Below are 72,089 nucleotides of genomic sequence, written 5' to 3' on the forward strand. Positions count from 1 at the left end.
CGTCCCTTCGTGCAGAAAAAGAGAAGATGGGGAGAAATCCCTTCGGGCTGCGTCAAAATATAATTCACACATAAACACCCCCAGTCCCCTCTCTTTCTTGCATGATAGTATCATCTATACCACGGTTTCCCAACTCTAAGGTCGCCAAGACATCATTTATGCTAATCATTTTGTTGCTTCCAAATTCGTATTGCTATAATAAAATTCAATTATGTTAACTTTGTCTTTTATAACCTTATATTACCTTTCTTACATATGTATTCATTATACTTGTCCCCTATTTTTTATGGTCAACAACTAGTCATATATATTAACATGTATACAAATATATCATTGGGGTCGCCTGAAAAAAAAAGTTAGGAAACACTGATCTATACAACCACTCTCCACTCATCCCCACCTCCCTTCCTTGCTCAACAGACATTCCTCTCTTCTTCAACGCCCCGTTCACTCTTTGCTATCTTGTATTTCTTAAGCAGACCAGTCATATCTAAAGTGAGGATATAAAAGGCAGAATAGTACACAACAATTTCAAATGCAAAATATATTTGAATAAGACTGAGCACATCCACTGGCACAAAGAAAATGTTGCCTTGCTTGTGTAGCCACATAGAAAATATTTTATCCTGTGAAACTGCAAACTAACAACACATATACATGTACTAACAAGAAAGGGAGAGAGAGAGAGAGAGAGAGAGAGTAAAGGCAGACAATCTTGCAACTGGTTCTCTGGGATAATTTCTTAAACCCTATCTACATCACACAAAATAATGACAAATATATTTACCAACTTAATAGAAAAGAAACTCAAGGGTCGAAATTGTTAACACTGTCATTATAAACACAGAAAGTCAACCCCGAGTAAAACGTGTATGTACATATATATATATTCAACAGAAACCCACTGTGTTGGATAAGAAGAAATGAAATAAAATTGGGGACAAACAGGTAGAGATTTATATACTAGGATGAAAGAACATAAAAATTCAATTAAATACGCACAACATAATTCCGCTGTCTTCCAACATGTAGACAAGGAAGGCCATCATATGGATTGGAATGAGGCAAAGATTATCTTTAATTCAAAATGCAGTTTTAAAAGAAAAATAATAGAATCATCCCTGATTAACAAATTTCCAAATTTTAATATGTCATATGGACAGTGGTCACCTGACTGCCTTACCACCTGGGCAGTCAACAAATTGTTACCATCGTTGGTGAAGGCGGGTGACCTGCCCCGCAAAGTACTAGATGCTACCTGAGTCCTACCCTTGTCCCTTATTCTTATTGTATATAAGACATGCCATTTGCTCTACCTTTCTGTATTCCACTGAAGAGGATCACAGTCCGTGATCGAAATATATGGAATTAATTTTATTTCATTTCTTCTTATCCAACACAGTGGGTTTTTGTTGAATCTTTACGAATGTGTTACGACATTACTTTATAGTTATATATATATATATATATGATATATATATATATATATATATATATATATATATATATATATATCTATATATCTATATATATATATATATATATATAATATTGTATGATAGTATCTTAAACACAAAGTTCAGTGTCACTACCATTCATGTAATGTCACGGAACAGATTGAACTTTTCGATGTGGAGGGAGGGAAGGAGGGTGAATCAATCACCCTTCAGCGGCAGCTCACTGTGGCGTACTTCACACATTTGGTTTTGGCAGATGACACTTGCACAGCCTCGGGCAATCTAATTTTCTTTTAAGATAGCACTTTCGCTGCGTTCTGCTTTCTTCGATCATCCTGTCTATCGTCAGAGGATTTTATTCACCTCGGTGAAACAACTGCTCCATTATCATAAATGTTATTTTTAAAAACGATTCTATTAAGTTAAAAGGCTTGTTATACAGCGGTCCTCCGTTTGATAGTAGTCGCAATCTGCCGAGACCCCGTCAACAGCACAACTATAATGAAATCGTCTCGGGACTGCCATTAGGCTACGTCATCTATACAGATCGCCACAGCACTGAGGTCAGAATGAAATATGAATTAAATATTAGCAGAGCTGGGTGCGTTACCGCTGGACAAGTAGTGCGTTACCGAAAAAAAAATATATATATATGTATACATATATATATATATATATATATATATACATATATATATATGTATACATATACGCATTGTATACACACGCACACACACATATATATGTATATATATATATACATATATATATATATATATATATCATATATATATATATGCATATATATGCATATATATATGCATATACTGCACACTGACGGAAATGCACCCCAGATTTTTCGGTAACGCACTACCTGTCCGGCGGTAACGCGCCCAGCTCTGAATATTAGCTACAGAAAATTTACACATTGCACTAAAATGGTTAATGAAGAATTTAACACTTTGATTGCAAAATGAAAAATGTGAAACTCGTGCAAATCGGATGTGTTTCAGTCTTTTCAAAGGTACGGGTTGTCGGATTACTTTCCCGCGATTCTTGTACCCATAACGGTTTTTAGCTGAATGAACACTTGTGGCTTTTTAAACTTCCAAGGTGAGTAAATCGCTGCCCGCACTGATTGCACTCGTACGGCTTCTCACCTGTATGAAGTCGTGTGTGTCTTTTTAAATGTCCAAGTTGAGTGAATCGCCGCCCGCACTGCTTGCACTCGTACGGCTTCTCACCTGTATGAACTCGTGTGTGGCTTTTTAAAGATCCAAGTTCAGTGAATCGCCGACCGCACTGCTTGCACTCTTACGGCTTCTCACCTGTATGAAGTCGTGTGTGGATTTTTAAACTTCCAAGTTGAGTGAATCGCCGCCCGCACTGCTTGCACTCGTACGGCTTCTCACCTGTATGAACTCGTGTGTGTCTTTTTAAATCTCCAGGTTGAGTGAATCGCCGCCCGCACTGCTTGCACTCGTACGGCTTCTCACCTGTATGAATTCGTGTGTGGATTTTTAAATTTCCAATTTGAGTGAATCGCCGCCCGCACTGCTTGCACTCGTACGGCTTCTCACCTGTATGAACTCGTGAGTGGTTTTTTAAATCTCCAAGTTGAGCGAATCGCCGACCGCACTGCTTGCACTCGTACGGCTTCTCACCTGTATGAACTCGTGTGTGGCTTTTTAAATGTCCAAGTCGAGTGAATCGCTTCCCGCACTGCTTGCACTCGTACGGCTTCTCACCTGTATGAACTCGTGCGTGGCTTTTTAAATCACCAATTTCAGAAAATTGCTGTTCACATACGAACTTAGGTGTGTGGATTCGTGCGTGTGCTTTTAAACTTTCGGGGTTCGTGCATTGATATCCACATTCCGTACACTTACATAGGATCTCGCTTGCATGTGTCCGCGTTTGATTTTTTAAATTATCGATTTCCGAAACTTGTTGGTCATCCTTTATATCCTCGCTGATACAAATGTCATCGTTATAAATATTCGCAGTTTCCGTACATAAGTCATTTCCCTCTTTATTCATACAAATATCGCTATTTAATACATTTACACACTCCGTTGGCGTATGTGAATCCACATCACCAGCATTCTCCTTCCCTCTCCATCTTCTCTCACAAGAAAGGCGTGCAATATCAACGCAAGTCTTTGTGTTGCTGGCACGCAATGCTACCCCAGCATCCCTTTCCATAGAAGGACTTCCTTTATTCACGTTGTCATCCCTGTTACTGTAATTATCTGCAAACAAAAGAACACGAGTCTTATGCACTGCAATCTACTCGCATGGGTAATATCTGTTTGAAAATAACTATAAATTATTGTCAAGCATGCCTTATTCTGTTCACGCAATATCAACCAACATTTCTCTAGCCGGCTGCCCAGGGTATCTGTCAATGTCAATATGAAATCTTGTGGCATTTATATATATATATATATATATATATATATATATATATATATATATATATATATATATATATATAAGAGAGAGAGAGAGAGAGAGAGAGAGAGAGAGAGAGAGAGAGAGAGCCTTACCTCATTTGAAGAACACCTGGAGCCAAATAAGCAAATAAACAATGAAATACTAAATAAAATAAAATTTGTCACTACAGCAGAGAGTAACTGAGATATCCAAAATAAATCTTCTATTATGGCGTCCTATCCTAGAGTTTCTCATACTGTAACCATCACTGCTTCCGAACAAAAATATGAGATTCCATGTTCTCATGATATTCAATCTGCACACACACACACTCTTAAAAGGATTGGCAGAGTCAAAATACATCTTCATATTACACAGACCCGGCACACTGCTCGGGTCAAATGCAATGCAGCGAGACACAAGCAGCTGTATAATTTCATATTTGTTCATAACCAAGTTTAAGATATACGAAGAGGAGAGATGGAAATATCGACCAAAACATGAGTTTGGAGAAATCACTGGGAGCGGAAAGAATAATTGAAAATTTGATACAAAATATGGGAAGGATGCGTGAAGACGACTGAGATCACCGTAGCTTCTGGGTTCGAACGTTGGTCCGCGTCGTGAGGAACACGATCGAAACCAAGAACCTATCCATCACACACTGGAAAGACTACATGGAGAAGGTAAGAAAGTTTAAGACCAATCTAGAAAGAAATATATTGAAGGAAATTATGTAGTACATACTGTAGAGCAGCGTTTCTCAACCAGGGTTCCCCGGAACCCTAGTGTTCCGCAAAAGGTCCCTAAGGGTTCCGCGAGAACAAGTGAGATAAGCTAATGCACTTTTGATTTTTTATCCAATTTCATATGCGTAATATAATTAAGCACGCACGACATATTCTTGGTTATTGTAATAATATAGACATCATCCTATCTAATCTATTATTACGATGAAAATAAAATGAGAAATATATGGTATTTGCACAGGGGTTTCTTGAGACATGCAATTTATTTTAAAGGATACAAAAGGGTAAAAAGGTTGAGAAACGCTGCTGTAGAGTATGAAAGTATGGCGAAAGAAACAAAGAAAAAAATATATATATTACCGTCATTTGCCAAATTTTCTGGGACGTTTGGGTAGGTTAGATTAGATAAGGAAAGGTTAGATTAGGTTAAGTTAAGTTAAGAAAGGATTGGTTTAATACCGTATTGCCAAATATTCGGTGGGATTTACAAAATATCGCCATGGCGATGACCACGATATTGTTGTCCTATACGGCGATACTATCGTCTTAATTTAACTTTTATGGAATAGATGTGGAGATAAAGAAGTATATAAGAAGATATATATACATATATATATATATATATATATATATATATATATATATATATATATATATATATATATATATATATATATATACATAGGGCAGTAGAGGAAAAAACAATTTGTACCCAGTTGAGGTCCTATGTACAGATAACGTGTTCTGTGTCTTACGTAGAAGTTTGATTTAAGTGCTGAGGAAGACCGTGGAGAAGGTGGAAGGAGACGATAGTGTGTTTCCAGAAAGAAAGAAAAGTGGAAGCATAATATGTATTGCTGCATGGCAGAAGTGGAGTAGGAGGAGGGAGGGAAGGGGAAGACGACGACAGAGAGGGACGAGTGGTTAGATTTGGAACAGCGTTGATAAAGTGAACAGAGGAACAATGAAGAATGACAAAACTATGAAAGAAATGGAAATTAGGATTTAACAGAGAACTTTAATTTTACAGTGTTCAAGAAGAGGAGTTGATGATAATTTGATTTAGCGTCGGGACCCCATCCCCATTAGGAAGCCAGGACAGTGCCCCTCACAGAAGATTTTAAAACGTGGAATTGAATTAACCACGCCAGTTAAACTCGCCAATAGCAAGGTTCGAACCACCATCACCTTGACCTCCGTCGCAAGCAGCGACGCACTAACCCGCTCGGATAGTAATGGAAAATGAATCACATTCTTAGTGAATCATGCAATGGTGATAGGGAATCGTGAAAAAATCTGTGTAAGCTTAATTTTTTTTAAAGATATGTGAGAGAACATATTGAGAATGAATGTCAATAATAAGTTTAGAAAAATAAATAAAAAAGGTCAAACTCAGATTGAGAGAGGACCTGTTTAAAAGAGGTATAATTGTTCTATCATGTGAGGAGGAGGAGGAATAAAACACGAAATTGAATAAAATGACAAATGCTTTATAAAAGGCTGCTAGAACACTAAAGAAAAATGAAAGGCGAGAAGAATCAATTAAAACCGTGACAAACATGGTTAGAAGCACAGTAGAAACCACGCCAATGCAAAGAATCAAAACGCAGGAACTAGGTAAAGAATGAGAGAATGAACTATTTGAGTGTTAGGAGATTGGACATGACATCAAAATTGGAACAGATGCAACAAGTGTAAGGAGAAGGGGGTTGTGGAGGAAACGGTGAGTTAATAGGAGAAATGAAGAAGATACATATAAGAGAATGATGAAGAAGACAAAGACAAGTAAAAAGTAGTGAGAGGATAAAGGAAGTGGTAGCATAGGAATTCTTCAAGGGAGAGTATATGTACAGAAAACTGAAAAGAATGAAAGCACATATTTTGATTCACAATCTATGTCTTGATTACCTACTAAAGATTATTTGTTTCATGTAAAAAAAGGCTGTAAATAAAATCATCAAGTACACATATTCACACATGACGAATGTTCACATTTATGACCAAATATGCTGGATACACCCACAATAACATACTTTCTTGTAAACAAACACAAGTATATGTTGTATTATAAAGATGAATATAATAATTCCCTGCTACTTACCAGCTCTTGTTGCCACAGGGTACCCACTCATCCAGCTGTTTTCATCCCTGTTTATTCCCAATTCTCGGGCATAGTCGTCTCCATACCAGACCATCAGCTCGGCACCTCTGCAACAGAATAAGATTGACTCTGGGCATGAAAGACTACACCAGGGCCCCGACAAGGGGAGGGGCAATGCCTCGGGGCGGCACGTTTTGGTGAAAAGATGGTAAAGCAAATTCCCCCTAATGTACTTTTAATGCATGATTTATTTATCATGAGTTGTGTGTGTGAATGGTGTGTGTATAAACGTTGTTTTGTGGACGAATGTTACATATGAATCCAGCTAGTGGCAATCAGATGTAGAGGGTGGTGGTAGTGGTGGTGTGGGGGGGGGGGCACTTACCCATGTCGGGGCCCTGGACTACACTGTTGGGGATTTCAGTCAGTGTTTCTAGTCACTATAGTTTGGAGTTCCCTGGATCACACCAGCTTCCCTACACTATGGCCACTCTAATAAAGTTTGGGACTATATTTGACTATAGAGACCCAAATTAGGTCTCACGGAAAGGAGACCACTTTCTCTTTACCGTCAACATCTTCACCTCCACCTGGAAATGCAGTCCCAAGGGGCTGACACTCGGTGTCCGTTCTAGACCCATGAAATCTTAATATCAACTTCAACTGCATTTTCTCAGCTTTTCTGCATAACGAGAACTGATAACTGGCAACAGCCGTCCTCCTATTACAAGCTCGTGACTAGAAAGTTCCTCACTGATGCAAGAACGTTGCCAGATGCTGTGGGGCTGTGGATTTCCAGTCAGTGAAATAAATATCATTATCACACCTACGTTTTATCAGGAAGAGAACATCTCAAGATTTAAAACAATCATGTCAGTTAACAAACAGGAAACGAATACCGCCGCAGATCGATTCAGGCATCCTAATTATGTTGAACGCACAAAAGGTTTTGGTTTAAGCAGTCTCTCTGATAAAGAGAAGTCTCGCCAACCTGTTGATGTGGGTGACTGTCCGGTAGTAGATCTGTCCCTGGTATTGGAAGGCCGCCAGGTTGGTTTCTCGAAGGTTCCTCGAGCAGTTGACGTAACGCATCCAGTTACTCACCGAAGGATCTTCGGCGTCCACACAGGAAATACCGCTGTGCCCTCGGATCTGCGAAGGAGACCTTGTGAATAATATGCACTAGAATGAGGCAGTTACGAACCAATCCTTTCTGACCACCGCTGGAAGAACATTGAAGCCAGGGTCAAAGACATGTTAACTTACGCCTTTTCAACAGTTTGGAAAAATAAAATAAAATAGAATAAAATAACAATACTTATAAATGAATAAAACAGAAATAAACAAAATAAATAAAAATTAAATAATAATAGTGATATTTCAGTCATGATTAAGCGAAGTCTAGTAAATATGCCTAACATTTCATATAAAAGATTCAGCGATTTCCAGCAACTAAACAAAACAAAGTCATAAACTCTTTTACTACATAAACATCCGTCTGTGCGACCTCATTTGCTGACAAAACACTACTCATGTCCTAACTTTCAGGTTGTCATTTCTAGATTCCCTGCGATATAGCCTACCCGCCAGCCATATCCTGACTCGGTCCCTGGGATCTGTGTTTCCTGCAGAAGGCGTCCTTCGTACGGCCCAAAGACAAGTCGTGGAGGGAGGTCGGCGTTGGTCCAGACCCCGAGACCAGCGCCGGGGACCTTGGATGGATTGATGGAGAGCGGCCACGGGACAGTTTGGCGGGCTCGGTCGGGCACACTTCCGTCGCGGGCAACCTGGCAAAAAAAAAAAAAAAAAAAAAAAAAAAAAAAAAAAAAAATAATAATAATAATAATAATAATATTAATAGTAAATAAATAAATATAATCAAAAAATAAATATATATAATCTAAAAATAAATAACCACAAATAAAATAAATAAATAGACAAATAAAATAAAAATAAAATAAATAAAATATATAAAATAAATAGAAAATAAAAGATAAAATAAACAAAATAAATAAATATACAATAGAAATAAGATAAACATATATAATAATAAAATTAATAAAAAGAATTGAATGTGTCTTCAAATACAAGAAACAGCTTTGTTTAATCAAAATACATAGTAAATTTTTAAATTTTCGACTTCCCAGTAACGTAAAGCCTTAGTTTGGCTTTGGAAATTGGTATTCGCACTATGCTATGCTTTAAAGATTCAAAGGATTTACAGTGAAGTTAAAAATATTATTCATCTCTTACCTGGCGATCGAATATAAGTGTCAGTGAATGAAACAGACATTCTCCTTCCCATTCTCTATCGCAATCATCGCAAACTGTCGGCAGAACAGGAGAAAAGTGATATTCAAATATTCTTTATTAAAAGAAATACTCTTTAGAAATATTGTAAATTATAATGAATAAAACACTTATGAACCATAGTCTGTTATGAAAATAGCTTTGAATGCAAATAAAAAAAATGGAAGAAAATCTTACATATGAAGTCATCATCAGCTGGAAGAGGGATCTCTGCATACGATTTCCTGGTAGAGCGTCTGAGTGAGTAACGTCTTGGCTTTACAGGACTGGAGGTCTTCTGACCTGCCTCTAAGTCTCCGGCACTTTCGTCGTCAAAGATTCTCCATCCCTTGACAATGGCTTCAGTCTTTTCAGGAACTTTGTCCTTGTTGTCCATCTCGAACCTAACTCTATGAGTTTTACGTCCTTCTTCTCTTCCTTTGACGTCGTCCTCTTCGGTTCTACTTGAATATTCACCGTCTTCTTCTTTGCTAGACAAATGTTCACTGTGATTGTCCTTTCTAATCTGATGTTCACTATCATTATCTTGCTTGATCTCACCCACAATGTCCTCCCCACAGCTGAGCAAATTCTTATCTTCGTTGTTAATCTCTGCGGAGTTTTGTGTACAGTGGATCGATTTTGTGGTGTCTTGTTCTTCAGGGTGAGGTATCTTATTGCACTCTTCTTTCTTAGGCACGTTCCTATTCTTTTCTTTCTCTCTGGTCAAGGCTACATCTTTATTCTCTTTTCTGGCTGTATGTATAGTGCATTCTTCTTGTACACCCAGATTTTCTTTGTCCTCTTCCAGTCCAACTCCATTCTTCCTGACGCCTCCCTGACTATCCCTGACAGCATTGTTCTTTTCCAGAACCTTCGTTCGTTTATCTCCTTCTTGATTATTCTGCTCACCTCCTTTTACCCTGCCGATGTCTCGTCGGTTGACTTCTGTTAAAACGCCACATTCTCTGGCAGAAGTATGCTTGGTTCCTCCTTGGTGAGAAGGCTGGCCATCGCAGCCTGGATTCTCTCCAGCCTCATTCTGTGAAGCAGTGAAGGACATGTCTTGATTTTCTTTGCTGTACTGATCGCCAGATGGGACAGTTTTTTTGCCACCAAAAGTCACTGAGGATCCAGAACTAGTTTCGGTCTCCTGGATTCGGTTATCATCTCTCTCTTCCGGCGTTTGTCTATATACAATCTTTAAAGGAAAAAAAGAATCCTGAACAGTCAAGATTATTACCTTCATATTTTCTGTTACAGGCAAGATACTGGGATACACATAATTATCAAAGAATGCATGGGGAAAGAGACTGGAGGAAGTGGATATCTTTAGATACTTGGGTGCGAATGTGGCGGGAAATGAAGGAGCGGAGGTGGAGGTAGAATGAAGACTGAGAGAAACAAGTAAATGCATTGGGGGATTAAAAAGTGTAAGGAGAAATAGACATTTGGGAATGGATGCTTAGAGGAGGTTGTATGAAGGAGTGATTATGTCGACAGCACTTTATGGGGAAGCAACATGGAACATAAGAAAGGAAGAGAGGAGGAATTTGAATATGTTTGTGATGAAATGCCTGAGAAGTATGGCAGGGGCTACTAGGCTGGATAGAGTGAGAAACGAGGTGAGGAGGAGAGCTGGGGTGGAAAGGGAGTTGGGAGATTGGGTTGATGAAAGAGTATTGGGATGGTTTGGACACATGGAAAGAATGAATGAAGAAAGATTAGTAAAAGAGGTATGGAAGGCAGAGGTGGAGGAAGTGAACATGAGGGGGCGACCAAGGACGAGATTGTTGGATGGGGTTAAAAAGGGTATTGGGAAAAGGGGGAATGTCTATTGAGGAAGGAAGGGAGAAGACAAAAGATAGGGGTGAGTGGAGAATGGTTGCGTATGGATGATGTTGTGATGCATGGAAGAGAGTGGGTGGGGAATGGGGGGGTAGGGAGTATGTTTGAATGATATTTTGACGCAGCCCAAAGGGATTTATCCCCGTCTTCTCTTTTTCTGTACGAGGGGACGGAGAGGAGGGGTCGCCGAGTGAATGAAGCGGCCTTGCTGTGGATGTGCTGAGTTTTGCTACATTGCTTCTGACCCGGGGCAGTGGTCGAAATGCAGGGCTGACCAGTCATCCAGGAGGACTCAAGATAAGAGGGAGGGAGGGGGGTGAATGGGAGTGGAGTATATGGGGATGGAATGGGTGGGAGTGGATATTGTGCCTTTGATTTTTGGCTACCTTCTCTGTAAGGGATGAAAAAACCGTTGGTATATGTATGTAAGATTGGGAATATTTAAAGAACCTGACAGAAAATGAAAAAAAGAGACCAGACTTCAATTAATCCGTTGCACCGATTCTCTTTTGGAAGAGATCTGTGTCACCACTTCTGCCCATGAAGGACCAGACTTTGCAATATGTAATAGTCGTAAACAACAAATCAAAGTCATCCTAAAATCTGGCCGGTCTGTCCTATTGTACACGGTAAAAGGTGGCAATGCTAATCTTTAAAGGTGGAAGGTTTTCTTTAACTGAATAAAGTCGCTTCACAGAAGCCAGAATGAATAAATAAATGAATGACAATGGATTGGTTTAAACTTTTAACCGGTTGCGAACTTCCTTCAACTAAATGATATCGCCAGGCGGACACTGGAAAAAATATTATAGGTACGAAAGTCGCTATCTATGGGTTAATTGTAAATAAATAATGCAAACCCAGATTCAGGTAGGACCATATCTAAACAACTGATGATAAAGATAACAGGAAACCCAGTGCATCCTTTCAAACAACAGTGACACTTTTTTTTATTACATAGTACCTAAAATGCTTGTAAAACTACATCAATGCCAACACAAGTACTTAAGTTAGATAAACTAAGGTTTGTGAGGTCACTATTGCCCTAGTACTTCTGACACTAAGTTATCAGCTGAAGAGCAAAACTTCTAAAAATCAACCTAACTCGCTTAAATCATCACTTCTTCCAAAAGTCAGTAGTTACCAATTGCAAACCAGGTCCAGTCACATTAGTGATGTGAACCACAAGAGCACCAAATTTGTTTCCTAGTCCCAGGGCAGGTTCAATGCTCGGTGCTACTAATTTAAAGTATCTTTATACTCGCATATATACAGTATATATATACATATATATGCTGGTACATTGTGACAAGTTGAAGGTGGAAAAAAAGAAGTCACGGGTCTAGTTCCGAGTTCCTGAGTTTATTCCTGACCGGTTTCGCTCTATGCTCTGAAGAAGCATAGAGCGAAACCGGTAAGGAATAAACTCAGGAACTCGGAACTAGACCCGTGCCTTCTTTTTTCACCTTCATATATATATATATATATATATATATATATATATATATATATATATATATATATATATATATATATATATATATATATATATATATATATAACTACTACGGTTTACTGTCAATTATAATTAATAGTATTCTGATAACTCAAATAAATGTCTGGCGGATCTGTCCTTTTGAATAACTACTGGAAAGATAATCACTTCACAAGACAAAATATACAACCTACTAGAGGACAGAGGAGAGCGTTTTGTGGGAAAAAAATCTTCTAACTATACTAGTCTTATAGTGCTGGCTTACTCTGCTTTACCTGGACTTTATATTTCTTCTCGGGTGCGAGAACGGCCATGGACCACAAGTGTGTGATGCTGGACTGGGATTCACTCAGAGGTCCTGTGAAGGTTTCTCTCTGCCAAGACAGACTCTGCCTTGGTCGATATCTTGATAAAGGATCCTTGCCCATCTTGACGGCTGCACAGCTGCGTGTATGACCCTGATTCCTGGTCAGGGAGAAATATGAAATTTTGGTTCAATCTTGATAGTTTACTTTTCACACTCCCACAAAGATCTAGCGTCCTTCTTTGGAGGTCCCTGTACATTTCTGACTTTCTTTAAATTTTCTTACATATTCATTTTCACTGTCCTAATTTAATTTTCATTGTTTCAATGTGCTACTTACATTTTCACTATGGGTAAAGCCAAGCCTTCTAAGGGCTTATTGACATCACCCGTCAGTGTTATGCACTACACTACCAAAATGAATGTGTCATCTAGATTCTAGTAAGCCGTTACCAACAGATGATCTAGAGCAGCGTTTCTCAACCAGGGTTCCCCGGAACCCTAGTGTTCCACAAAAGGTCCCTAAGGGTTCCGCGAGAACAAGTGAGATAAGCTAATGCACTTTTGATTTTTTATTTAATTTCATATACGTAATATAATCAAACACGCACGACATATTCTTGGTTATTGTAATAATGTAATATAGACATAATCCTATCTAACCTATTATTACGATGAAAATAAAGTGAAAGATATGGTATATATATATATATATATTTTTTGTGCAGGTTTCCTTGAGACATGCATTTTATTATAAAGGTTACGCAAAGGTAAAAAGGTTGAGAAACGCTGATCTAGAGGGACACTGATGGACAACAACACTCTCTACCCCAGAGTATTATTAAAAAATCATCTTCCTATGGATCTCATGATTCTGCGAAAGATCCTAGAGCCCTTCACAATACAAAGACAAACGCCTTCTTGAGGTCAACATAAATTGCAAGTAACCCGTTGAAAATCATGTTGGAGCTCCACAAGGACATGAAACACCAGCACCCGTTGTTAAGTTACCGGGTGTGAAACCTGATTGCTCAGACCTCTGAAACTTTTTAAATAAACTAATACATTCCAGCAGCGGACGGATAAGAAACCTTGTCCAATGCACTGAGCAATGTAATACCGCGGTAAGTGTTGTGAACATTGTTTTACTGCATTGGTTCTGACCCAGGGCGATGGGCGAGATGCAGGGATGACCCGTCATCCAGGAGGAGCCAAGATGAGAGGGAGGGAGGGAGGGGTGGTGGATGGGAGTGGAGTGGGTGAGGATGAAATGGGTGGGAGTGGAATTATGCCTTTGACTTTGGCTACCTCCCTTGTAAGGGGGAAAAAGCCCTTGGTATATGTATATGTGTTGCATTCCTGCCAGTCCCCTTTCTCCTTACACCCACACACACACACACACACACACACACACACATACACACACACACACACATATATATATATATATATATATATATACATATATATGTATATATATATATATAAATTATATATATATATATAATTATATATATATTATATATATCGAAGTCTCCAAACATAAATGAATCCTGTGTTACTCTGGTCTGTAGGGGTATCACCAAAGTTCCTAAAATATCCACTGCATAAAACTTAAGTTGTCAATGCCCCATAGATACAGAGAAAGAGAGAGAGAGAGAGAGAGAGCTGGGTAGGGAGCAAAAGAACAACGAAAGGGCATGGTAAGACACTCAGGAGAACGTGCTTGATGGATATTAAGAAATGACGGTATAATACGAAGATAGTTCTTCCTGTAAGAGTATATCACAATTACATACAATTAGGTAATACAAACACACAAAAGTAGGTATACACACCTGCTAACTTTGCTGTGGGTCTTGTCGCGCGGGCGGCCTGCCCTTGCCTGTTGTGTCTTCGGTTCCTCGTACTGCCGTCTGGAGAACGAGGGCCCTGCATGGCTCATTCTTGACGAAGAAGAACGTGCCATCCTGACGAAGTCAGGAGCCACTGGGTCCAGCCCTACATCGCAGTGCGACATTGATTACGCGTAGTGGTATAAAAAAAAAAAAAAAAAAAAAAAAAAAATATATATATATATATATATATATTATATTATATATATATATATATATATATATATATATATATATATATATATCCTTTATCGCGTGTGATATATAATGTGGATTAATTGGGGAGTGGTTAAATTTCGTATCTAGACTTGCCTCCATTTCTAAGTACTAGTGTCTGAGAGCAGCACATATATAACGAATCTTGCCAAAACCGAACCAGTTTCACAATGTAGTGATTCTATGCCAATATAGCTTTCGTTGTTTAGTATCTAATATATATTCCAAGTGCAGTAGGTCATTCATAATTAAGGTGAGTCTTCCAAACAAATGTGTATTCTCACAACAATGATGTTTTATACTGTTGAGACATTGAAGCAAGCTGGGTAATGTAAGAAGTCTTTGTTCAAACTTAATATCACTAATTTCTATATATACAACATCCACAATAATTTGATCTATAAATCGCCATGTTTGTACTAAAAGCATACCCTCCAAAAAATAGATTACTCTGTTACAAGGTGATGGATATGACGCAAATGGAAATTTGAAAAAACAAAAGATTGTAACTGAAGTTGTTTCTACTCAAGCGAAGAAACAAAAGGTGATGGATTGGAGTGGAGTGAGTGTACTATCTTTTCGTCTGTGGTCAATTTGTCAATCTTGATAAACTTTATTTGATGTCACGTGTATGATAATAACGGATACCATGATATACCAGAACTAAATAAACACATATTTTCGTTGTCATTACAATGTATGTGAAATGTCACTTTAATTACGTGTAATGTCTAAATGTGTAAAACATTCAACAATGTAAGATTATTTGTGTAGTCGTCGATACTCATCAGGCTCGAACTAATTGATCTAGATAACTTTATATATTTCATTCTAACTAAAATCTGACAATTCTCTTGATGAATGCAGGATTTATCAAACTTAAATCTTTCAAGGGGCAATCAAATCTGTAATAAAAGTCATGAATAAACGGCAGTCATCATGTCTCGTATTAACAGTTTAGCTATTTCCTCAATTGTAAACTTAAGTTGTACCCATGAAATTGTCTTTCTCCATTTCTATGCTATAATTACACACAGTAATCTTTAAAACCTTTACAACAACAAAACACTTTGTAAATCGCATCACCATAGAGAAGGGCTCAATAAAGAACATAAATTTATCTTTCTTAGTCTCACTGACAGCTACTAAACTCTCTTGCATGTAATACGTGGGTTGCTGGCGATCATACCTTCACCAGAATTTACTATTACAAGACATTTCTACAACACACACAAATAATTATATTTATTTGTAGAAACAGCCTATAATTATAATGATTATGATAAGACAAATTCAATACATACTACTAAGGAGCGATATCGTAATAATTGGGAATGCTTTCATTAGTTTGGGATTAATCAGACCTGTAATGCATGCGCAAAATTACTTACACAAACAATCACTACTACAGTAGAATAAGGAGTTTATGAAATAAAACTTTGATAATGTTACCTAATTCAATCATTTTGAGATAGTTGCTGTATTGATTAGAGAATCGCTTCTTTTCGATATCCGCATATTTCGCCCACATTTCCTGCGGAAAGAAGCTGGCTGTTGCTTCAAGCAGATCCTGTGAGTTGTTTTTGCTTGTGACACTCATGATGAAGAACTTAATAGCCACCAAATAAGTGCAATGTTCAGTCACACCTCTTCTTCTTCCTGTTGAAAATGTAATATGCTTTTTAGTCGACACGAGACGGTTGATTGATGAATTGTTGCCATATAGCTCAGAAAATTTGCATTATTTTTCTTTCAATATTTTTTCACTATTCCAGTTACAAGAGTAATATATATTTATTTTTTGTGTAGATGACACATAATATAAGATTCAAATGTCATAGTTATGCTTTAAAGAGTCTAACCTAAAAATAACAACAATCTAATCAATCTGGCACTCTTGTAAAGTGCGCCAAAACTGCGCAACAAATAAATTTATTTTGCAGATTATTATTGCAACAAAATTTGTATTATTGTATGCCTCTCTTAAATCTTATAATTCACATGTTATTTTCGAATTTTATTCAAAATTTCAATAACCTATTTGTTACAGGCATTCGATTTAATAATGTCGTCTGTAGATTAGATCATAGACTGTATGGACGTATGGCTATGCATTCGCAGCTTCGACCGTGGTTTAATTATCCTGTAGTTCATCCGACGTGCTTTAAAACATATAAATGTTAAATGTTTAATATAAATACTCCGATATAAATGATGCATACTGGTCAAAGGCATCTGATCTCTTTGACAAAAACCTGCGCAAAATTTGTACAGTATCTGCAGACGACATCCCACTAATTCAAAACATTGATATTATCATGGGAAATAAGCAGCAATATTACTGTAGCTATAATCATTATATAGTCTTTGTTTTTTTCTAATGACAGTATTGGGAATTAATTCTGATATTGGAATTAATTCTGACATTGGTATTCTTTGAATACGTGTGTAATTTACCAATATAGTCAGTAGTAAAGAATTATAACTTATATTTACTGCTTATGGCAATATACCAAATTGTTGCCAAAGCATGATTTGATTCCCAAATATTTAAAAGTGAACCTGAGTAATGGGAAATTCAAATCGACCGCCAATGATAGTGCTGTAGCCTAGCGGAGAATATAGGAAGCGAAGACGCATCTTAAAGAAGAGAAAATGTTGAAAATTAAAACAGAAGAGAGATACTAAGGAAGATGTACATCGCTTAGTTTAGTCACGAGAAGGACTAGTAAATGAAACGTCGATTTCCACACTGCATATCAGTGCATCCAGCAGTGTAAATGTGAAAAACAGAAACGAAAACTTCCAGAGTTGAATATAAAATGTAATATGAGTGACAAAACTTGAGAAAATTGGTTGAAGAAAGAAAAAACAAAATCCATATTTTGGCAATACCAAGACGGCAATAATGATATAAAAGTAGGTGACGGGTGGATTGGTAAGAAAAATAAACTAAAAATCGTGGAAGTATATCACATACGTACAAAGGAATTGATTAAAGTGATGGGAAAGGACAAAAGTAGAAGAAACGTTATCTAAATTGTAGTTGATGGAACGCGTGGTCTAAGTAACTGACGAAGTTGCAACGACATTTGTAATTGCTATTTCGAACTATATGTTCTTTTCTTTATCTGCATTTCATGTATATTGATTCAATGGCAAATAAAATTACTTACTATAACACCTTGGCCATTGCAACATTTGTAACAATTAACAGTTTCTTGATAGATGTTGCTTACCACTAGTAGGGCATTAGTCAACAAACTAATTTGTATATTTTGATCTGATAGCACAGTTGGCCGGTTCGAAGCATCATGCATTTCTAATTTCATTTACTGCTACTGAAAGGTGTTTATGGTAAGCTTTCCTGTAATAACAGAAGCATGTGTCTCAAAAGGAAAGTGAATTCTTGAATAAGGAAGAAGATTAATCTGGAAATCTACAAGGTCAAAATTGAGAGTACTGTCAAACCTCATTGAAGATGTGAGAAACGGTTGAAGTTGGGTGGCTCAATACAAATTTCTACGACAAATATCGTATACAACATCTGTTTCTACCATGAAAGCACAGTTTGAATGTGCCTGTGTTGTATGTGTAGTAAGAACAACATTGTAGGATACAACATGTGAGGTAGTTTAATGTCACCAATGTTGCAAGGTCCATATTACAACAATATTTACAATTTCCTTTTGGATGATATAGTTGTTTGTAACATGAAGGAGAAATGCTCAAAAATGTATATGAAAAATTAGATGATAGGATGAACAGCAGAACAAACCAAGGACGAAGGAAAAAAAATATATGAATCATCTGAAATGAACGCCAGTAAGAAATTACAGTAGTATGTTCCGGTGCTAAAAGAAACCTCATTGCTACATGGTGCTAACATTGTGATTGAATGTCATAGTTTGTTATATTATCAATAAGAATAGTAACTTTGGTGAGATAGGAGTAGATCTCCGAAAATAGAAGGGATGTATTAGAATAAAGTTGATCTTCACCACCAGCGAATGTGTAGCTCCCTAGCGGAGAACGTAGGAAGCCAAACTAAAGTTGTCTAGACCATACTGAAAATGTAATAATGATATGTAAAAATATAACCAAAATAAAGAAATAAAATACAGGAATAGAATCAGTCTGTTAATACCTGCTGCCACACTATTATTTACACATTAATAAAAAAAAATTATACATAACAGCTCACCAATCTAGCGTAATCAGCACAACGTCAGTTTCATACTAACATCCAATAAGATTTGACCGGCATATTCTTCATTTGCATTTTCTTAAAATTTTACAACTGATTATGCACATATTCTGATTCTATTTTACATAAAAAAGTGAAATTACATCTTCCTCTCATCCACTAGTCTGTTGAAAGATCTGGGATAGAGCTATTTTGGTTCAGGAATGGGAGTTGGGTGTGTACAAATGTTATCGGTGGAGCAACTGAATATTTGAATAATTTTGATAGTTGTGCTCTTTCAGATAAACAACATCTCAGGAAGTTAGGACAAACCATTCAGCTAATATCAGTTAGTTCATGGCTACGATAATTATTGAATACAGTGAAATTAAGTTTCATACATGAAATGTATGACATGATACTGTCGTAGGCTCGATTCTTAATGCAATCTCTCTAATTTCAGGATTTAGCTAACTGATAAATTCCATTTTAAATTTAATTAATCCTGCCTCTTTTCTCGTTGGTGAGTGTGTGTGTGTGGGGGGGGGGCACTTATTAGGTAGAAATTACACCGTTACATTAAGTAACTGGGTGAAATGTGCCGAAGATAAATGATGTCTTGGAATAATAGCTCTAAAATTTCTAAAGAGGTCATCTCGCCGCATCCGATGGATTTATTATGTCACTCATTCATAAACTGATACAGTTTATGTCACCAAGCCATGCCATAGTTGCTCAGATAAACACACACACACACTCCTTATCAAATAAGAGCCGAAGGCGCCGTTGGTAGGGTTCGCCACAGCCTCTGAAGCGGTCCGGGTTCGAATCCCACCCAGGACACAAATAATTTCAGTATCGCTGCGCTGCGAGTCGTTACTCCAACTCTCGTGGTCGGGGAGTTGGGTGTGTATGGTCACAGCACAACTTATAAATCGTTCATATATGAGCGCTGAACTCTCTTCATGGAGGGAAATAGCTGTCGATCATGAGCCCAAACCGTGATCCAAGACCATGGTGAATCTCACACTTTCACACACCACACACACACACATACGCACATATAATATATATATATATATATATATATATATATAAATATATATATATACATATATATATATATACATATATATATATATACATATATATACACATATATATATACATATATATACACATATATATACACATATATATACATATATACACATATATACACATATATATATACATACATATACCAAGGCTTTTCCCCCTTTCAAGGGAGGTAGCCAAAAAGGGAAAGGCATAAAAACACTCCCACCCATTTCATCCCTAAATACACTCCACACCCCTCCCACCCTCCCTCTCATCTGAGCACCTCCTGGATGACGGGTCATCCCTGCACCTTGCCCACCGCCCTGGGTCAGAAGCAGTGTCGCAAGACACAGCATATGTATATATAAACGAAAAACACATATACATACACATGCACACACACACACACACACACACACACACACACATATATATATAAGCGAAAACGTTTGGATTTTCAGTCTATCATTTTTCACGTGGTGATCTGTACATTTGTGAATCACGTGTTGAAGAGATTTTTCCTGTATATATATATATATATATATATATATATATATATATATATAGTATATATATATATATATATATATATATATATATATATATATATATGCAAGCAATCACATCACCGTGATACAAAAATGAAAAAACCCCACAAGTTTCCTTTCTCCTGTGGTTAATTTGCATATTATATATATATATATATATAATTCTACTCCGATATCTACAGTAACCTATTCTAAGCACCCTCAAAACATGCTCATCACTAAACGAGCGCCCCACAATAGACCTCTATTTTTTTACACTTCCCCAGTCCATGGACATCGACACAGTTGAAAGACAACAAATAATTTCACCAATACGACTACGTCCGGGTGCCCGGCATTAAAGTAGTACCAACGCATCGGTGGCCGGGAAACAAGTGATTGTGGCCGGTTACTTGAAGACAACGATTCTTCTGCAAGAGAGACCTGGAGTAAAGGATTGACTGATTTGGTAATAATTGGTGGGAGATGGATCATTGTGAGTGTTGTAGAATTTCTTGAAGATGTTCCACTAAATACCTTAACCTGTTGGCTGTAGACAGTAAGAATAAAATATGTAGTTCATTCATATTAGAGGAGATGTTGAGGTAGATGTGAACCATTTAACGCCAGGTTTCCGCCAGACAAATAAAACCACCCGGCAGGCATTTCAACCAGTATATGGAGAGCAGACCTTGGGTTAGGTTTGTCATACTTTAGTCCTGGGATCGTCCACCGCACGTGTGCCAAAAATGGCACACGACCGGGTTGATAGTAGCATATCAAGTGATTCTGGGAACTTGCGAAAGTACCGAAAACAGGCATCACCAATTCACATAAGCAAGAGATGAAAACGTCGAGGAAACAGGGTTCAACAAATAAGAGGCTGCCAAAGTATATATCTAAGGTAGTCCACCCCTGATCTTATCAAGCGTGACAGAGCACATTGGTGAGCAAAAGATTAGATAGATATGGATTACGTTATCTCTGGTATTGCCAAAGGTTTTATGCACAAATGTATTTAGTCGTTTTACTTTATGAGACTCAGTCATTCAGTTAAGTCGCTCAGTTAGAGGAAGTTAAACGTAATTCCAGAATCAGGTAAATAGATAAGACGTTTCTGATGTGGCAACGTAGCAAAGGTTTAGAGTACAAGCGATATGTGGCACCCGCGCCAAAGGAGTCGTATGTTGAAATATTCTTCCTGATTCTTCTGTAGGTGACTTGGAGTCTTTGCAAAACAACCAACAGTGAAGGTAATGCATTCGTATGTAACTGTTGATTTATTTTATTCATTTAAGTATATATATATATATATATATATATATATATATATATATATATATATATATATATATATATTAATTTCATCCATTTATTTACTTAAATATTCACTTATTCGTTTATTGGTACACTAAGGCAGTGCATTATCGTTTAAACATCCTTATTGTATTTAAACCTGAGCTAATCAAGTTTGGACTATGGTAATAATTTTCTGTTCTGCTAGACCAGAGGTTGGGCATTTTTCCTACCTAGGGCCATATGGATATTTACATCATTCGCAGGCCATGCAGAATTATTACCTTAAAAGACCGCCTACTTTTTTTTTTTTTTTTATAAAACATTTAACTTACCCTGAAAGCAAACTTTACGCGTTATTATTATGATGTTGTTACTTTATAATTTTATATTGTTATGAAAAGTTTTCATAGGACTATTTATTGCTCTACACTTGTTATGGCGGGCCTGACCAAATCCCCACAAGACTGATGCGTAACGATAGAAAAAGACCTCTAAACAGTTTCCTTTGTTACAAACCAGATGCGACTTCTTCAGTTACTCCTCTACGGGGCCACTCTGCTTCTCGAGGCTCGAGCGGCCCGTATCCTGTTCACGGCCCCAGTCGCCCTCCGGAGCCATGCACAATTCTATTCATCCTTGGCCATCACTTTGGCCAAACAGGGCCACGAGGTGAGTCAAGAGTATGTGTTGAACCACCGGGGATGTCCTTACCTTACCTTACCTTTACCGTCGTGCCATATCCTCTTGGACTTCGGCAACCATGGAGCGCCACCGTTCACGGTCCCTAGTTACTTGTAACATCTGTGCTGGTTTGAGTTGTTTTCCCGTCGCCCTCATCAGCCCGTCCATATACTTCTCCCTCTGCTTTCCTCTTGTTCTCCTTCCCTCCACCATTGCCGTCATCACCACCTCTTCCAACCCTTCCCTCCTTATTATAGGTCCTAAGAATCGCAACTGTCTTTTCCTTATTGTTGTCATCAACTCCCTATCTGTCTCCATTTCTCTCAATACTTTTTCATTTGTTTTCTTCACTGTCCATGGTACTCCTAATAGTCGTCTCCATATCCACATTTCTACTGCTTCTAAGTTTTCCTGCAATTTTTTGCTGATTGTCCACGCTTCTGAACCATATGATAGTGTTGACCATATAAATGTGTTAACTGTTCTTCTCCTTATATCTGTATACATTTTCTTGTTTGTTAAAACCCCTTTCATTTTCTGAAACGTGCTTTTAGCTATCGCTATCCTTGATTTTATTTCTTTTTCACATCTACAATCTTCTGTCAATACGCTTCCCAGGATGTCACGTTCCCATATTTACACCACACTAATCCACACCTTTCACCTTATGCTATGATCCCGTCATGATATTCGATCTCGGTACCAATGATGAAAGTGCTGGTGAATCCTCGGAGACAATCTACAACATGAGAAATAGGGGTTATCCCCTCAAATAATTAGAATCTGACGATAGCTAAAACTGGTCAAGAACACCGAAATGATTCATCCAAATAAATTTAAGAAATTCGCTGCTCAGAACGTTTTCTTTGGCTTGATAAAAGTGTCTGACGACAGACTCGACGACCACATAAGTCTTGGATGAGTGATGAAAAAATTGCGAAATTGGGGCCCAGATAACCCTAGAAGCTTACCCACCCAGAACAATGCGTTGTTTGTGATGACATGACCACTGTGCAGTTAATTTTTTATGAGTTCTTCCGTTGCTCTCACATACCCTATTTAGAATGAAATCGTTTGACATCAGCTAAACGAAAATTTGTAGTGCGCCATCATAGAGAAAGGACTGTTGAATTAGTACCGCCTGATTATATCTATTTTGTATTTGTAGCTGAGTAACCCTCTTATTTTGTGGACTGGCTTGATCACTTTTTCAGTGGTTACAAATATTCTGGGTGAAAGAGAACAAGCATAACAGCTGTAATTTTATATTTTATAATGCACGTATTGCGGTGCATCATCGTACGTCAGGCACCTAATGTGCGCACGAATATTTGAACCGTATTGAAGAAGTTACAAGAAAATCGTCTGGTGTAAACAGAATATAAACTGCGTTGGGACAACCAGGAATAAGAGATTTACTTCCATATGATGTTTTGTTAATCCCATTGAGTGAGACAACATTATTAATATGTTTTGTTCTGGCTAAGAACAGACGATATGAGTAGGAGGAATCCATATGCTCAAGACGCCTTTTCAGTCCAACAGAATTCGTCCTCTCTCTTTTTTTTTTAATTAAATATGGCCTTAATCAATCACGGGCATCATTGTTTTGCGATTATTAAAGTGGGACCCACAGAATCATAGGGATCAGTGAAAAGAATATTGCAACACGTGGAACAGTTCTCAAAGCCTTATTTATATTCCCAGCAACACTGGGAATAACAAAACATGATGAAAACGACACTCCAACCAATCATCTGGAGCTTTTGCCATAAAACTGAGATTCGCCTTTTCCCAAACCCGCTGAAACAGGCTACATCGTTCCAGGTTCTACATAAGAAATGTTGACATAATTGGCGCTGAAGGACATTATCCTTCCCAAAAATGATTAAAATCGTCTCGCATGAGCCAAAAAAACGTTGCGGCCAGGACGCAACCTTACTCGAAGTCGTCGATGATGGCAAACGGCTCTGAGATGCCCCCTTAAAGGAGAACTCTCCTAATAATGCCCTCATCGTCTCTGAACTTAGTCAAAGGCTTTGTCCAGGTTCCTGTTGTTCCCGAGTTGTCGTGCGCATGTCATGTCTACCGTGTCTTAGGATGGTCTGATATTGGTTGAGAATAGTAATTATCTATTTCTAGATTAGACCTACGCCATGACAGTCCGTTTCTAGTGCGATGATATTCCCAATTCCGATCCGATCCCCATCCTGATTTAATTTTTTTTTTACTTTAGCATTATTTATTGTGTATTCATTTGTGTATTTACTCATCTATTTATCAATTTATTTATTTATCTATTTACGTATTTACTCATTTATTTGTGTTTGATCATTTCTGTTTTATTTCTTCTATCTTTTATACATATTTTATTTATGCTATTTTGTTTTATTTGTTTTATCTATGCATTTACTAATTCATCGTCTATTTATTTATCATCTACTTAATTTTATTCTTGTTTAATATGTTTTAGCTTATGAGTATTCATTTATCTATTGAGCTACTGATTCATTTTTTTCAGGTGACGTTTCTAACTCCCTACGAAATGAAGGACACGACGCCAGGAGTTCGAGAAATCGCCCTCCCGGAACTCCAACTGACACCCTACATGCCAAACGTCTTCCAAGCCGCTTTTTCAGTACCAGACGTAAGTCGCTCCCCCCTCCTCCTACTACATTGGCTGGCGTACGACCTCGTAGACCTACGATGTGGGCGAGTCGTACGACCTCGTAGATCTACGACTTGGGCGAGTACTACGACCTCGTAGACTTGATCGTGTAATGGTCCAAGTAAACGGTTAATCGTCGAAGAGCGCCAACCGTCGTGGTGGTCATGAGCTGTGTAGTGGAAGCTAAGAGATCTGTCAACTCGTTTTAGAATTTATGCAAATATATATTAACATTATACCGAACAGGAGTTCCTCTAATTTGATCGAAGTCGTCTGGTATATATATATATATATATATATATATATATATATATATATATATATATATATATATAGATATATATATATATATATATATATATATATATATATATATATATATACACATATAGTAAGATTATCTAATTTGAACAAAATATTTCAGGCATCATTCAGAAAATCCAAAAAGAAAATATTGATTACATGGCTGAAGTCATCTTATCTATTCGTTTTTTCTTTCTTCCCAAGGATGACATTATGGAAGAGCTTTGCGCCAACGGGCTCCAGGCTCCTCAGGTGCAGCAACTGTTCGACGAAACATTCGACCTCATGATGATGCCAACGTTCTGGTCGGAGTGCTTTCTCGTGTTCGAGCACCATCTAAGGGTAGGAGAAATCAGCTGAAGCAGAAGTTAATGTCTTTACTCTGGGGTACAATGGTCAGGATAAATTGAGATATAATGACTGATGACCCTGAACAGTTGGTACTACTGCTTGGGGTATGTGTTTGTCTGCTCATAACAAGAGTAACTCGTTTTTAGGTTGCCTGTAGAGGACGTCTACAGAATTTCAGTTGTTGCTATACCTCAGTGAAAGCAATATTATATATATATGCATATATATATATATATATATTGGACCAAGGTCTAAGTAAAGAGGTCTAATCGCTGGAGTAGTTCTGCGCAGCTTCTGACGTCATTTAGATGCGTCCATTTTCTCTTTGTGATACATTGAAGAAAACTGTGAAACGCCAAGGATGACAGGAACTATAATATTTTATATATTATATATATATATTATATATCATATATATTATATATTCATATATATAGACAGGAACTATAATATTTTATATATATTATATATATATATTTTATATAATATTTGTCAGAATATAAATAATTGAGTGGAGCGGTGCGAGCGAAGGCGACGTCATTTTCGAACGACGGACCAACTTCAACTGACAGCTATAGGACCCGCTAACCCCACTTTGAACAGCCAAGTGACGTTCACGGGCTCGCTGCGCCAACTCCCTCGAAATTCGGTCGGAAGTGGTTAGACCTTATATTCTTAGATCTTGTATTGGACAGAAGGACGACAGAATGAGTGGAAGGGTGGTGAGATAAACACCGAGTAATGTTGGAGTGTAAATTTACTGACGTTTCGTCCTTAACAGGACTTCTTCAGAGTATGAGTACATAAGCATAAAATCAACATATATATACACGCGTTCATGTCCGCGTTCCTGCTAACCCACGCCACTCGAGTCCGCTTGTTTCCTCATCTCCCGGCGGATGAGTCGTCCGGACATTTGAGACAGTTTGATGAATCCGTCCCTGTGATTAAGGCAAGGCTGAGATGCTATATATGCTGCCTCAACTAGTTTCCTCTTTTTCTTTTCTAACCCCTGTTGTAAAATCTCTACCCCGCTCCAGTTGGGAAGGTGTCCAAGTTGGTCTCCTTACCTCTCACTATTTCGCCAATTTTCATGCTGGATGAGCTGGCAATCTTCAATCCTGTGTTGCGTAGTAGGTGTCCTAATTCTTCCTAATTGCAGCCAAGGAAGCAATCGGCAGCATGGATGACCAGGATTTACCGGTGGGTAAAAATGATTTACTTAAATTAATCTCTCTATGTGTCAAGTTCGGACCCTTCATGTTCAACAATGAAGAATATTGTCAGATACGTGGCTTGGCAATGGGAAGTCCGCTAAGTGCAGTCCTAGCTTCGTTATACATGGAAGTCTTAGAAAGAGATCATTACATGAAGATAATCGGGAGAGGGACACATTGGTTTAGGTATGTAGATGACATTCTAGTCATTGCTCCAGAGAAGACCAATTTCTCTAAATTACTCAATAGGATGAACTCAGTGGACTCGGACATTCAGTTCACAGTGGAACACGAGGTGGACAAAAAGCTACCTTTCTTAGACGTACTAATCTGGAGAAAGGACAATGGCACGGTAAGTTTTTCGGTCCACAGAAAGGCAACTAACAAAAATGACCTTATTCATTACTTCTCGGCACACAGCGAGAGAACCAAGAGAGGAGTAATAATTGGATTTTTTCTTAGGGCATTCCGGGTATGCAGTGAGGAGCATATTGATAGAGAGGTCAAATATATTTTTAAAGTCTTCACAGATCTCAGGTACCCGGAAGGAATGTTACACAGCTTGAGAAAAATAGCACTCAGAACATTGGATAAAAAGGGTGAGGTTAAGGAAGATAAGGAAGGTGACTTTATTGTGGTTCCCAGTTCCAAACACACGGAAGAATTAGGACACCTACTACGCAACACAGGATTGAAGATTGCCAGCTCATCCAGCATGAAAATTGGCGAAATAGTGAGAGGTAAGGAGAGAAAAGACAACATCACTAATAGCGTGGTATACAAAATACCATGTAGCAGCTGTGAATTGAGCTACTTTGGAGAAACTGGGAGAGGCCTACACAAGCGAACATACGAACACAAGAACGACCTAAAAGCCCACCGCACTTCCAACGCATTGGTGGTTCATTTAGACCAACTTGGACACCTTCCCAACTGGAGCGGGGTAGAGATTTTACAACAGGGGTTAGAAAAGAAAAAGAGGAAACTAGTTGAGGCAGCATATATAGCATCTCAGCCTTGCCTTAATCACAGGGACGGATTCATCAAACTGTCTCAAATGTCCGGACGACTCATCCGCCGAGAGATGAGGAAACAAGCGGACTCGAGTGGCGTGGGTTAGCAGGAACGCGGACATGAACGCGTGTATATATATGTTGATTTTATGCATATGTACTCATACTCTGAAGAAGTCCTGTTAAGGACGAAACGTCAGTAAATTTACATTCCAACATTACTCGGTGTGTATCTCACCACCCTTCCACTCATATATATATATATATATATATATATATATATATATATATATATATTGATAAGTATTTTAGACAAATTATTTGGATGATGGAGAACTTAAACACAGGGGAAGGGTTCCGAGCCTTCCCCTGTGTTTATGTTCTCCAACATCCAAATACACATACACACACACACACACACAAACACACACACACACACACACACACACAAATATATATATATATATATATATATATATATATATATATATATATATATATATCAGTTTCATCGTTGTTTGTGTCATATTTCTTCACATAAATTTTTTTTTCTTTGTAATTGCACGCCTGTCACTTTATTACCGCCTCCACCATTGCTGGGTCCAGCTTCCCTGACTCCATGTTATCATCAAATCCATGCCCAGAAAATCTCTCTTACCAGGTTCCTCTCGTCTTAGTACTCCCAATGAGACAGTATCAACTTGTGGACAGTTGGTTCGGCAACCCATCCTTCCCGTCCTATAATGCCAACCTCTTCGTTGGAGGAGAATATCCATTGTCTTTTGTCAAGAGAACGGCCAGCATCATGTTTGACCTCTTGATAACAACCTTCAGCTCTTGGAAGCATGGCTTGTAAGTATGGGTGATTTCATAAATCTTTCTTTTTTTTCTAAATTGTATTGAACAACATAATGGAAATTTATATGTTTGACAAACTTCTAGATTTATTTATTTTTCTAGACTGGAGTAAATATGCCACGAGTACTTAAATTAATTTTGCAAATCGGTTTGTGTGCATCTGTACGTTTATCTAGGAGGGTCTACATGCGGTTTCTAAATTTGAGGCTATTCTTATAGTGATTCTAATTTCTCTTACATTCGTAATTTTTTTCTTCACTCCTTTTTTATTTTAACAATTTACCTTGTTATTTCTTGACACCCTTTTTAGCATTAGCTGTTGTAGTTTAAGCCAATACCCTCTTGTTCTACCAACAAAATAATTTTAGTAATCCTTTGAGATCTATGAAAGCATTTATATGTATTTTTTCAGTTTCTGTAACCCTCATGTAATGTAAATGGCAACTTATGACTAATCTTTTTTAAGACCTTACGAGTATTTCCTACTTTTTGTACATTTTAATTCTAAATTTCGTGCTATCCTCCTGTTAATCTTTTTGTATCTTCTATTCCTCTCCTTCTTTTCTATGTATTTTTCCTTTTGTTTCTCTGTGCCATGCTCTCTTTGTCTCTCTCTGTCAGTTGCGGCAAGACCCTGGGTCTTTAGGGCCGATGTCGGGTCGCCTCCCCGCCTGGCTAGGGCAATAATTACGTGTCACGGTAATAATGGTAATTCGGCAACGATCTGTTGATCCTCAGAGTCGTAAAGACGCTTCAGTCTCGTGGACTCCTGCCGGATGGCATGCCTCCCTTCGAAGTCTTCTTTAAGAACGCCAGTCTTCTTATTCTTAACAGGTAAGGCTTCAATCATAACTTCATCTTTCCTTTCTAAAAAAAAAAAAAAAAAAAAAAAAAAAATTCAACAGTGTAATCGAAAACGTGTTGGTCTCGCATTTGCTTACTTGAGGGTTCGAATCCTGCAATTTCCTCTACTTCCCAGCAGTGGCATAATAGGGCAAAGGTGACGGCCTCAGTTGCAGCTACTCAGCGCCTCCTGTCGTAGGCTCCTCACCTACAGACTTTCTTCCTTTTTAATAGATTTTTTTTTGTCAAGCGCTCGACGATTTCATTTATGTTAGAGGACACCCACAGTGTGCTCCAAGGGTTTAACTGGCGTTTCTTTTCCTCTGTGGTCCGCAGCTACCTCGCCATGGAAACCCCAACGCCACACGTTATGAACATTATCCACGCTGGAGGTCTTCACATACGCCCCACGAAGCCCCTCCCTCAGGTAAGACCTGATTTCGAAGTCTCAGGTTCCTCCGGGTACTGCCACTTCTAACAGAGGGATACGGTGGACACCGTCTCTTGTGTTCAAGGTTGAGGTCCGGGGATGTACCATCCTTGAGAAAAAAAAAAAAAATATATATATATATATATATATATATATATATATATATATATATATATATATATATATATATATATATATATATTATATATTACGTTATGTTAGGTTAGCTTAGTTAAGGTGAAAATCCACAATTGTCCTAGGTTTCATTGAAGCAGATTAGACTAGGTTAGGTTAGGTTAGGTAATGTAAGACCCCACAACTATCCTAGGCTTAGTGTTATCAACGTACAAAAAATTTGTTTTAATTGCTACTATAGGGGTTGATAAAAAAAAACAAGCTGTCATCAAGTAGAATAAAAGAAGAGTGAGAAAAAAACATGTCTAAACAAAAGTTTAAGCTAAAAAAATCTTCATACAGCTCTGTCTGTGGCTTTTTGATGATAAAACTTTTTTCTTTCTTTTTACTACGAAAGGCTTTCTCGACAGGATTTGGAGGAGTGGGTGCAAGGAGCAGGGGAACATGGTTTCATCTATTTCAGCCTCGGATCTGTCGCCCAGACTTCAGATATTCCTGAAAAGTATGTTTTTCTTTCATAGTTAACACATGCCTCCATCCATTTAATGATTTATTTTTTACGTAAAGCATAGTTAACTCCTTCCATTTAGTGACACTCTTTTCTTTCGATATTTACTGTATATATATACATACATATATATATATATATATATATATATATCATATATGTATATATACATATTATATATATATATATCATATATGTATATATACATATTATATATATATATATATATATACACATATATACACTAAAGACCCACGGTTGATTGGATTAAGAAAAGAGGAAATAACGATTTCCGTATATTTCGATCACTGGCTGTGATCCTCTTCAGCAGAACACGTAAGAGGCCATCTTTTAAATCCTGGTAGCGGCTCACAGGACCCGGTATCTGATTAGTCTTCTGATTGGCCGTCTTCCCTTTGTCTATGGGCCATTTGCGAGCCGTGGTGAGTGCGCGCACTTCCGCTCGCGTTGGTGACGTGATCAGTCCCGGCTCGGTCTGCATGGGAGACGGGGGTCTCAGACGCGGTCGGTGTTGGCGAGTGGAGTTTCGCCACTACACCATCACTTCTTCAGGAAGTTTGTTATTCGCCTCCAGGTTACTCCTGACGCTGTTGAGGGCCTTCGGACGTCTTCCGCAGAGGGTCTTGATGAAGTGGAACGAAGATCACCTTGAGGGGCTCCCAGACAACGTTCGCTTGTCTAAGTGGCTCCCCCAGCAGGATATTCTAGGTACAGATGTGTAGCTCTTCTAGCTATCTTCCAAATTCGAGACTGCTAACAGGAGTGACAACTAACTTATATGAAAGTGGTAGATGCCGACAAGTCTATCGAGATAAATGTCATGTGAGGACAGAGCCTTTATTTGTACTACGTTTAGCTTGTTACAGATTTTTCAAGTACTAATAAAGGCTTCGGCCTCACGTTGCCCCCCCCCCCCGCCCCCGAAACTTCTTGATAAGGTATTTTGCATTATATCCCACCCCTGTCATTATCTGTCCTTAGGGTACTTGGAACGTTTTTGAGTCTGACATTTAAAACGTTTGATCTAATATTTATTTATTAATCTATTTTTCTTTTGAGTCCGTGGTAACTTTAAGAAAAGAGATCTCTTCCATATCTTCCTCAACCTCAGCGTACAGGAAATATCTGAGACGACCTGATTATTTTCTTATTATTATCATCATCGTCATTATTATTATTCTTGGAGTAATCTTCTCTCTCATACAAATTTTGTTAAATTGGATCTGTGTAGGTGATCGCTCAAAATTGCGGAAGAGTCTTTTTATTTTCCTCATTGTTCAATGTGGTATAGAAGTTCCCAATATTCCAATATCTCGAAATCTGCATGGACTGGTACCCAGGTGAATATTGGAAACTTCTGTTCCATATTGAACAAATAGGGGAAAAAAAAGTCTTACGCAATTTTGAGCGAACAGCTACACAGAACGTCAGGGGATATCTAATTTAATATTATTATTGTTATTATTATTATTTATCAATTACCATTATCATTATTATTATTTCTGCTATTGGAAGCTCGCTGGCTGAACGGGTTATGGCGTCGTTACTTGCGGCAAAGGTCGAGGTTAGGGCGGTTCGAATCCTGCCACCGGCGAAGTTGAACCAGGAGCATGGTTAATTAAATTTCACGCTACAAAACCCTCTGTGAGGGGCATCGTCCTAACCTCCCGCTAGGGGGGAGTGTGTGACGTTAAACCATATCAATCAATCATCGTTGTTGTTGTTATAATTAACATTTACAACCAGGAAACCTCTTGTGTATCTACAGCCCACCCGAAAATCCAGCTCTTCATCACCCATGGTGGCTTAAACAGCATACAAGAGGCTCTCTATCACGGCGTTCCCGTTCTCGGGATGCCCATCATCTCAGACCAGAGGCACAACGTTGAAAAAGGGTCTCACCAGGGATGGGCTCTGTCTCTCCTTTGGTGGGACATGACAGAAGAATCATTGATGTCAACCCTCGATTTGGCCCTGAATGATACGAGGTAATGATTTGGTGGTAAATTGAAATTATTTCTGTGGTGCGTGTAAAGGTGGAAGCTCGTTATTTTTATTTTCTTCTGTTAGTTCACAGTTTCGAAATTCTACTGGTTACAGCGGATATAAACACAGTGTTGTCATTTCTACCGGTGTGCCAATACTCCCGAATAGATTAAAAAATGGGTGTGTCACTTCAGTGGTACCATTTCTAATGAGGAAAACAAAAATGTTCCCGTTTCTAGGACGAAAGTAAACAAACAGCAAGAATATGAAATTTCTGTTCCTTCTGCTGTGGATGAAAACATGGCATACAAGCTGAATGGTTCAAATTCACATTTTCTTTTATACGATTACAAAGTAAAGCCTGATAAGATCCTCAGGACGATGCAATATGTTGTAGTGATAGGTTTTAGGTGATATTCTATGAAAATATGTACAACACATGAACAAACAAACACTAAAGGCTTGCTGGAAGAAGCTGATTCATGCATTACTGCTTAATGACACTAATAATGGGAGTACCTTCTTTCTCCTCTCCCTTGGAATAAGAGCAACACTAATCTCCTAGTTAACTCTTCCATGAGAGGAGGAGGAAGGTGAGTAGCCAAAAAAATGAAACGGTGGGGTCCTGCTGTGGATGTGCTGTGCCTTGCTGCATTGTTTCTGACGTGGGCAGTGGGTGGGAGACAAGGATGACCCGTCGTCCACAAGGAGCTGAGAGAGAAGGGTAACTAAAGGGTAACGGATGGAAGTATATATATATATATATACAGATATAGAAAGGTTGTAGGTAACTCGGCGGGCGTCAGGGAGAACTGAATTTAGTGAGCCACCTTATTATGAAACCAAAGAATTCGTATTTACTGGCACTTTGGTGTCTGATAAAGTGACACTGTGACACCCTGGCAACCTCACCGGCGCCTTTTCCATCGGCAGACTTCGGGACAAGACCCGCTGGATGAGTGCCATTCTTCGGGATCAGCCGAGGACTCCAGCGGAGAATGTCGTCTACTGGGTTGACTACGTTCTTCGGCATGGAGGAGCGCACCACCTACGTTGTCCGGCTGCAGACATGAACTGGTAAAACTCTCTCTCTCTCTCTGTTTCCTTCTTCTTGGCAAACCACTGTCATTCAGGCTTAATACAATCATAGTATGTTAGATTTATGTGTGATGAAGTCTTTCATCATGATGACTACAAGTAAACCCCCCACCCTCTCTTTCTCCACGGTAAATGAAGTTAATCATTATAAATCTAGCGTGGGGTGGAATTTTCCACTATCCTGACTCCTTCACAAACAAAACGACATCTTCTATGTCAGTTCAGTGTAGTCTACATTTCTGTATTTACTCTGAAACTGGTATACTGATACATGTAAAGTATATCAGCGGAGTCTTGGTGTACTTTAATTACTCTATGTCACTTCAATGTAGTCTGGATTAGTACGCTAGAAGTCCGTTACGGTGTTATGTATTCTGCAACACTTCATACACCGAAAACGATGAAAAACATGTGGTCTGTATTCAACAGAGCTTGCATTCGAAACGAAATTGAATAACTATGATAACTCTTTTTCATCAGAAGTCTTCAGACACTTTGGGGTTTTATAACCTTGTACTCAGGCGTACTTTACCATGCAATTCCAGGTTCTTCTTATACAACGTCGACATCTGGCTTACTGTGGTGACCGTCATCCTCATCGTAGTTGTCTTGTCCTTCGCCCTTCTGCGGTGCCTCCTTCGACGTTGTTGCTGCCCCAAGACCAAAGCCAAGGCAGATTAGTCCCCGGATATGGTCGGCTATCACACTGGGCTGACTTCTGTTGTTCTACATTGGTTGAAGGCGTTGGAGATAGACTATATGTGGCTTCTGGCCTTTATTATGTCGCCATCGAGAGTGGTGCTTTCCATAAACGGAGGTGACTAAGAAAATGGTGGTGGTTGCCAGCAATATATTTCACACTTATTTTTCTAACATCTTCTGTCCGATTATTTACATTTATGTACATTAGGGAACTGATTATGGACACTCAGAATTTACTTTAATTCTTATATAAATTTATATACACTAAAAGTGATGAAATTACGCTAGCAGCTGTCTTATGGTAACATTGTATGACAAATGTCCCCGTCGGGATGCAGGTGGCTTGACGGTTGAATCTGAGGTCAAGCCAAACTGACCGCAGGTCACGTCAGACAATGGGTGGTCCGTAGCTACTTCCAGGATCTGACGTCGAGTAGCTAATGCACACTATAGTCAGCGCAACGAGAAGTGACCGCTAAGGCGGGGTTAGTAGATTTCCCGGTGTTGCCACATCTCCACAGATAACACGGCCCGCACGGCTCACACTGAATGCAGTGTGAGGGGGGCGGGGCCAGAGAATAAATGTAGGGCAACGTCGCTTTCCCTTGCTCATATGCCATGTCTGACTCGAGGAAACGAAACCTTTATATAGAAAACATTGCTTTGATTTTTACCTCAGTGGTGGTGTGTGACAAAAAATTGGAATATAATTATATGTGGCAACATTATAAAAATATAAAATAAAATTATAAAATAATTATATGCACAGGGGGACTCTCAGTGCTCCGCCCTAACGGCCATTTCTCAATGCAACGAGTATACCATAGAATAAATCAATGACACTCAATCTATAGGCATTTCTTGCAACAAATTTCCTCCAATCTCAGATTAATCGGCGTTACCGCTCACCTCCCTTAACTTTTTTCTGCCGTAAAATCACTATGTCCAACTTTTTTTTTTCAACAATTTGATATGCTGTAGGAAAATCATTTTCCTCCAGCAAATCAGGTTCCCTCCCAATTGCTCCGACAGTCGGAGGAAAAGAAGCTCAGTGTGATAACGCCTTAGCGGCTTCGGCCGCAGACAAACGCATCCACCATCAGAAACTCCTCAACCATTCATCTTGATATGTTTGATAAGATCTTGCAGGTCTATTCAACACTGAATAAAATGGTCAGGCATCCAGTGCTTTCTAGTTACCGATTTGTGGCTGCTGTATCTCCTCTAGGCCCTAGAAGAGATACATCAGCTTCCTAGAGCAGCCACAAATGGTTTTTAACGTTTTCTAGTGCCCTTAGTACCCCTTAATATCTCAGAAAAATTCCTCGTACCCCCATCCAATACAAATACAATGCAAACATATGAAAAGGATGAGTGATACAAACGTTATTTACTTTCTCATTGTAAATATACAGTGCCATTGCACTGGGGCTATCATGCCTCGTACCCCGTGGGGGTACAGGTACCCCAGGTTAAGAACCACTGCTCCAGGGGAACCTCTGGACCTAGCAAAGCCCCTGGGCCCCATGGGAAACCAGCTGTGTTGCAGCTTCTATAGTGTATCGCGTTGTGAATAGTAGTCTTGCCTTTGAGTACGTTTTCACCTTTTCCGCCCCTCTTTATACTCAGCTCTTGTGTTTGCTAATAGCAATTTGATGTTTACTAATTGTGTTCTTCTATACAATGACTGTATTAAGATGATTTGTATATATATATATATATACATATATATATACATATATATATATACATATATATATATATATACATATCACTAGTGAGAAATGTAGTAACATTTGTAAATCATTACTAATACCACAGTCAGACGAAAAAAAAGAGTAAGCGAAACTATATATTTCGATTGCTAAATGTAATCCTCTTCACTACTGAAGAGGATTGCAGTTAACAATCGAAATATATAGTTTCGCTTTCTCAACTCTTTTTCGTCCGACTGTGGTGTTATATATATATATATATATATATATATATATATATATATATATATATATATATATATACACATATATATATATATTTATCTGTGTGTGTGTGGATTCACAAAAACAGTAGGTGTGAAGACCTGCATACGAGTTTTGGTAAACGTTCATGGGAACACTAGTAATCAGGGATGCCGTTTTGTGGGAATTTCCCACAAATTTGTGGGAGAAATTTGCTCACATGGGATGTTTTGTGGGAGGACTTTAACACCTCAATATCTGTGGGATTTTTTGTGGATATTTTGCATTTTTGTTGGAGGTCTCATGGGAATTTTGATTTTTGTAGATTTTTTTTATGAGATATCAAGTAAATGTTAAAATTATAGTAATAATGATAGTGCAAATGTACATACACAGCTAAATAAGGCAATTTTCAAATATGTATCAGCCAAGTATCAACAGAAACGGTTATAGCTGGCCCGGGCATTGGTGTTCTTAGAAATTCGTATTTCGTAAGCGGTGTTGCCACTCCTTGTGTTTTCCTTCTAGATCTAGTAATTTTTGCTTTGATCTTGGAGTCTTGTAGTTTTTTTTTCTGAAAACACCACAAATCTTGTAGTTTTTCATTAACCAAGATAAAAATGTGACAAGTTCCCTAAATTTGTAGATAAATAGGCACTGGTAAAGAAATTAAGACTACCGAATACCGATTATATTCTAGCTGCTGGGGAAGACTTGTAAGAGCAGTAGCTCTCCATAAGCATATAGCCCATTCCTTTAAACAAGGTAACAAGTGTTGTTCAGGTTGGCATATGTGTAACAAGCATAAGTCACCCAACCAGCTAGAAGATGCAGCTGATCTCATTATTAAGATGTATCAGAAACATTATTTCCCATCTGTCATAACTAAATCGCAGAGCAAAGTTGGTTTATCTCCTCCATTGAACCTCTGTCTCCTTATTTACACCAGAAAGGCCTACTTCGTGTAGGAGGGACATTGAGCCAAGGCAGCGATGTACTTGGTATGCTTGCAAAGCCTGTTATTATTCCAAAGGAATCCCACTTAGGCTTATTGTTGATCCGTCACTACCATGAGACAGTGCACCACCAAGGTAGGGTGATTACAGAAGGAGCCATCCGTATGGGTGGGTTCTGGATTTTGGGAGGAAAACGTACCATCTCTAAAGTCATTTCTAAATGTGTTACCTGTAAAAGAGTAAGAGGTAAGGTATGTGTTCAAAAGATGGGAGACCTACCCATTGACAGAGTTACTCCTAACCCACCATTCACCCTGGTATATAAAAACACGGCGCACTAGAAGTTCCTTTCTCGAAAGCAAAAGATGGGGTGTTCTGTTCACATGTCTTGTATCCAGAGTTATCCATATAGAGACTGTGGAAGAATTGACTACTTCCTTTATTAACGCCCTTAAGAGATTCGTCTCTATTCGTGGCCCAGTTTAAACTGATGCGTTCTGACAGAGGTACGAACTTTGTAGGTGCCGTCAAGAACTGAACTTGCATGCCATTACTGATGAAGGTGGTGATGTCAATAGTTTTTTGTCAAGTCAAGGTTGTACTTGGTTGTTTAACCCTCCTCATGCTTCCCACATGGGCGGAGCATAGGAACGTATGGTTGGAATGGTACGCAACATCATGAATGCGATACTGACATGAGGTGTTAGTAACCTTCTTCGCGGAGGTGTGTAAGATCGTAAATTCCAGGCCTTTAGTTCCTGTTTCATCGGACCCTAGTAGTCCTTTCGTTTTGTCTCCAATTTTGACCTTGTAGATTTCCAAATTAATCTTCCTCCTTATCCAAGAATTCACTTTCCATTTGAGTCACATGCTTCTGTTAATACAGGAAAGCTTTCTATGAACACCTTTCGGTAGCAATAAATGAATTAGAGATCCATGATTCTTCGAACCGGCCAACAGGGGAAAATAATCAAGAAGACATGTGCTGCAATCTTTGCTATCAGATCAAAACGATCAAAACATACAAATCAGTTTGTTGACTAATTACCTAATGCCCCACTAGTGGTAAGCTGCATCTATCAAGAAACTGTTAATTGTTCCAAATATTGCAATGGCCAAGGTGTTATAGTAATTTTATTTGCCATTGAATCAATATACATGAAATGCAGATAAAGAAAATAACATAGTTCGAAATAGCAATTACAAATGTCGTTGCAACTTCGTCAGTTACTTAAACCACGCGTTCCATCAACTATAATTTAGATAACGTTTCTTCTACTTCTGTCCTACCCCATCACTATAATCATATCATATGTACGTATGTATGTGATATAATTCCATGATTTTTAGTTTGCTTTTCTTAGCAAACAACACCTATGTCACCTTTTATATCATTATTGCCATCTTGGTATTGCCAAAATATGGATTTTGTTTCTTTTTAATCAACCAATTTTCTCAAGTTTTGTCACTCATATTACATATTATATTCAACTCTGGAAGTTTTCGTTTTTCTGCCATACCACATTTACACTGCTGGATGCACTGATATGCTGTGTGGAAATCGACGTTTCATTTACCAGTCCTTCTCGTGACTAAACAAAGCGGTGAACGTCTTCCTTAGTTTCTCTCTTCTGTTGTAATTTTCAGCAGTTTCTCTTCTTTATGATGCGTCTTCGCTTCCTATATTCTCCGCTAGGGTGCAGCACTATCATTGGCGGTCGATTTGAATTTCCCATTACTCATGTTCACTTTTAAATATTTGGGAATCAAATCATGCTTTGGCAACAATTCGGGATATTGCCATAAGCAGTAAATATAAGTTATAATTCTTTACTTTACTACTGACTATATTAGTAATTACACACCTATTCAAAGAATACCAATGTCAGAATTAATTCCAATATCAGAATTAATTCCCAACACTGTCATCAGAAAAAACAAAGACTATATGATAATTATAGATACAGTAATATTGCTGCTTATTTCCCATAATAATATCAATGTTTTGAATTAGGGGGATGTCGTCTGCAGATATTTCTGTACAAATTTTGCGCAGGTTTTTGTCAGAGATGAGATGCATTCGACCATGAGTATGCATCATTTACATCGGAGTATTTATATTAAACATTTAATATTTATATGTTTTGAAAGCACGTCGGATGAACTACAGGATAATCAAAGCACGGTCGAAGCTGCGAATGCATAGCCATACGTCCATACAGTCTATGATCTAAACTACAGACGACATTATTAAATCGAATGCCTATAAAAATAGGATACAGAAATTTTAAATAGAATTCGAAAATAACATGTGAATTATAAGATTTAAGAGACATACAAAGTTTTATTGCAATAATAATCTGCAGAATAAATATATTTGTTGCGCAGTTTTGGCGCACTTTACAAGAGTGCCAGATTGATTAGATTGTTGTTATTTTTAGGTTAGACTCTTTAAAGCATAACTATGACATTTGAATCTTATATCATATATCATCTACACAAAAGAATAAATATATATTACTCTTATAACTAGAATAACGAAAATATCGAAAGAAAAATAATGCAAAGTTTCTGAATCACATGGCAACAATTCATCTATCAACCGTCTCGTGTCGACTAAAAAGCATATTACATTTTCAACAGGAAGAACAAGAGGTGTGACTGAACATTGCACTTATTTGGTGGCTATTAAGTTCTTCATCATGAGTGTCATAAGCAAAAACAACTCGCAGGATCTGCTTGAAGCAACAGCCAGCTTCTTTCCGCAGGAAATGTGGGCGAAATATGCGGATATCGAAAAGAAGCGATTCTCTAATCAATACAGCAACTATCTCAAAATGATTGAATTAGGTAACATTATCAAAGTTTTATTTCATAAACTCCTTATTCCACTGTAGTAGTGATTGTTTATGTAAGTAAATTTGCGCATGTATGTACAAGTCTGATTAATCCCTAACTGATAAAAGTATTCCCAAATATTACGATATCGCTCCCTAGTATGTATTGAATTTGTCTTATTATAATTATTTATAGTCTGTTTCTACAAATAAATATAATTATTTGTGTGTGTTGTAGAAATGTCTTGTAATAGTAAATTCTGGTGAAGTTATGATCAGCAGCAAGCCACGTATTACATGCAGGAGAGTTTAGTTTTTGTAGAGGGTTTATACGTGTTTGTAGCTGTCAGTGAGACGAAGAAAGATAAATTTATGTTCTTTATTGAGCCCTTCTCTATGGTGATGCAATTTACAAACTATTGTGTTGTAGTAAAGGTTTTAAAGATTACTGTGTGTAATTATAGCATAGAAATAGAGAAAGACAATTTCATGGGTACAACTTAAGTTTACGGTACAATTGAGGAAATTGCTAAACTGTTAATACGAGACATGATGACTGCCGTTTATTCATGACTTTTATTACAGATTTGATGGCCCCTTGAAAGATTTAAGTTTGATAGATCCTGCATTCATCAAGAGAATTGTCAGATTTTAGTTAGAATGAAATATATGAAGTTATCTAGATCAATTAGTTCGAGCCTGATGGGTATCGACGACTACGCAAATAATCTTCCATTGTTGAATGTTTTACACATTACGCGTAATTAAAGTGACATTTCACATACATTGTGATAACAACGAAAATATGTGTTTATTTAGTTCTGGTATATCATGGTATCCGTAATTACACGTGACATCAAATAAAGTTGATCAAGATTGACAAATTGACCACATACGAAAAGATAGTACACTCACTCCACTCCAATCCATCACCTTTTGTTTCTTCGCTTGAGTAGAAACGACTTCAGTTACAATCATTTGTTTTTCAAATTTCCATTTGCGTCATATCTATCACCTTGTAACAGGGTAATCTATTTTTGGAGGGTATGCTTTTAGTACAAACATGGCGATTCATAGATAAAGTTATTGTGGATGTTGTAAATATAGAAATTAGTGATATTAAGTTTGAACAAACTCAGACTTTTTACATTACCCAACTTGCCTCAATGTCTCAACAGTATAAAACATCATTGTTGTGAGAATACACATTTGTTTGGAAGACTCACCGTTAATTATGAATGACCTACTGCACTTGGAATATATATTAGATACTAAACAACGAAATCTATATTGGAATAGAATCACTATATTGTGAAACTGGTTCGGTTTTGGCAAGATTCGTTATACATGTGCTGCTCTCAGACTCTAGTACTTGGAAATGTAGTCATATTTATCGAAATTTAACCCCTCCCTAATGATCATTATATATCACACTCGATAAAGGTTAGTACGTATATATATATATATATGTATATGTATATGAGTGGAAAAGGTGGTAGAGAAACGCACGCGGGTTAGGGCGAGAACACTATATTCCTGACATTTCGACTACAATTTTTTTTTTTTTTTTTTTTTCCACTACGCGTAATCAAATTCTCACTGCGATGTAGGGCTGGACCCAGTGGCTCCTGACTTCGTCAGAATGGCACGTTCTTCTTCGTCAAGAATGAGCCATGCAGGTCCCTCGTTCTCCAGACGCCAGTACGAGGAATCGAAGACACAGCAAGCAAGGGCAGGACGCCCGCGCGACAAGACCCACAGCAAAGTTAGCAGGTGTGTATACCTACCTTTGTGTGTTTGTATTACCTAATTGTATGTAATTGTGATATACTCTTGCAAGAAGAACTACGTTCGTGGTATGCCGTCATTGTATCTCCTTTGGTTAAATTTTACTTTCAGTATATCTGCACAGAAAATAATATTTCTTTATCCATCGAGCACTTTCTCCTGAGTTTCTTACCATAGCCTTTCGTTGTTCTTTTGCTCCCTACCCAGCTTTCTCTCTCTCTCTCTCTCTCTCTCTCTCTCTCTCTCTACGGGGCATTGACAACCCAAGTTTTATGCAGTGAACACTTTAGGAACTTTGTTGACACCCCTACAGACCCGAGTAACACAACATTCTTTTATGTTTGGAGACTACGATATATATATACATATGTATACATATATGTATATATATATATATCTATATATCTATCTATATATATATATCTACATATGTGTGTGTGTGTGTGTGTGTGTGTGGAAAGAGAAAGGGGACCGGCAGGAATGCAACATTTATATACATACACCAAGGACTTTTTCCCCCTTACAAGGGAGGTAGCCAAAGTCAAAAGGCATAATTCCACTCCCATTCACCATTTTCCCCTCATATTGGCTCCTCCTGGATGACGGGTCATCCCTGCATCTCGCAAAACAACACAGTGCAACTCTTACCGCGGTGTTACATTGTTGTTGTTGTTGTCGTTCCCTAGACTGTCTGTCCGAGCAGTCCCGTCTCCCCAAGGAAGGCCACAGCCGAAACTGGGTTTTCCCACAAATCCTTTATAGAGTGTATGTTGTGTTGTTTGCGTGCATGATTGTGTATAATGCAGTCTTCCATTATGTGTTGTATGGTATGGGGTGAAGTGTTAATAAGTGTTAATAAGTGTTAATAAGTGTTAATAAGTTAATAAGTTAATAAGTGTTAATAAGTGTATTACATTGTTCATTGCACCGCTGCAGAAAAAGTTTATATCAAAAGTTTCAGGTCTCAACAATCAGGTTTCACATCCGGTAAATAGACAACGGGCCATAGTGCTTCATGTCCTTGTGGAGCGCCAACGTGATTTTCAACGGGGTTACTTGCAATTTAAGTTGACCTCAAGAGGGCGTTTGTCTTTGTATTGTGAAGGGTTTTGGGATCTTTCGCAGAATCGTGAGATCTATGGGAAGATGATTTTTTAATAATGCTCTGGAATAGTGTTGTTGTCCATCAGTGTCACTATAGATCAGCGTTTCTCAACCTTTTTACCCTTGCGTAACCTTTAAAATAAATTGCATGTCTCAAGGAACCCCTGCGCAAAAAAAAAAAAAAAAAAAAAAAAAAAAGTAACATAGGTTTCTCATTTTCTGACCAGGAATCAGGGTCATACACGCAGCTGTGCAGCCGTCAAGATGGGCAAGGATCCTTTATCAAGATATCGACCAAGGCAGAGTCTGTCTTGGCAGAGAGAAACCTTCACAGGACCTCTGAGTGAATCCCAGTCTAGCATCACACACTTGTGGTCCATGGCCGTTCTCGCACCCGAGAAGAAATATAAAGTCCAGGTAGAGTAATTAGACTAGTATAGTTAGAAGATTTCTATAAACAAAACTCTTTCCTCTGTCCTCTAGTAGGTTGTAGATTTTGCCTTGTAAAGTGATTATCTTTCCAGTAGTCATTCAAAAGGACAGATCCGCCAGACATTTATTTGAGTTATCAGAATACTATTAATTGTAATTGACAGTAAACCGTAGTTATATATATATATATATATATATATATATAAATATATATATATATATATATATATACATACATATATATATATATATAATATATATAAATTTTTTTATATATAAATTATATATATACATATATATATATATATATTTATATATATATATATATATATATATATATACACATACGAGTATAAAGATACTTTAAATTAGTAGCACCGAGCATTGAACCTGCCCTGGGACTAGGAAACAAATTTGGTGCTCTTGTGGTTAACATCACTAATGTGACTAGACCTGCTTTGCAATTGGTAACTACTGACTTTTGGAAGAAGTGATGATTTAAGACGAATTAAGTTGATTTTTAGAAGTTTTGCTCTTCAGCTGATAACTTAGTGTCAGAAGTACTAGGGCAATAGTTACCTCACAAACCTTAGTTTATCTAACTTAAGTACTTTGTGTTGGCATTGATGTAGTTTTACAAGCATTCTAGGTACTATGTAATAAAAGACTGACACTGTTGTTTGAAAGGATGCACTGGGTTTCCTGATATCATTATCATTAGTTTTTTAACTATAGTCCTACCTGAATCTGGGTTTGCATTATTTATTCACAATTAACCCACAGATAGCGACTTTCGTACCTATTATATTGCTTCCAATGTCCGCCTGGCGATTTCATTTAGTTGAAAGAAGTTCCCAACCGGTTAAATGTTTAAATCAATTCATTATCATTTATTTATTTGTTTATTTATTCTGGCTTCTGTGTTAAAGAAAGCCTTCCATCTTTAAAAATTAGCATTGCCACCTTTTACTGTGTACAATAGGACAGACCCGCTAGATGATAGGATGATTTTGATTTGTTTAAGACTACTACATATTGCAAAACCTGGTCCTTCATGGGTAGAAGTGGTGACACTTTTCATGGTGCCACAGCTCTCTTCCAAAAGAGAATCGGTGCAACGGATTAATTGAAGTCTGCTCTCTTTTTTTTCTGTTAGGTTCTTTAAATATTCCCATACTTACATACATACACCTTTCATATACCAACGACTCTTTCACCCCTTACAGAGAAGGTACCCAGAAATCAAAGGCACAATATCCACTCCCACCCATTCCATCCCCATATACTCCACTCCCATTCACCCCCCTCCCTCCCTCTTATCTTGACTCCTCCTGGATGACTGGTCACCCCTGCATTTCGACCACTGCCCCGGGTCAGAAGCAATGTAGCAAAACTCAGCACATCCACAGCAAGGCCGCTTCATTCAATCGGCGACCCCTCCTCTCCGTCCCCTCATACAGAAAAAGAGAAGACGGGGATAAATCCCTTCAGGCTGCGTCAAAATATCATTCAAACATACTCCCTTCCCCCCATCCCCCACCCACTCCCTTCCATGCATCACAATATCATCCATACACAACCATTCTCCACTCACCCCTATCTTCTGTCTTCTCCCTTCCTTCCTCAACAGACATTCCCCTCTTTCCCAATGCCCCTTTTACCCCATCCATCCATCTCATCCTTGGTCGCCCCCTCATGTTCACTTCTCCCCCCCCCCTTTGCCTTCCACATCTCTTTTACTAATCTTTCTTCACTCATTCTTTCCATGGGTCCAAACCATCCCAATACTCTTTCATCAACCCTATCTCCCAACTCCCTTCCCAGCCCCTCTCTCTTCCTCATCTCGTTTCTCACTCTATCCAGCCTAGTAGCCCATACCATACTTCTCAGGCATTTCATCGTAAACATATTCAAACTCCTCCTCTCATCCTTTCTTATGTTCCATGTTGCTGGCCCATAAAGTGCTGTCGACATAATCACTCCTTCATACAACCTCCTCTAAGCATCCATTCCCAAATGTCTATTTCTCCTTACACTTTTTAATCCCCCAAGGCATTTACTTGTTTCTCTCAGTCTTCATTCTACCTCCACCTCCACTCCTTCATTTCCCGCCACATTCGCACCCAAGTATCTAAAGATATCCACTTCCTCCAGTCTCTTTCCCCATGCTTTCTTTGATAATTATGTGTATCTCAGTATCTTGCCTGTAACAGAAAATATGAAGGTAATAATCTTAACTGTTCAGGATTCACCTTTTTTCCTTTAAAGATTGTATATAGACAAACGCCGGAAGAAAGAGATGATAACCGAAGCCAGGAGACTGAAACTAGTTCTGGATCTTCAGTTACTTTTGATGGCAAGAAATCTGTCCCATCTGGCGATCAGCACAGCAAAGAAAATCAAGACATGTCCTTCACTGCCTCACAGAATGAGACTGGAGAGAATCCAGGCTGCGATGACCAGCCTTCTCACCAAGGAGGAACCAAGCATACTTCTGCCAGAGAATGTGGCGTTTTAACAGAAGTCAACCGACGAGACATCGGCAGGGTGAAAGGAGGTGAACAGAATAATCAAGAAGGAGATAAACGAACGAGGGTTCTGGAAAAGAACAATGCTGTCAGGGATAGTCAGGGAGGCGTCAGGAAGAATGGAGTTGGACCGGAAGAGGACAAAGAAAATCTGGGTGTACAAGAAGAATGCACTATACATACAGCCAGAAAAGAGAATAGAGATGTAGCCTTGACCAGAGAGAAAGAAAACAATGGGGACGTGCCTAAGAAAGAAGAGTGCAATAAGATACCTCCCCCTGAAGACCAAGACACCACAAAATCGATCCACTGTACACAAAACTCGGCAGAGATTAACAGCGAAGATAAGAATTTTCTCAGCTGTGGGGAGGACATTGTGGGTGAGATCAAGCAAGATAATGATAGTGACCATCAGATTAGAAAGGACAACCACAGTGAACATTTATCTAGCAAAGAAGAAGACGGTGAATATTCAAGTAGAACCGAAGAGGACGACGTCAAAGGAAGAGAAGAAGGACATAAAACTCATAGAGTTAGGTTCGAGATGGACAACAAGGACAAAGTTCCTGAAAAGATTGAAGCCATTGTCAAGGGATGGAGAATCTTCGGCGACGAAAGTGCCGGAGACTTAGAAGCAGGTCAGAAGACCTCCAGTCCTGTAAAGCCAAGACGTTACTCACTCAGACGCTCTACCAGGAAATCGTATGCAGAGATCCCACTTCCAGCTGATGATGACTTCATATGTAAGATTTTCTTCCTTTTTTTATTTGCATTCAAAGATATTTTCATAACAGACTATGGTTCATAAGTGTTTTATTCATTATAATTTACAATATTTCTAAAGAGTATTTCTTTTAATAAAGAAGATTTGAATATAACTTTTCTCCTGTTCTGCCGACAGTTTGCGATGATTGCGATAGAGAATGGGAAGGAGAATGTCTGTTTCATTCACTGACACTTATATTCGATCGCCAGGTAAGAGATGAATAATATTTTGAACTTCACTGTAAATCCTTTGAATCTTTAAAGCACAGCATAGTGCGAATACCAATTTCCAAAGCCAAACTAAGGCTTTACGTTACTGGGAATTCGAAAAATAAAAAATTCACTCTGTATTTTGATTAAACAAAGCTGTTTCCTGTATTTGAAGACACATTTGATTTTTTTTATTAATTCTATTATCATATATGTTTATCTTATTTTATTGTATATTTATTCTTATTTGTTTATTTTACTTATCTTATTTTTATTTTATTTATTTATTTCTTATTTATCTATTTTATTTATTTATTTTTTATTTTATTTATCTATTTTTCATTTATTCATTTTTTCTTTCTTTCTTTTTTGCCAGGTTGCCCGTGACGGAAGTGTGCCCGACCGAGCCCGCCAAACTGTCCCGTGGCCGCTCTCCATCAACACATCCAAGGTCCCCGGCGCTGGTCTCGGGGTCTGGACCAACGCCGACCTCCCTCCACGACTTGTCTTTGGGCCGTACGAAGGACGCCTTCTGCAGGAAACACAGAGCCCAGGGACCGAGTCAGGATATGGCTGGCGGGTAGGCTATATCGCAGGGAATCTAAAAATGACAACCTGAGAGTTAGGACATGAATAAAGTGTTTCGTCAGCAAATGAGGTCGCACATATAGATGTTCATGTAGAAAAAGAGTTTCTGACTTTGTTTTGTTTAGTTGCTAGAAACTGCCGGATTTTTTATGTGAAATGTTAGGCATATATAACTACTAGACTTCGCTTAATCATGACTGAAATATCACTATTATTTAATTTTCATTTCTTTATTTTGTTTTGTTTATTTCTGTTTTATTCATTTATAAGTAGTGTCATTTTATTCTATTTTATTTTATTTTTCCAAACTGTTGAAAAAGTGGTCAGAAAGGATTGGTTCGTAACTGTCTCATTCCAGTGCATATTATTCACAAGGTCTCCTTTGCAGATCCGAGGGCACAGCGGTATTTCCTGTGTGGACGCCGAAGATCCTTCGGTGAGCAATTGGATGCGCTACGTCAACTGCTCGCGGAACCTTCGAGAAACCAACCTGGCGGCCTTCCAATACCAGGGACAGATCTACTACCGGACAGTCACCCACATCAACAGGTTAGCGAGATTTCTCTTTATCAGAGAGACTGCTTAAACCAAAACCTTTTTGCTCGTTCAACATAACCAGGGTACCTGAATCGATCTACGGCGGTATTCGTCTCCTGTTTGTTAACTGACATGATTGTTTTAATTCTTGATATGTTCTCTTCCCGGTAAATGGTAGATATAATGATGATATCTATTTCACTGACTGGAAATCCACAGCCCCACAGCATCTGGCAACGTTCTTGCATCAGTGGGGAACTTTCTAGTCACGAGCTTGTAATAGGAAGACAGCTGTTGCCAATTATCAGTTCTCGTTATGCAGAAAAGCTGAGAAAATGCAGTTGAAGTTGATATTAAGATTTCATGGGTCTAGAACGGACACCGAGTGTCAGCCCCTTGGGACTGCACTTCCAGGTGGAGGTGAAGATGTTGACGGTAAAGAGAAAGTGGTCTCCTTTCCGTGAGACCTAATTGGAATCTCTATAGTCAAATATAGTCCCAAACTTTATTAGAGTGGCCATGGTGTAGGGAAGCTGGTCTGATCCAGGGAACTCCAAACTATAGTGACTAGAAACATTGACTAAAATCCCTAACAGTGTAGTCCAGGGCCCCGACATGGGTAAGTGTCCCCCGGGGTGAGTCGAAAAGTGCCCCCCCCACCACCACCATTACCACCACCTTCTACATCTGATGGTCACTAGCTGGATTGAAATGTAACATTCGTCCACAAAACAACGTTTATACTCACATCATTCACACACACAACTCATGATAAATAAATCCTGCATTAAAAGTACATTAGGTGGAATTTGCTTGATCTTCTTTTCACCAAAACGTGCCGCCCCGGGGCATTGCCCCTCCCCTTGTCGGGGCCCTGGTGTAGTCTTTCATGCCCAGAGTCAATGTTATTCTGCTGCAGAGGCGCTGAGCTGATGGTCTGGTATGGAGACGACTATGCCCGAGAATTGGGAATAAACAGGGATGAAACCAGCTGGATGAGTGGGTATACAACAGGAGCTGGTAAGTAGCAGAGAGTTATCATATTCATCTTTATGATACAACATATACTTATGTTTATTTACAAGAAAGTATGTTATTGTGAGTGTATCCAGCATATTTGGTCATAAATGTGAACATTAGTCATATGTGAATATGAGTACTTGATGGTTTAATTTACAGCATTTTTTTTACATACATAGATACTTATACAAAGGCTTTTTCCCCCTTACAAGGGGGGTAGCCAAAAAGGAAAAGGCATAAAAAAAACTCCCACCCATTTCACCCCTGAATACACTCCACACCCCTCCACCCTCCCTCTTATCTTAGCACCTCCTGGATGACGGGTCATCCCTGCACCTTGTCCACTGCCCTGGGTCAGAAGCAGTGTCGCAAGACATGAAACAAATAATCTTTAGTAGGTAATCAAGACATATACTGTGAATCAAAATATGTGCTTTCATTCTTTTAATTTTCTCTACATATACTCTCCCTTGAAGAATTCCTATGCTACCACTTCCTTTATTTCCTTTCACTACTTTTTACTTGTTTTTCTCTTCTTCATCATTCTCCTATATGTATCTTATCTTCTTCATTTCCCCTATTAACTCACCGTTTCGTCCACAACACCTTTCTCCTTACATCTGTTCCAGTTTGATGTCATGTCCAATCTCCTAACACCACTGACAGACAAATAGTTCGTTCTCTCAGTCTTTACCTAGTTCCTGCGTTTTGATTCTTTGCATTGGTGTGGTTTCTATTGTACTTCTAACCATGTTTGTCATGGTTTTAATTGATTCTTCTCGCCTTTCATTTTTCTCTAGTATTCTAGCAGCCTTTCATAAAGCATTTGTCATTTTATTCCATTTCGTGTTTTATTCCTCCTCAAATAATAGAGCAATTATACCTCTTTTAAACAGGTCCTCTCTCAATCTGAGTTTGACATTTTTTATTTTTTTTATCACTATTCATTGACATTCATTCTCAATATGTTCTCTCACATATCTTTAAAAAAAAATTAAGCTTACACAGATTTTTTTTTCACTATTCCCCATTACCATTGCATGATTCACAAAGAATGTGATTAATTTTCCATAACTATCCGAGCGGGTTAGTGCGTCACTGCTTGCGGCGGAGGTCAAGGTGATGGCGGTTCGAACCTTGCTACTGGCGAGTTTAATTGGCGTGGTTAATTCAATTCCACGTTTTAAAATCTTCTTCATCAACTCCTCTTGAACACTGTTAAAGTTCTCTGTTAAATCCTAATTTCCATTTCTTTCATAGTTTTGTCATTCTTCATTGTTCCTCTGTTCACTTTATCAACGCTGTTCCAAATCTAACCACTCGTCCCTTTCTGTCGTCCTCTTCCACTTCTGTCATGCAGCAATACATATTATGCTTCCACTTTTCTTTCTTTCTTTCTGGAAACACACTATCGTCTCCTTCCACCTTCTCCACGGTCTTCCTCAGCACTTAAATGCAACCTCTACGCAAGACACAGAACACGTTATCTGTCCATTGGACCTCAACTGGGTACAAATTGTTTTTTCCTCTACTGCCCTCTCTCTCTCTCTCTCTCTCTCTCTCTTTCTCCCTCTCTCTCTCTCTCTCTCTCTCTCTCTCTCTCTCTCTCTCTCTCTCTCTCTCTCTATATATATATATATATATATATATATATATCTTCTTATATACTTCTTTATCTCCACAACTATTCCATAAAAGTTCAATTAAGACGATAGTATCGCCGTATAGGACAACAATATCGTGGTCATCGCCATGGCGATATTTTGTAAATCCCACTGAATATTTGGCAATACGGTATTAAACCAATCCTTTCTTAACTTAACCTAACCTAATCCAACCTTTCCTTATCTAATCTAACTTAGTCTAACCAACCCAAACGTCCCAGAAAATTTGGCAAATGACGGCAATATATATTTTTTTTAATTTTTTTTTAATTTATTTATTTCGCCATACTTTCATACTCTACAGCAGCGTTTCTCAACCTTTTTACCCTTGTGTATCCTTTAAAATAAATTGCATGTCTCAAGGAACCCCTGCGCATATACCATATATTTCTCATTTTATTTTTATCGTAATAATAGATTAGATAGGATGATGTCTATATTACATTATTACAATAACCAAGAATATGTCGTGCGTGTTTAATTATATTACGTATATGAAATTAAATGAAAAATCAAAAGTGCATTAGCTTATCTCACTTGTTCTCGCGGAACCTTTAGGGACCTTTTGCGGAACCATAGGGTTCCGGGGAACCCTGGTTGAGAAACGCTGATCTACAGTATGTACTACTTAACTTCCTTCAATATATTACTTTCTAGATTGGTCTTAAAGTTTCTTACCTTCTCCATGTAGTCTTTCCAGTGTGCGATGGATAGCTTCTTGGTTTCGATCGTGTTCCTCACGACGCGGACCAACGTTCGAATCCAGAAGTTACGGTGATCTCAGTCGTCTTCACGCATCCCTCCCATATTTTGTATCAAAATTTCAATTATTCTTTCCACTCCAAGTGATTTCTCCAAACTCATCTTTTGATCGATATTTCCATCTCTCCTCTTCGTATATCTTAACCCTGGTTATGAACGAATATTATGAAACTATACAGCTGCTTGTGTCTCGCTGCATTGCATTTGACCCGAGCAGTGTGCCAGGTTTGTGTAATATGAAGATGTATTTTGTCTCTGCCAATCCTTTTAAGAGTGTGTGTGTGCAGATTAATCGAATATTTATGAGAACATGGAATCTCATATTTTTTTCGGTAGCAGTGATGGTCAGAGTATGAGCAACTCCTCTAGGATAGGACGCCATGATAAAAGATTTATTTTGGGTACCTCAGTTAATCTCTGCTGTAGTGACAATTTTAAGTTTATTAAATATTTCATTGGTTATTTGCTTATTTGGCTCCAGGTGTTCTTCAAATGAGCTAAGGCTCTCTCTCTTATATACATATATATATATATATATATATATATATATATATATATATATATATATATATATATATATAAATAAATGTCACAAAATTTCATAGTGACATTGATAGATACACTGGGCAGCCAGCTAGTGAAATGTTGGTTGATATTGCATGAACAGAAGAAGGCATGCTTGACAATAATTGATAATATAGTTATTTTCAAACAGCTATTACCCATGCGAGTAGATCACAGTGCATAAGCCTCGTGTTCTTTTGTTTGCAGATAATTACAGTAACAGGGATGACAACGTGAATAAAGGAAGTCCTTCTATGGAAAGGGCTGCTGGGGTAGCATTGCGTGCCAGCAACACAAAGACTTGCGTTGATATTGCACGCCTTTCTTGTGAGAGAAGATGGAGAGGGAAGGAGAATGCTGGTGATGTGGATTCAAATACGCCAACGGAGTGTGTAAATGTATTAAACAGCGATATTTGTATGAATAAAGAGGGAAATGACTTATGTACGGAACCTGCGAATATCTATAACGATGACATTTGTATCAGCGAGGATATAAAGGATGACCAACAAGTTTCGGAAATCGATAATTTAAGAAATCAAACGCGAACACATGCAAGCGAGATCCTATGTAAGTGTACGGAATGTGGATATCAATGCACGAACCCCGAAAGTTTAAAAGCACACGTACGAATCCACGCACCTGAGTTCGTATGTGAACAGCAATTTTCGGAAATTGGTGATTTAAAAAGCCACGCACGAGTTCATACAGGTGAGAAGCCGTACGAGTGCAAGCAGTGCGGGCGGCGATTCGCTCGACTTGGAGATTTAAAAAACCACACACGAGTTCATACAGGTGAGAAGCCGTACGAGTGCAAGCAGTGCGGTCTGCGATTCGCTCGACTTGGACATTTAAAAACACACACACGACTTCATACAGGTGAGAAGCCGTACGAGTGCAAGCAGTGCGGGCGGCGATTCACTCAACTTGGACATTTAAAAAGACACACACGAGTTCATACAGGTGAGAAGCCGTACGAGTGCAAGCAGTGCGGGCGGCGATTCACTCAACTTGGACATTTAAAAAGACACACACGACTTCATACAGGTGAGAAGCCGTACGAGTGCAAGCAGTGCGGGCGGCGATTCACTCAACTTGGACATTTAAAAAGACACACACGACTTCATACAGGTGAGAAGCCGTACGAGTGCAAGCAGTGCGGGCGGCGATTCACTCAAATTGGAAATTTAAAAGTCCACACACGAATTCATACAGGAGAGAAGCCGTACGAGTGCAAGCAGTGCGGGTGGCGATGCACTCGACTTGGATCTTTAAAAATCCACACACGAGTTCATACAGGTGAGAAGCCGTACGAGTGCAAGCAGTGCGGGCGGCGATTCACTCACCTTGAAAGTTTAAAAAAACACACACGAGTTCATACAGGTGAGAAGCCGTACGAGTGCAAGCAGTGCAGGCACCGATTCACTGAACTTGGATCTTTAAAAATCCACGCTCGAGTTCATACAGGTGAGAAGCCGTACGAGTGCAAGCAGTGCGGGCGGCGATTCACTCAACTTGGACATTTAAAAAGCCACAAGTGTTCATTCAGCTAAAAACCGTTATGGGTGCAAAATTGCGGGAAAGTAATCCGACAACCCGTACCTTTGAAAAGACTGAAACACATCCGATTTGCACGAGTTTTACCTTTTTTTATTTTGCAACCAAAGTGTTAAATTCTTCATTAACCATTTTAGTGAAATGTGTAAATTTTCTGTAGCTAATATTCAGAGCTGGGCGCGTTACCGACGAACAGGTAGTGCGTTACCGAAAAATCTGGGCTGCATTTCCGTCAGTGTGTAGTATATACATATGTATATATATGTACATATATATATACATATATATATATATATATATATATATATATATATATATATATATATATGTGTGTGTGTGTGTGTGTGCGTGTGTGTATACAATGCGTATATGTATACATATATATAGATTTTTCGGTAACGCACTACTTGTCCAGCGGTTACGCGCCCAGCTCTGCTAATTTTTAATTCACATTTCATTCCGACTAAAGAAATCTGACCTCAGTGCTGTGGCGCTCTGTATAGATGACGTAGCCTAATGGCAGTCCCGAGACGATTTCATTATAGTTGTGCTGTTGACGGGGTCTCGGCAGATCGCGACTACTATCAAACGGAGGACCGCTGTATAACAAATCTTTAAACTTAATAGAATCGTTTTTAAAGATATAGTTTGTGATAATGGAGCGGTTGATTCACTGAGGTGAATAAAATCCCTTGACGATAGACAGCATGATCGAAGAAAGCAGAACGCAGCGAAAGTGTTATGTAGAAAGAAAATTAAAATGCCCGAGGCTGTAGAAATGTCATCTGCCAAAACAAAATATGTGAAGTACGCCATAGTGCTGCCGCTGAAGGGTGATTGATTCACTCTCCTTCCCTCCCTCCGCATCGAAAACTTCAATCTTTGTTCCGTGACATTACATGAATGTTATTGAAACTGAACTTTGTGTTTAAGATATAATTATACAATATTATTATTTAGTTAAGGAAAGGTTCCTGCCCTTGGATTAAAAATCTATCAAATTTAAAACTGCCATGAATATATATATATATATATATATATATATATATATATATATATATATATATATATATATATATGTATATATATATACATATATATACATATATATTTCGTTGAGCAAATAATACATAACAGCCGGGATGATTATTTTATATATATATATATATATATATATATATATATATATATATATATATATATATATTATATTTTTTTTTTTTTACTCGGGGTTGTCTCTGTGTTTATAATGACTGTGTTAACAATTTCGAGCCTTGGATTTATTTTCTATTAAGTTCGGTAAATATAATTGTCATATACTTTGTGTGATATAAATAAGGTTAAAGAAAGTGTCCCAAAGTAACTAGTTGCAAGATTGTCTGTCTTTCCTCTCTCTTTCTCTCTCTTTTCTCTCTCCCTTTCTTGTTAGTATATGTATATGTGTTGTTAGTTTGCAGTTTCACAGGATAAAACATTTTCTATGTGGCTACACAAGCAAGACAACATTTTCTTTGTGCCAGTGGATGTGCTCAGTCTTATTCAAATATATTTTGCATTTGAAATTGTTGTGTACTATTCTGCCTTTTATGTCCTCACTTCAGATATGACTGGTCTGTTTAAGAAATACAAGATAGCAAAGAGTGAACGGGGCGTTGGAGAAGAGAGGAATGTCTGTTGAGCAAGGAAGGGAGATGGGGATGAGTGGAGAGTGGTTGTATAGATTAGTGTTTCCTAACCTTTTTTTTTTTTTTTAGGCGACCCCAATGATCTATTTGTATACATGTTGATATATATGACTAGTTGTTGACCATAAAAATAGGGGACAAGTATAATAAATATATGTGTAAGAAAGGTAATGTAAGGTTAGAAAAGACAAATTCAACATCATTGAATTCTATTATAGCAATATGAATTTGGAAGCAACAAAAAGATTAGCATACATGATGTCTAGGCGGCCCCATGGTTGGGAAACCGTAGTATAGATGATGCTATCATGCAAGAAAGAGAGGAGGTGTTTATGTGTGAATGATATTTTGACGCAGCCCGAAGGGATGTCTCTCACGAAGAGACGGAGAGAGGGGGGTCGCTGATTAAATGAAGTGGCCTTGCTGTGGATGTACTGTGCCTTGCTACATTGCTTCTGACCCAGGGCAGTGAGCGGGATGACCCGTCATCCATGAGGAGCTAAAATGAAAGTGGAGAAATGGTGGTGGAGGGGAATGGGTGGGAGTTTGTACGTGCCTTTGATTTTGGCTCCCCCCTTATAAGGGGGAAAAGCTCTTGGTATATAGATTGCTAAAAAATGGGTAAATAATTATAATAATAATATCCTGCCCATTACTTTGGGTTGGAAACAATGTAGCAGAACACACTAAAAAAAAAAAAAAAAAAAAAAAAAAAAAAAAAAAAAAAAAAAAAAAAAAAAAAAAAAAAAAAAAAAAAAAAAAAAAAAAAAAAAAAAAAAAAAAAAAAAAAAACAGGAAGGGGAAATAGCGAATCCTTGCTCAGATATATCGGAGACTTAAAACACTAAAGAAAATATTGTATATACTTTTAGTGACAGAAAGAGGTAAAGGAAGAAGAAGTTGTACCAAACAAGGGAGATATATAATATGCATAGCTACGGCCGAAGCCGTCATATTTGCCCTATGAGCTTGGACTGATGTAGCAGGTAACAGTCACCGTTGGTCATCGGAGAGGATTGCAGGATTCGAACACAGAACAAAGCGTATTAAAACAACAGGGAAAAGCGATCTTCAAGCACATTCGCATAGTGATTTGAATGCAAAATACAAATTGTTTCAGGAGATTTACACTGAAAGATTCAAAACATCATACAGTATAAACGACACAAGAAAGGTAAAATATAGACACAGCAAACACAGAGAGAGAAAACAGTAAATCATTTTAGTAACTTTTTTTATAATGTGAAAGGCAAAATGGTTAAAAAAAAATTGACTCTGTGATCGGGAAAAAAAGACGGACAGTTTAGATTACAAGAAAACTTGATTACTGGAGACAGGGACGGGATTCCACGAGTACAGCCCCTACATTGCACAGTATATTGCAGTTAGGTAAGTACAATGAGATAAACATTGGATATTTGTTAGGCATTATGTGAATTCGCCGATCGGTAAAAGTATGCTAATTGGAGAAGAACTACCATAAAATTAATTAAATTACTAACACATACGTATACTGGTAAGCGAGCGCGTGTGAGTGATTCACCATGGTCTTGGATCACGTGTTGAACTCGTGATCGACAGCTATTTCCCTCCCGCAAGAGAGCTCTGAGCTCATATATGACCGATCTATGGGTAATGCTGTGATCTTTACACGCACACACACACCCAACTCCCCGCCCATGAGAGTTGGAGTAACGATTTGCAGCGTAGCGATACTGACAATATTTCAGCCCTGGGCGGGATTCGAACCCAGACCGCCGTAGTGACGGTGTGTGCGTGCGTGTGAAACCTGATTAGATATTTTGAAACGCCTAGTCAGAAAAAAGCGACTTTCGGTCTGAAATGAATTATATAAGAAGTTTATTATCACATCCAATGACTTAACATTAAAAGAAACAATAATCTAATTCAGGATCGTCTTATTTTCCTGATGCATACCTGTGCCTCATGTACCTTGTTCTTGGAAGTCAATGACGTCATGTCGACAGCGAGACAGAGTGAACTGTTTGCTCTACTCTTGAAATTCATATCTGACTAAACGTAGTGTATGGTTGTATTATTAATCTCTAAGCTTAAGATTCTTTAGCCTTGTTTTTTTTACGATTTTCTACGGTTTTCGACCATGTGTAGGATTCATGATCGACAGAAAAGAACTAAGAACTCATATATCCCATGTAAGGTTAATGCTGAGACTTTAAACACAAACACACACACATGGACACACACAAAATTCTTTGCCCACCAGAGTTGGTGTGCCAGATCTCGCAATGCAGAGATGGTAAAGTTTTTAACCCTGGGTAGGACTCAAACACGGATCTATGTTACCCACTGGAAGCAGTCAGCAGCGGGTAACTCGTTAAATGTGATAAGTGGAATTCCACAAGGCTCCGTCCTAGGGCCACTCCTACACAACTGAATCAAATCGCCTTACTTTAACTAAAACATAATCTAACTACCAATTTTTTGGATAAAGCTTCATGCTAATTTCCCTGTTGTATTGTTTTTCCTTTGAAAATATTCTGATTTTACTTTTTAGGAGGAAAGGCCATTCGAGCATTAAAAGGTACATCTCCCTTTTTATAGACTTTTTTTTACCTTAAGTGTGGGGATTTCCCACTGCTGCTTCATTTAGTGTGTGCGTGCATGTGTGTGTGTTTGTGTGCGCGCGCGCGTATATGCGTGTGCGCGCGTGTGTCTGTATGTGTGCATGCATTTGTGTGTGTGTGTGTATTAACGACTGAATTAATCTTCACCCTGGCATATCCACTGTAATAAAAGTATTACTTCCAAGAATTAAATCGAAATAACATAATTGGCAACTTTCCTTCGCCCTGGTTAGTCTTGGATCACCAGCATCCTTAGCATCGCATCCTGAGATCATCCCCGCTCGATTGTCCATCTCATCGATTACGCCCTGTATGCCGTCAATTACCCTAGTCTCTAGCTCTAATTGACGTGCTACACCGAAAATACCGAAAGTACTGCTACCCGAGACAATTCCCCCTTCCTGAGGAATCTCGCTCTGGCAGGATTATGTCCCGTATAACTCTCCCTGTACGATTAGCATAGCCCGTGCGGTTCTTTAAAATTGCTTTTACGACGGGAGAGGGGGAACCCTTACATCAAGATAAGTCCGGTCTCGCACGTCTAGGTGCACTCGGGCCTCGTGTTTGATAATTGTTGCGAGATAGACAGGTTTCGTGCGTTCAGCGAGATAGTGCCAGCGCGCTTGTAAGCGCCCGCCCCTCTCCCCCTTAGATTTACGTTTTTTTTCTCCCCTAGTCTTTTGAAAACGTACTTAGTTCTTTTTGTTTTTTTCTCGTTATCAGTACCGCCATGGCGGCTACTGATACCGTGACTGGCGTGATGAAACGAAGGCGCTGCGCTCCAGGGTGGCAAGCTCCCCACTTTCAAGGTCGTACCCTCAGCAGGGTACGATACAGCTTTTGAGGTGGTACGAGCTCTTGAGAAAGGTAAACTTGTATCCCCTTGGCGACGGTAACTTGCTGCTGTTACTGAGCAACTACCAAGTCGTCGAGGAGCTGGAGGCGGTAACATCTTACTTACTTCTTACTTCAGCTCCCAGTAGTAGGCGTTATGCCTGTCAGTGGTCCCAGCATGTTCCTCCATTTGGCTCTATCATGGAAGGCCCCTTCCTCCCTCAGAGTTTCGATGTTGGGCAAGTCATGTCTGCTGAGGGCTTCTTCAACATTTTCTTTCCATCTCTTTCTCGGTCTTCCTCTTGGCCTTCTTCCATCCGGCTTCCACTCCCATTGAATGGAAAGCTTCTGACCCTGGAGAAACTTAATCCCGAGAATAAGCGGCACAGACTCGTGGTCCACAATTACCCGACCTCCTACATGACTGAGGCCATTGAGGACCATGCTCAGGTGATTGGGGCCACGAGAATGCGCCGCAGGGATAAGATATGGACCAAAAGGTCTCCTGTCGGCATGCTCCGCCTTTGTAATCCTTTAAACACATGAATCTGTTTTCCCTATAAAAGCGTAGACTCAAAAAAAAAAAAAAGCGTAGATGCCCACACGCCAGGTCTTGATTACCAAGGCGAACCTTTTAACCATATTGACCTGGGAATGTATGGCAGCTATGATGTACGAACGTACATCCCAGATCCTCTCCGTTGCTTTAAATGTCAACGCTATGGTCATCACCAGGCGCGGTGCAACACCGCCACCGAGACTTGCCTTAACAAGTTGAAGGCTGGCACTGAGACCGTTGCCAAGTGCCCCAATTGTGGCAAGAAGCACCACGGTACGTAAAGTTCAGGCCGTTGCCTGTAAGGAGAGGACTGAGAAGCGACAGGACTTCATACCTGCCCCCAGGAACATTTGTATGGGGCAGCAGAAAGCACTCTCCCACCACCGTTACACAGCCACCTATACCCAGTGCTCGTGATACGAACAATCAGGAGCAATTTCCTACACTTAAACTAGCTCCCAAAAAATCAAGCACACCTAAATCCACGCCTGCCTCCAATCCCACCCCCAAACCTAAACCTACCCCTAAAACCAGGCCCACGCCCCCAGTACCAACCACCACCTCAGTATCCGTCTGATGTCATTCCCATTAAGAATAACTTAATTACATTCGACATTCATTCAATCGGACATCACTTACAAATCACACCTTCAATATGCTTTGAATTTACCGATTCAGTGTGTTTTTTTCAATATTTGAAAATATTCCCCCAATATTTACAAAACAGTTAATGATATGTTCCCAGCACGATTGGGACTTTATATTATTTTTGCTTCGAAGATTTGCTGATTTTGACACTAAAAAGTTGCCTACCCCTGTTCTACGATATCTTCTGATAAGCTGATACGGTATATGATGCTAACCTATCTTGAATAGTGCCATGTCCTGATTTGTACATTTCCTAATCCTTGATAGACATAGTGCCGACACTGTGGTATTTATTGTCAGGGTTACAAAGAGGGCATCCTACGGTAAAGGAAAGCCAGTTGAACACGAAAAAAAAATAATAATGATAAATAAAATAAACAAATACATAAATAAAAATAGATAGATAAATAAATAAGTTGTAGCTCGGACAGGACTCGAACCTCTGACCACTGTGTTATCACAAGTTTGTAAGGCCCATGCACAACGCTCTGCCCATAGGAAGTCACAGTTGTATTTATAAACAATTAATATATACTGTAGCCGTATAATATACTTAAGTGAATATATGCAAATACAAAACATGCACACACACACACACACACACACACACACACACACACACACACACACACACACACACACACACACACACACACACACACACACACACACACCTTTGCGAAACATGACAATATGTACTTTTGATTATTCCTCTCCAGAGACCTAACTTTTCCTGTGAAATTTATTCTGATTAAAAAATCGCCGCAATATAATAATAACAACAACGCTGTTTAATTTCTAAAACAATACACAGTATGGCATTCGCCTTCCCCTTCGTCTCTTCGTTACGTTCTTCGCCACCTCCACCACCCTATGCACTGCCCGTGTGATCCTCGCATGTCGGGAGTAGTGAATCAATGCGTGTGTTCTTATGTGTGTTCTGCATGTGGGTAGATGCAAATTGGCCACCTTACCTTGTGGCATGTTACTATTTCTTTTAATCTGGGTAACGCAGGTAGTGACGAGTTGTCGCATGCTTGGGAGAGCCACCGACTTCTGGTTGTGACGTAATGTCGTGTGTTTTGGTATGTGCAAGAAAAAATAAAAAGCTCATCCAGTCAGTTTATAGGAGACATAGGGATAGGCTTAGGAAAGGTGTTCTTGTGTGTATGTGTGTATGTGTATGTGTGTGTGTGTGTGTGTGTGTGTGTGTGTGTGTGTGTGTGTGTGTGTGTGTGTTGAGGATAAAAGCTACTTGAGTTTTGTAACATCTCAGTACTTCTATATGCCTTTAAGTAATATTATGTTCAATGTTTATAATATTTCTTCTTCCATGCTCCAAAAATCAACGTTTGTACACGTGTATACACGTACGCACGCTGCACAACTGGTTTATATTCCCGTTGTTGGATAGATCTGATTACGGACAATACCAATAAATGTTGTTAGCTCAGCTGGTAGAACGTTATTTTCTTTTATTCCACCAAGCGACACTTCTTTCCCGGTCAAGAGGTCCATCACCCCTCCAGCGAGTTCGTCGCACTACACTGAAGACTGTGGATCCCCTCAGAGGAGAGTTTGTCGTGGTTTTGTGACCGCCGATGGGGTGACCGATCTATGCAGAGTCAGTGACGGCAACTGCACACGGAGCTTGTATTGCTGCCATCTCCAAGGTCCTGGATCACGCCCTCTCTGCTGGACAGTCGTGATCCACACAGGCACAAGGACTATTGATGCCATTCGGTCGAGCAAAACAACGGATGACGTCTACTTAACGACGTCAATCCAGCACTCGCTGAACCTCTTTCATCGTCAAGAGAGGTCTGCAAGGTTTAACTGGATTCCCAGTCATAATGAGGTCCCATATAATGCTGTTGCGGACGATGTGCCAACAAGGCGAACATATTCATTGACAGTAATGATTTTGTCAAAATCAATAGCATTGTAAACTAATGCATCTCTCGTGTTCTCACTATTAACTAAGAGTTCTCTAAATGTCTTTCTAGGATGTTTGGTTATAAGCTGATACGGATTGTAATGCTAAAATATGTTGAACAGCGCCAACGGACATCTATGGTACATGGATCTCTTCATGACACGATATTTGCTTGGCCAAGACTATATGCCATGGCTTGCATATTTCCACAGGCGTGATCTTCTTTATCTTATCGGTGAAGACTTGGCTGAATCCCACAGAAAGGAAAAGAAAACTGAGCCATGGCGTTATCACCAAGATGTGAATAATTGTCACTCCGCCCTATCAATTGAGCATACACACACACTAACTTACACATAAATTACTTTGACAAACATAGTATGTACTTAATCATAGTGTATATTTAGTAATATCACTGTTGATCAATTACTGCTCTCCTGTGAAATTTGTTTTGAATAAAAAATCGCTGTACATGAATAACAACAACGCTATTAATTGCTAAAACATTGTACAGTATGGGAATTGCTTTCCTCGTCACTATTGTCACATTTACCACCTCCACCACCCCGCGAGCCCCTCCGTGTGGGCCTCGCGTGCTGGGAGAGGGAATCAATGCGTGCGTTCGTATGTGCGTTCTGCATGTGGGTGGGTGCAAGTTGGTTGGATATCCAATTGTTGCGATTTCTTTTATCTGATCATTTATTGCTGTTTTCTTATATGATTATAATTTCTTGACATATTGTGACATTTCATTTTCATAAAAGTAATTGAGATGATCTCTGGCCAAGCGGGTTAGCGAGTCGATATAAGAAACGAGTTGGTAGTACAAAGGTACACCTCCTTAAGCCCTGTTCACACTAGTGGTTTCAACCGCGGCGGTTCAGTTACAATGTAATTCAGTGGAGGCGTTCACACGCAACCGCTCATTATTGCCTCGACTATGTGATACCACCGCAATTTCCGCGTGGATCAGATCGCTATTACGAACAGGACCTAATACAGCAGCCGTCTTCATACTTCGGAATCCGCGCTGTGGGTACTACCGCGCTGTGACTCTCGGTACAAGGGCAGAATCTACCGTCCACAGGGTCCGCCTTGGATCTCGTTGTTGGTGGCAAGTGTTACTCGTGGGGAGAGACAATCACGAGCACTGCAACCTCTGGGACCTGGGATAAAGATCCCCTCCATCACTACCTGCTATAGTGCAGAGGTATTCTTCGTCTAAGTCTCAGCGCTTCAATCCCCTCCTCGGCAGGGTTGGCACGGCAACTCGTAGTCTCCACCTCCGAGGCTGCGCTCAGACTCTTGGGTGGCCACACACTCACCCTGGCGCCGCCTGAGGTCGAGGGCTGCCCCCCCTTCCTGGTCTTCTTTGGGTACCGCCACTCCTAACAGTGGCATTACGTGGACACCATCACCTGTTTCGTGTGTGAACTGTTTCGGATCGACGCTAGATTGAGGTCCTGGTGGGTGACAGCTCCGCAAACATGAAAGATAAGTAAACACATAAATTGAAATCTCTGCATCAAAAAAGCTCTAAGTAAGGAGGCACTGTCCTAGCTTCCTCTGAGAAAGGTTTATTAAGTTTAATCGAATTATATGAATTAGTTAATAGGTAGCGGTGGAAACAGGTAAGACAGCCCACAGGAGGGTGGGAACTCTGGCGGACTTGGCCCCTTAACTGGGTAATACGGCTGGTGGTTAGGTTTGGTTAGGTCTGGTTAGGTTAGGTTAGGTTAGACCTGGTTAGGTTTGGTTAGGTCTGGTTAGGTTAGGTTTTGTTGGGTTTGTTTAGTTTAAGTTTGGTTAGGTTAGGTTAGACTTGGTTTGATTAGGTTGGTTCGCATTGGTGAGGTTAATTTTCATTAAGTTTGGTTAAGTGTGTTTAGGTTTGGTTGAGCGTGTTTTAGTTTTTTTGCGGAAGTCAGGTTGGGTAAGGGAGTGAGCTGGCAGAAATGGGTGATGAAAGGTTATTGGGATGGTTTGAGCACATAGAAAGAGTGATTAAAGCTTAGGAAAAGAAAAGGAGAGATGGATGGAGTGAACGTGAGGGGACGACCGAGGATGAGATGAGTGGGTGGGGTGAAAGTGTCTTTATCCAAGAAGGTAATGTCTGTCGAACAGGGGAGTGTGAAGGCATATGTGTGCGTGAAGAATAGCGTATGGACGATATTTTGACGCAGCCCGAAGAGTTTCCTTCCCGTCTTCTCTATTTCTCGCATAGGAAGACGAGGAGGGAAGGTCACCGTGTAAATGAAACGGCTCTGCTATGGATATCCTGTGTCTTGCTGCATTGCTTCTGACCTGGGCAGTGGGTAAGAGACAGGGATGACCCTTCAGCCACAAGGAGCTAAGATGAGAGGGAAACAAACAGGTGGTGGAAGGGAGTGGAATGGGTGCCTTTGGGTGGTCACCTCCCTCATAACGAATGGCTAAGATGATTATCTATGACCTTTCTGTCACTCCAGGGCTTCTTTTTGTGTTGCGATGGACCTTGATAGAGCGATGGTGTCGTCCACTATCCCATTTCTGCTCGGCCGGTAAGCAGCTCTAAAAAAACATCTTGTCTATCGTTTCCTTCAGTGCTTGTGATGGAAATGGAGTGACAATATCCATCAAGACTTCATCAGCTAGCCCACCCCTCCAGAAATGTATCATTTCAGACACGCACAATCTCCTGTCCTTGACATTTTATGATATTTTATACACATAAAAATATATGGGGTGATCTTTGGCCGAGTGTGTTAGCGCTTCAATACATGTGATGGAGTTCAGGAGTGTTAGGGAGAAGGTTGAGACATGTCTGGTAGCAAGCCATTTGTATGATAAGTGCACACGTTCTTAGAGTTTCTGCAAGAAAAAGTCCTCCTCATCCTGGTTAAGGACACGGGGAGAGGACCCAGGAAGTATCGGCCTTACGAGGACGGTTTCTGCAGTGTCTACGAAGTCCCCGACCGAACCCTACAGGACGCGGCACTGTGGGTCACTTTGACCACCACTTGTGTCTACTCGCAGTGTGTCTAAGGGTCGCAGCTGCCCACTACATGTGTATTCCCCTAAAGTGTCAGCCAAATCATCGATTTTATTGCATTTGTTCGTTGCCAATAGGCAGCTGTGTTCCGTTTCAATGTTTCAGATCACCCAATTTAGGATGATACTTTTGCAAGCTTTACCTTTGTTGGTACCTGTCACCCATCGAATTTGAAAATATAACTCACCCATAGTGTATTTAAGTTAGTTTAAATATAGTTTATTTCTTCCATTTAGGGAGAGCTTGTTAGCTCAGTCGGTAGAGCGTTACTACTACTGATACACTTACGTAAAGGTCACAGGTTCTAGTCCTGTACGAAATACAATCTTTTTTTCATACGAGCTCCACCTCCCTATGTCAGAACTTTTCTCCTTACGGGACCGCCCACCTCAGGAGCGGGAAGAGAACACAACAGCAACGTCCTCCTTTCCCATCAATTATTTTCACTTGAAACCATCGCAATCATCTTTTTAGTCACAACCGTCACAAAACAAATCTTGATTAAAAGTCTCTGCCTACATTCCTAACGTCTGACTTGTCGGTTTTTTCCTAGATGTTGGCATGTCCGCCTCTGATCATGACATAAGAGAAAATGGAATAGAACATTACTTATGAAAGAAAACAAGGTTGTAAGTGGGTGACTACAGTATATGACTATGAAAACGCTCGGAGTGGGGGGGAGGTGCCTTCCATTTTACGAGAATAAGAAACTGCTATGAAGACAAGAGAGACGAGTGAATACTTTATTTGGTGAACTAGCTGAGGCCTGTAGCCACCCGTGGTGTACGAGTATATTAGGTTGGATCAGGTCAGCCAGTGACGGGAGACACCAGCGATCCGCTAAGGAAGATGCGGGCAATGGTGAAGTTAGGTCGTCCCGTTTAGTGGCGTGCAGTAAAAACAAGGTTGGAATCTCTACAAAACCAAACTCTACAAATAAGAATATATAAGTCTGTATTTCCCTAGATAAAAATAAAAATAAACCTTCCCGTAAGCATTTCGAATAAGCATTTTTTTTGTACAATATCTTGTATATAACACATTTCAACAGAAATAATATCAGTCGATATAATATACTTGGATTTCCATAAAGCTTTTGATACGATCCCACATAACCGGCTACTTAGTAAATTACAGTCACATGGCATCGTAAGTAATATTCACGACTCAAAGATTAACAGAGAGAAAACAAAGGGTTCTAATTGATGGAAATTCGCCCGACTTGAGTGATGTAGTTGCGGTGTTCTCCAGGGATCTGTGCTTGGTCCAATTCTCTTTTTGATTTATGTAGATGCTATGCATAGTGGTCTGGTATGTAAAATAAATTGTAAATGTAATTTGATATTGATAGATATAATTTTTTCCATATAGCCAACAAAAACAACTGTAATAATTATTCCAGAAATAGTAGTTAGCTTCAGAAATCACACCAAGAAAAATATCTAGTTATTATAGCATCTAAGGATCTGAAACCGACCCTCCAGGGTTCAAAAAGCGCGAAAACTGTCCAGCAAATAGCAAGATTCACTGGAGGAACATTTGAATACAAAACTGAAAAAGTTATGAGTATATCATTTTCTTGTAAGACCTCATCTCGAATACCGTGTTCAGTTTTGGTCGCTATATCTTTTGAAAGACAGAAATTAGAAAGAGCAGAACGTAGAATGACTAAAACGACCCCCTGTTGACCCTATGAAAATCGTCCATGTTAGTGGTTCTCAACCTGTGGTCCATGGAACCCTAGTGGTCCACGATGGTTCACTAGTGGAGCCGCCAGCCGAAAGTCACTAGCATTTAGTGGATGCAAAACGATTAAATTTAGTGTTGAACTCATCCCCAGGAGGCTAAACAATAGTAATTCATAAGTACGGGGTACGTGTGAAAATAGGTTGAGAACCTTGGGTCTAAGTGAACTTAACTTATACAGCTTATCCAAACGTAGAATGCGGGGTAATTTGACTAGTCTTTAAAATGCTTCATGGCCTTGTCATTATGAGCTTAGATGATTTTTTTTATTGTGGACAAAAGTAATGTCACAAGAAATAATGGTTACAAAATAATCTATAAGAGATTAGACACGAATCATTTTTTACTGCATTGTAAATGCTTAGAACAAACTATCTGTTCGTGTTGTAATTTCAAATACAACTGACAATGAAGAAGAAGAAGAAGAAGAAATAGATATATGGCATCCAAACCTAATCAACATCGTGAGTTCATATACATTAAGTCAGTGGTTCTTAACCATTTCCACTGTTTACACCCACTTTCAATTCGGAAGCAGCCCCGTAAGGACCAATAGGTCTGTTGTTGTTTGTATCTCCTTAACAATGTCCTGACCATTTCACTACGGTAGGGTCTCCTTTGGCTGAATAAAATCACCTGACGTCAACTATGGACCTCTCCCAGTGCTTTCCCAAGTTGCCGGTATTGTAGTGACGAGAGATGCGGATTTACGAATCCAGGTAAAAAAGTCACAGCTACAAAAGTCACGGAAAAGTCACACACAAAAAAAAGTAAATGTTAGCACTATTTCTAGGTTTGGGAACACAGTATGATACCAATGCTGAGTTTCGTTTGTTTTGTGGCATGATTGATGTTCTAACTTTTCTGCCCCAGGAAGACGTTGATGAAGGTACAAGAGACCTCAAAATTGTCATTCTATGAGATCCACCTAAAGCCGAGGAGTTGCTGATGTACTTATGTTAGTGGCTCCTTTCGAATGATGGCAACAGCCAGTTCCCATGTCATGCCCTGATGCCTCTTGGAATGCGCCACATTCCACTTATGTTTGCCCCTCGCCTATGTAATGTGCATGACCCCACCATGAACAACAATCCCCGTAACAACTTCTGCTAACGGTGGAATAACAGATTCTTCAACCTTTTTGGTCTCTACCTTCCTTCAGTCTGAAGTGTCATTGAATGGTTTCAGGGTGAAGGAGCGACAGGGAGGATCATTATTCAGCAGGACGCTGTTGGCAACTCTCCTCGAAGAAGAGTTTGATGTGTAGCTCAAAGAACGCCCTCGCAATTTGTATGTTGCTCGATGGCGGGAGGACCACAGGACTGTGGAAGAATTCTTTCGTGGAGACGGTTGGATTATTCGTTTTAATCATCAACATAAAGACTGAATATACGGACTTTGATTCTTATTCTGTATTCAGTCCACTGAGGAAGGCCCAAGAGGTCGAAACGTCTGGTTCTGAATAAAGCTCCATACTCTAGCCTTAACGTTTCATTTTGCCACCTCACCTCCATATTTGTCTGTCTTTACATACTGAATATACATGTAGTGCCACACTATTATGTAAGCTTTTTTCAGTCTGTACATTTACTCTCAATAAATGACTGACTGAAATAGTCTTGTTTGATTACTATGTTTGAAATATTTAACAAAACATGTTTTTAATATGTATGCAATGCCATCATATATAGTGTTGCCAATATGTACAAGTCATGTATTGACAATTAATAGCTTATCAAATATTTTCTGTTTTATTTCTTTAATTGTTTATGGAACTTCAATAAATTGTGACTGACTTCCAAGACTTTAGTTTGATTACTGACTTTTTATTAGCCAAAATTGTTATTTTTTTCTGTCACTTTTTTCCAGTGACTTTATTAGTGATGTGACTTTTTTCCTGTCATTTTTTTCCTAGTCAAAATTGTGACTTTTTCCTGTCGTTTGCAATAATAATTATGAAAATATGATGAGAATAATAATAGAGCAGTTGGATTGAGTCAGGTAGTCTGAGAACAGTTATAGATTTGAAAATATAAAAATACAAAATAAATGAATACACAAACAGAAGTTTAAGGGAGAGAAAGAGAAAAGTAAGGAATGGTGTGAACAATGATAATTTTGAAAATTAGATGAGTGAAAAATAAATCAAGTAAAACGAAAAGTGAGGAAAGAGAAACGGGGAAAGGTGGTGAGAGGTGAGGGTGTGATGAGAGGAGCAGTGGGACATTTAGATCGAGCTAGGTGGTCTGGGGTATCATTCCTGGAGACCATGTGTCACTGAGTATTCAAGGGTCTATATATATATATATATATATATATATATATATATATATATATATATATATATATATATATATAGAGAGAGAGAGAGAGAGAAACGGAAGATCAGAGTAACTTTACAAATAGAGACATGCGAAAAGATTTAGGTCTTTTCGCCTGTCTTTCTGTAAAGTGATTCAGTAACCTTTATTTTTTCAAATTTTTATATATCTTTATTTTACTATTAACATTATTATTATTATCATTATTTGCACAACCAAAATTAAAGGAAGCACGTTGTATTTGTGGGACGTGCGTGTGTGTGTGTTTATGTAATTGTATTTACGTAGTCGTGACGTTCAAGATAAAAGCTATATTCGTGTAGTCTCATTTCTGTACTTCCATATACCTTTAGAAAATATGTTTTATGTTTTGACTATTCCTTCTTCCGTGTTCCACAAATAATACGTGTGTATTACGTACATTACCCAACTGGTTTCTATTGTCGTTGTTATATAGATCTGATTACGGACAATACCAATAAATGTCGTCAGCTCAGCTGGTAGAGCGTTATTTTCCTTATTCCACCAAGTGGTACTTCTTTCCCAGCACGATTACGACCCATGGTCTTCCAGCGAGCTCGTCGTACTACACCGAAGACTGTGATCATGCGCTCTCTGCTGGGCAGGGAGCAGTCGTGATCCACACAGACTCAAGCACTACTATGAGCGTCATCCGTTCGGGTGACGTCTAACTAATGACGTCAATCCAACACTCGCTGAACCTTTCTTAACGTCAAGAGAGGTCTGCAAGGTTTTAACTGGATCCCCAGTCATAATGAGGTTCCAGATAATGCTATTGCGGATCATCTAGCCAAAACAGCGGCTATGTGTCGACGAGCTTTCCTTACCATCTGTACTAAACAAATTCCTGATGAGACGCTGGGCTTCACAAAGTGAACATGATTGTTGAGTGATGATTTTGTCAACATTTGTGGTATTGAAAACTAAGCATCTCCTGTGTCTTCAGTATCAACCAAGAGTTCTCTAAATGTCTTTCTAGGATATTTGATTATAAGCTGATATGGCTTGTAATATGTTGAAGAGCGCCAACGAACATATACTGTGCATGGATCCCTTCAGGTATTGATAGGTTGCTCCTTATAAAGAGGGAATCTCATATAAAGGAAGAGAGTAAAGAAAACGATTGTAGCTCGTGCAGGATTCGAACCCGCGACCTCCGCATTATCGTAACGCACGATAGATCCAGCGCGACGCTCTACCAACTGAGCTAACGAGCATGGAGAGCGAAGAGTCCATAGTTGTAAATATAAACAACCAAACTTAATGTAGCTGAATACATGAATACGTAAGTACCTGCAAATACAAAACACACACATACACTCACACACACGCGCACACACACTCCTTTGGGATACGTGTACTTTTTCGTAGTGTGTATTTAGTAATTTTACATTTGATTATACATTGCTCTCGACAGACCTATTTTATCCTGTAAAGTTTATTTTCAGCAAAAAATTGCCGCAGACGAAGAACAACAACGCTATTTATTTTCCAAAACAATATACATTATATCTTTTGCCTGTCTCATCGCTTTCGTACGCATTAACCACCTCAACCACCCCGCGAGCCCCTCCGCATCCAAGTCAAGTGCGGCCTTCCTATGTCGGGAGAGTCAAAGTGTGCGTTCGTATGTGCGTTCTTCGTGTGCAGCGAACTGTGTCGAGAATAACTCCCGACCAACTTATCTCCTCTCGTGCGATTTCGGACCGGACCAGGGGAGAGTGAAGTCGTGGCATCCTTTCTGAGTGTTGTGGATGTCAAGGACGACCCCACCGGTTACTCCTGGAAGGCCCAAGCGTTAAGTGTGATCAGCGCCTTCGAACTCTGGAAACTGGTTCGTAGTCGACCTCTGGACAGATCTCATCCAGAGTATATTGCCCTCCCCCTTGTCTCCCTACGTCAGCTTCCAACTCTTCCTCCTCACCAGAAGTGGCACGGCTGGGGCCCATGGTCCTTGAGGTCATAAGGTTCACCCCTCCCCCCCCCCGCTTGTCACACTACACCAGCGGTTCCCAAACTGGGGGTAAGTTACCCCTTGGGGGTAATTTAACCAATTTTCGGGGGTAATGGAGCGGTTACAAAAAATCTGAAAATCAAGAAACCAAGAATTCCTCAACTAGCTTCAAGCATGCAACATCCATCCCACTGATGTTCTTGACATCTTTGGCAGTAGTCATTAGAGATGGACCAAGTTCAAATACAGTAAATAAACAAAAATATCTATAGTGTTTTAATTCATCCACATATATCAATGTTGACTACATTTTGTGAAAGTGGTGACATGTTTAATGTGGCATGTTAAATTGGGTAACAAACCGAAAAAGTTTGGGAACCACAGCACTACACTGACGGGTCTGTGGCGCGGCTTCCTTTGTAACCGTCGCTGGGGTGACAGCGGCATCTTCACTCTATAGACAGAGCTTGCTGCCATCTCCAAGGTCCTGGATTACGCCTTCTCTGCTGGGCAGTGGAGGAAGGCAGTCGTGATCCATACAGACGTTATTTGGTCGGGACAGACAACATATGACGGCTACTTAACGACGTCAATTAAGTACTCGCAGAACGGACAAGAGAAGTCTACAAGGTTTCACCGGATTACCTGTCACAATGGGAATCCAGGGAATACTGTTGTAGATGCTGCTGGTTAGACAGTGACGAGGTTCAGCAGGATTACAGTGCACTTACTACCCACGATCACGCAGATCAAGGGCGTCACAATCAAGAAGGCCAGATTGA

At 39.1% G+C, this 72,089-nt stretch overlaps 3 protein-coding genes and 1 pseudogene across 4 annotated transcripts; 2 read left to right on the forward strand and 2 right to left on the reverse strand.

Moving 5' to 3' along the window:
* Positions 1-2,301: 2,301 nt before the first annotated feature.
* Positions 2,302-4,343, reverse strand: LOC143028085 (uncharacterized; annotated as a pseudogene).
* Positions 4,344-6,735: 2,392 nt separating this feature from the next.
* On the reverse strand, positions 6,736-16,486 carry LOC143028086 (uncharacterized). The gene is made up of 8 exons (XM_076189725.1): positions 16,243-16,486; positions 14,518-14,680; positions 12,651-12,840; positions 9,231-10,233; positions 8,997-9,070; positions 8,327-8,530; positions 7,735-7,895; positions 6,736-6,850 (listed from the first exon to the last, which is right to left on the reverse strand). Exons 1-8 carry the CDS (start codon positions 16,388-16,390, stop codon positions 6,736-6,738), a joined length of 2,058 nt encoding a protein of 685 aa, XP_076045840.1. The 5' UTR covers positions 16,391-16,486.
* A 4,824-nt stretch (positions 16,487-21,310) lies between these two features.
* Positions 21,311-36,411, forward strand: LOC143028487 (UDP-glucosyltransferase 2-like). 2 transcript variants are annotated; one of them, XM_076190663.1, is made up of 12 exons: positions 21,311-21,836; positions 22,402-22,551; positions 25,085-25,210; positions 25,739-25,876; positions 28,777-28,967; positions 29,712-29,807; positions 30,153-30,243; positions 30,792-30,883; positions 31,485-31,618; positions 32,679-32,898; positions 33,830-33,973; positions 34,540-36,411. In XM_076190663.1, exons 2-12 carry the CDS (start codon positions 22,402-22,404, stop codon positions 34,673-34,675), a joined length of 1,518 nt encoding a protein of 505 aa, XP_076046778.1. In that variant the 5' UTR covers positions 21,311-21,836; the 3' UTR covers positions 34,676-36,411. The 2 variants fall into 2 exon arrangements, with proteins under 2 accessions (XP_076046778.1, XP_076046779.1); XM_076190664.1 differs by having other exon boundaries at positions 21,657-21,681.
* Positions 36,412-37,066: 655 nt separating this feature from the next.
* On the forward strand, positions 37,067-54,196 carry LOC143028489 (uncharacterized). The gene is made up of 9 exons (XM_076190665.1): positions 37,067-40,460; positions 42,058-42,220; positions 43,567-43,756; positions 46,040-47,042; positions 47,201-47,274; positions 47,651-47,854; positions 48,251-48,411; positions 49,319-49,419; positions 52,617-54,196. The coding sequence occupies exons 1-9, from the start codon at positions 40,313-40,315 to the stop codon at positions 53,960-53,962; spliced, it is 3,390 nt and encodes a 1,129-aa protein (XP_076046780.1). The 5' UTR covers positions 37,067-40,312; the 3' UTR covers positions 53,963-54,196.
* The last annotated feature ends 17,893 nt before the right edge of the window (positions 54,197-72,089 follow it).

The sequence above is a fragment of the Oratosquilla oratoria genome, chromosome 9 (assembly GCF_046742065.1).
Source record: "Oratosquilla oratoria isolate Oo_2021 chromosome 9, ASM4674206v1, whole genome shotgun sequence".
NCBI classification, from domain to species: Eukaryota; Metazoa; Arthropoda; class Malacostraca; order Stomatopoda; family Squillidae; genus Oratosquilla; species Oratosquilla oratoria.

Excerpts from the sequence above, each read along its gene's own strand:
- LOC143028086 (XM_076189725.1), bottom strand. The coding sequence starts at position 16,390 with ATGAGTGTCACAAGCAAAAACAACTCACAGGATCTGCTTGAAGCAACA. Across the intron at positions 12,841-14,517 it reads ACCCACAGCAAAGTTAGCAG|GAATCAGGGTCATACACGCA; the intron begins GTGTGTATACCT and ends CTCCCTGACCAG. Across the intron at positions 9,071-9,230 it reads AGCTGATGATGACTTCATAT|TTTGCGATGATTGCGATAGA; the intron begins GTAAGATTTTCT and ends TTCTGCCGACAG.
- LOC143028489 (XM_076190665.1), top strand. The coding sequence starts at position 40,313 with ATGAGTGTCATAAGCAAAAACAACTCGCAGGATCTGCTTGAAGCAACA. Across the intron at positions 40,461-42,057 it reads TCTCAAAATGATTGAATTAG|GGCTGGACCCAGTGGCTCCT; the intron begins GTAACATTATCA and ends ACTGCGATGTAG. Across the intron at positions 47,275-47,650 it reads CACTTATATTCGATCGCCAG|GTTGCCCGTGACGGAAGTGT; the intron begins GTAAGAGATGAA and ends CTTTTTTGCCAG.
- LOC143028487 (XM_076190663.1), top strand. The coding sequence starts at position 22,402 with ATGCGACTTCTTCAGTTACTCCTCTACGGGGCCACTCTGCTTCTCGAG. Across the intron at positions 28,968-29,711 it reads AGCTCTTGGAAGCATGGCTT|AGTCGTAAAGACGCTTCAGT; the intron begins GTAAGTATGGGT and ends GTTGATCCTCAG. Across the intron at positions 32,899-33,829 it reads TTGGCCCTGAATGATACGAG|ACTTCGGGACAAGACCCGCT; the intron begins GTAATGATTTGG and ends TTCCATCGGCAG.